General features: G+C 55.2%; 5 protein-coding genes and 1 non-coding gene across 10 annotated transcripts in view; 2 read left to right on the top strand and 4 right to left on the bottom strand.

The window, feature by feature from the left end:
* Positions 1–7,112, bottom strand: part of NEK8 (NIMA related kinase 8) — a 14,804-nt gene extending 7,692 nt beyond the window's left edge. For all 3 annotated transcript variants that reach the window (XM_063295104.1, XM_063295112.1, XM_063295120.1), the window contains exons 1-7: positions 7,021–7,112; positions 6,185–6,390; positions 2,743–2,975; positions 2,277–2,408; positions 1,067–1,275; positions 900–979; positions 492–673 (exon numbers count right to left, since the gene is read on the bottom strand). In XM_063295104.1, coding sequence (XP_063151174.1) covers positions 492–673; positions 900–979; positions 1,067–1,275; positions 2,277–2,408; positions 2,743–2,975; positions 6,185–6,390; positions 7,021–7,067 — 1,089 coding nt within the window. In that variant the 5' untranslated portion in view covers positions 7,068–7,112. The remainder of the gene's footprint in view (positions 1–491; positions 674–899; positions 980–1,066; positions 1,276–2,276; positions 2,409–2,742; positions 2,976–6,184; positions 6,391–7,020) is intronic.
* Positions 7,113–11,211: 4,099 nt separating this feature from the next.
* On the top strand, positions 11,212–16,048 carry TLCD1 (TLC domain containing 1). The gene is made up of 4 exons (XM_063295423.1): positions 11,212–11,417; positions 11,947–12,029; positions 14,911–14,993; positions 15,638–16,048. Exons 1-4 carry the CDS (start codon positions 11,227–11,229, stop codon positions 16,022–16,024), a joined length of 744 nt encoding a protein of 247 aa, XP_063151493.1. The 5' UTR covers positions 11,212–11,226; the 3' UTR covers positions 16,025–16,048.
* Positions 16,049–31,154: 15,106 nt separating this feature from the next.
* On the bottom strand, positions 31,155–37,051 carry RPL23A (ribosomal protein L23a). Its single transcript, XM_063295386.1, has 5 exons — positions 36,939–37,051; positions 34,014–34,194; positions 32,042–32,218; positions 31,444–31,513; positions 31,155–31,295 (listed from the first exon to the last, which is right to left on the bottom strand). Exons 1-5 carry the CDS (start codon positions 36,961–36,963, stop codon positions 31,281–31,283), a joined length of 468 nt encoding a protein of 155 aa, XP_063151456.1. The 5' UTR covers positions 36,964–37,051; the 3' UTR covers positions 31,155–31,280.
* On the bottom strand, positions 31,931–31,993 carry LOC134488674 (small nucleolar RNA SNORD42). Its single transcript, XR_010066994.1, has one exon. It is a non-coding gene; the product is annotated as a small nucleolar RNA SNORD42 (small nucleolar RNA).
* An 11,383-nt stretch (positions 37,052–48,434) lies between the features above and the next one.
* On the top strand, positions 48,435–57,460 carry RAB34 (RAB34, member RAS oncogene family). Of its 3 annotated transcripts, none has more exons than XM_063295313.1 (11): positions 48,435–48,507; positions 49,774–49,866; positions 50,377–50,468; positions 51,100–51,165; positions 52,128–52,229; positions 52,334–52,398; positions 53,232–53,283; positions 54,070–54,151; positions 55,131–55,221; positions 55,498–55,605; positions 57,040–57,460. In XM_063295313.1, the coding sequence occupies exons 2-11, from the start codon at positions 49,813–49,815 to the stop codon at positions 57,105–57,107; spliced, it is 780 nt and encodes a 259-aa protein (XP_063151383.1). In that variant the 5' UTR covers positions 48,435–48,507; positions 49,774–49,812; the 3' UTR covers positions 57,108–57,460. The 3 variants fall into 3 exon arrangements, with proteins under 3 accessions (XP_063151383.1, XP_063151392.1, XP_063151374.1); XM_063295322.1 differs by having other exon boundaries at positions 51,097–51,165; positions 55,498–55,601; XM_063295304.1 differs by having other exon boundaries at positions 51,097–51,165.
* Positions 57,461–58,389: 929 nt separating this feature from the next.
* On the bottom strand, positions 58,390–62,075 carry LOC134491522 (adenine phosphoribosyltransferase-like). Its single transcript, XM_063295334.1, has 5 exons — positions 61,867–62,075; positions 60,380–60,473; positions 59,515–59,661; positions 59,185–59,280; positions 58,390–58,689 (listed from the first exon to the last, which is right to left on the bottom strand). The coding sequence occupies exons 1-5, from the start codon at positions 62,065–62,067 to the stop codon at positions 58,463–58,465; spliced, it is 765 nt and encodes a 254-aa protein (XP_063151404.1). The 5' UTR covers positions 62,068–62,075; the 3' UTR covers positions 58,390–58,462.
* Between the last annotated feature and the right edge of the window lie 4,817 nt (positions 62,076–66,892).

The following is a 66,892-nucleotide window of genomic DNA, read 5'->3' as shown; positions in this document are numbered from 1 at the left end:
GGCTTGTGTGAGCCCCAGCATCCCTCTGCCGGCTTTCTCATGTATCCGAGGACCTGCCCAAAATGGGGTAGCAGATCATCTCCTCCTCCTCCGACAGTCCTCATCAGGTTGGCAGCCAGCCGACCCTCCTCCAGGATACTTCATTCCTTCTCTCCTCTCCCCTTGAAGTTGAACAGTTTGTGGTTATTCAACGTACTCAGTTCTAATTGGCTGGGGGGGGGGTTCTCTTTCTTCTCTGGCGTATCTCCTGTGCCTCTGCAATGCCCCCCTGCTGATACCCACCTCTCTCACGGAGCCTAAAGGTCCCATCTTGACTACCCTTGGAGTGGCCAACGTGTCTCCAAAGGGCCTATGGCTTTAAAAGAAAACTGAAGCAACCTTTTGAAACAGGGGTAAGTCAGGGGTGGGTAACCAAAGTCTCCCCCCCCTTCAGCTTGACTGCAAGCAGAGAGGGGTTCCCCCACCCTGGGCAGAAGCAACAGGCCTCTCACCTCCCACATGACCAGGCGCCCAGATTTGGTCACGCCGGCCTTCTGCGTCCGGCCCGTGGACACCTGCACCACCTCCGTGTTCGGCATGGGCAGCCGGATGGGAGTGGTGATCCCACACCCCCAGGTGTAGATGGAGGACAAGGCCGGTGGGAGGCCAGGCCTGGCAGAACCGGTGCGACAGCCTGCGTCCGAGAGAAAGCCCCGTTGGCGGATTCTGGCAGGGCCACGTGTGCGCTGCCGGGGGGGGAGGGCCACCTGCCAAAGGAGCAGGAGAAAGATGCTCTGCTGTCTCCAGCCCCACCACATGGTGTCCTAAGTTAGGACCTGTGAACCTGCCACCCCTGCGGGGAGAATCCCAGGCAGCCCTCTGGGGAGACAAAGGGAGCCCCGCCACTTGTCCAGCCTTACCCCTCACTCTGGCAGTGACGGCCCCGCCCCCAGCTCTGCCGTGGGTCACTGGAGGCACCGCCGTCCACGGCTTCTCAGGCCTGCCAAGAGCAGGAGGAGAGTCTCCAGTCAGGCGGGGGGGCAGCGGGGGCAGAGAGCGGGGTGACCACAGGGCTGCCCCAACTTGCCTTCTCATCCGGACGCTGCCCACGTCGGTGTAAAGGTTCAGCAAGGGGCGGATGCAGAGGGCTTCCGCCATGATCTCACTGAGCTGGGGCCGCTTGGACGGGTCCAAGTTGAGCAGGCTGAGGATCAGCTGGCGCAGCTCAGGGCTGTAGCGGTCCGAGATGGGAGCAAAGGTGCCGCTCATGATCTTCAGAACTAAGGCTGGCAGGTTCTGCATGAGATGAGGGAGTACCATCAGAGAATCGCAGGCCCAGCAGGATCCCAAACTGCCAGGAGGGCGGGGAAAACACTGCGGCCCTTTCTCAGTTGAGAACGCAGGCAGAAGCAGCCCCGCCTTTGGCCCTGGCCCCCTCCGGATCAGCATGCCACATGTTCTTTGGTGAGGAGGGATGGCATGGGATGGCCCCCTCCCCACCTCCCCTGAGGATTTAAGCAGGATCATTTGAAAAGATCATCCTGCCTGGATCTGCAGGTATAGGAACTGCCACTTGGGGTCTTTTGTCAAGAAGAAAGACATTTCTCCTACCCCAAAATAATCCAGACTGGTACAATATGACAAAAACATGGAAAGCAAGCTAGGAATATGCACCCAGCTAATCACATTGACTCCCAACTCACCTCCAGAGGACTGCTGAAGTTACCAAATGGAGCTGCATGAAGCATGCTACCAAGGAACTCCGTTACAAAAACAAGTGATTTTTTCAAAACTAACTTTAGAAAACAGGATAGGAAAAAAATGATTTTCTAACTGTGTACATTATTTCCTGCTAATCTAATATGAAACAATGAAATAGCTAAGAACCCAAGATCCAAAAACCGGGCAAGTGGGCCCACCTTTAAAATCCCTCCCAAGTCCCCTGCTGCCTATGCTGGCGCCTGCCTCCTTCAGCGCTGCCTGCTCTGACTGGCAGCAGGAGGCCCCCAGGACTTCCCCACTCTTACCTAGGAAACTACTCTGTATAAAACAGGTCTTGTTCCTGGCAAGAAACCTCCTATCTCTTCATGCCATGATGGCTACAGTGTATGGATACTTGACTAAGAGCAGAGCTTCACAAAACAAATAGTCATCATTCCCAGTGGCCACTGCAACATGCATTCAGAGGTTGTGCCTGCCGGATGTCCAAGCACCCCAGGTGCCCACTGCAGCAGAGAGAATACCACTGGGACACCAGTTCCAACCCAGAAGCCGGCCAGCCTGGCCCAGTCCCTTACTGCTGCCTCGAAGGCCCTCTTCAAACTGGCCAGTTCATACAGGACACAGCCCAGGGCCCAGATGTCACTCTTCTGGTTGTAAGGCTTGCCTTCGCACAGCTCTGGGGAGATGTAGCAAGGGGTGCCCACCACCTGGGGAAAGAGGCACCTGAATGAGTGCCCATCGGCAAATCCGGAAAGGCAGGCAAAAGGGGAGAGCAGAAGGCCCCCTGCCCTGGCTCGGCTCTGCCCAAGAGCCACACGTGGAGCTCCCTGCTTGTGGGCCAGAGAGCTAAGTACGTGGCAGGCAGTGGCCTCAGATGTCTCCACAGGGAGACAAGCCCCAGGGCAGCCCCCATTCCTGCCACGCTCCTGGGCTCAGCCCTGGCCTCGGCAGCCGCCCTGTCAAAGCCAGGGCGACGCTGACTCTGCCAACTTGCACCCTTTGCCCAGGAACGGCCAGAGGGGGCCCCCACGGGAAGCTCACAGTATAGGCTTTGCTTTTGCTGCTGAGGATCTTGGAGATGCCAAAGTCGCCTATCTTGGCCACCGTGTGGTGTTTGTCCAAGAGGATGTTCTGGGTCTTGAGGTCCCGGTGCAGGATCTGCTTGGCGTGGACGTGGTGCAGCGCCAGCAGGATCTGCACGAAGAAGTGCAGGATGGTCTCCTCGTCCAGGAGGGAATTGCCTCGCTTGCGGATGAATTCTGCCAACGTCCCCCCTGGGCAGGAGAGGAAGAGGGAAGCAGCCTTAGGCATGCTGCCCACAGAGCCCGGGGCTCCCCGAGCGTTTGCTCCCCACCTCGAGCCACTGCCCACGGAATCAGAGTCCAGTGGCCAAGGAGCCCCGAGCCAGGTGGGGACAGCCTCTGGTTAGGGGACCAGGAGCATTACTAGATCTTTCCAGGGAGGAAACCACGGTTTGCCACCACATTCAGAGAGAGTTGCGCCGAAGGGCCAGAATGCCGGAAAACCCTGCGGCCCAAGAGTCTCACTGGGGTCCCCTGGATGACCCCCGGAGCAGACAGGCTCCCGCGTGGCCTGCCCAGCAGGGACGGACAGGATGCCAGCAAGCGCAGAAGCCCTGCCTGCCACAGTGGCCCACGGGTTTGCTCAGGACCGCTTCCTGTTCCCAGCTGGAGCCAGCTATGCCTCGGGAGGAGCAGGACAGGGTTGGGGAGACGGGCAAAGCTGCCTGCCGGCTCCCCCGCCTCAACCTGGAGCCAGTTCCTCATTTCGGGGGGAGAACCAGGGATGGGGCGGTGGGAAGGCGTACACATTCCATGGTTTTAAAGTCAGAACCATGGGCCTGCTCAAAAAGGCCAGGCCTCGCTGTAGCTCAGACAAGCAAGGGGGGCAGCAAAAATAAGACCCCTCGGATCCCTGGCCACTGGGGCGAGGAGAAGGGGAAAGGGAGGGGGAAGCTTCCAGGGCCTGAAATCTTCAAAGCCCACCCCTGGAGGAGCTTGGCAAACAGAGAAGATCCACAAAGGGTTAACCCAGTCTCGGCATTCAAAGAAAAGGGAAAGAAAAGGGGAAAAAAGGAGAGGCCACGCTCCTGCAAGGGCAGAACAGGCTGAACCTGTTTTGTGGTTCTGCTTCCAAGCAAAGGTGGTCTGTGGCGCCTCCTCCTTCAGACTGTCTATGCAGCAGACACAAAACACGCTTTTGTTTCAAACCACCAGTGGGGCTGCATGTTGAAGGGAGTGCCTGCCCCCACCCCGCTCTGCAGTGTGGCACCCCCACCCCCACTTGCTTCTGCAACCAGGGCAGGAGGACCTCCCTTTGCAAAACAGGGCCCAGCTGGCTCTGGCTGAAGGCCGGCCCCTTCTCTCTGGCATTCCAGCCTCCCCAGCAGCGCAGCCGTGTGGCCAGGAAGTGGCCCATCTCTTGCAGCCCCTACCCCCAACCCCCGCAGAGGCTCTTTGGGAGCCCGGGCAGGAGAGCAGGACTTCCCGGAGTCCACGCAGGCTTCCCTCCTCCTCCCCGCACCATACTGTCATGCCGCCCTCAGGCAAGGATCACAGGCATCTGCAACTGGCTCTAGCCCACACAGGCACAGACACCTTCCTCCCTGAGAGATGCTGGGCAGGGTCCCTGGCAGGGAAGGAGGGAGAAACCAGGGGCTCTCATGGAATGGAAGAATAAAGGTTAAGCATGGCCTGCCAGGTCAGGCCAGGGGCCATGTTGGTCTGAGGCCAAGAGATGCCCCTGGGGAGCGGGCAAGGAGGAGGTGGAGACCCCCTGCAAGTGGCATCTGGAGACCGGCGCCCCAGCACAGAGGCAACACCCTGGCTGTACAAGGCTGCTCCTCCCCAAGTCCATCCGAGCACCTTCAGGGCACCTGACTGCCCTCCTGTGCGGGCAGAGCATCCATCGTGGGGGGCGCAAATTGGTGCCCCTCCCCTCCCGGGGATGTTGTCTTATCAGGCTACGCACCGACCCTGAGTGGCCAAGGTTGAGAAACACTGATCTCATAGATCAAAACCGAGAGCAAGGCTGGCCATGCTGGCTGGGGAGTTCTGGGAGTTGAAGTCCACCCATCTTAAAGGTGCCAAGGTTGAGAAACGCTGCCTTAAGAGTGTCAGAGTCTCTGGCCATTCAGTTCAAAACTGGCCTGGAAGTGGCAAGAGGAGTTTTTCCAGTCCTTCCTGGGGGGCTGTTAAAGGTGGGACTTTCCAGCTGCAAAACAGGTCCTCTTGACCTACAGCCAAGGCTGAACAGGGCTTAGGCATATGGCTGGAATGGCCCCTGGCTCTCTTAGGCCCTTCCCAGAAATCCAGGGAGAGTGGGGGACAGTTTCCTGTTCTTGGGACAAGAATGCAGACTGCCCCCCCACCCCCCGCCAAGGAAGAGACCACCACAGCATAAGAAACCAGGAGCCTCTGGCCTTTGGGCCAGGAGAGGGAATGTGGCCAGCCACTCCCACTTCTGAACCAGGGGCAGACGCTGGGGGCTGGGGTGGGGGGCATCATATGGCCAGCCTGAAACCACCAAGGGAAAGAAAGAAATCCTTAGGAAGATCCACACTGAGGGCATGAATCTGTATTTCAAGGGAACAGGAGAGAAAGAGAGAAAAGTTGGTCAAGAAGAACGCCTCATCTGCAGGCCGGCCTGACTCTGACTTCCACCTAGCGAGAAGGCGAGGCAGCCTTCCTTCAGAGTTTGGGAAAGGGCAGCGTTCCGTGGCAGAGCCCCTGATCTGACCTGCAGAAGGTCCTGGGCTCAGTCCCAGGATCTTCCCTTAAGACCTTGCTTCGGGTAGGCTCGGAACAAGGTTCACGGCTTGAAATTCTGAGCGGTTGCTAAATGAGCGAGCGCCGTGGCAGGATAAACGGACAAACAACCCGGCACGGCATACGGCAAGGTCCTGCATGTTCACCGACTGGGCCTCTTCAAGGACAGGGATGTCGGTTTCTAGCTCGCTTCCAACTAGACCTATCTGTCCTTTGCTGTCTCACCTTCGTAGGGCTCCTCATCCTTGTGCCCAGGGCTACAGTTCTGACCAACAAACTTAGGCCCCTCAACTCTGAACCGGAAGAGGGGTGGTGAGTGAGCAGTAAGGAGTGCTGGAGACCCAGAAGGCTGCTTTAATCTCATGCCATCCTGTCCACGCTCATGAAGTCCAGACACAGCGGAGCTCAACTCCTGGTGATGCCATGAATACGGCTGAGCAGTTTTCTCAGCTCCGGGGCCGGCTTGCCACCGCCTTCTCCCGGACCGCTTTTCACCTTCCCAGCCTAGCCACCGACCCGGCTTGCCTCTTGGTCTCCCATCCCAATACTCTCCGGCTTTGCCTGGCCCGAGCTGCTTAGGGTCTGCCGAGGGCCCTAACCCGAATCCTGGAGTTTTTGTCCCTCCCGGGAGGGGCTTCACCGCTTTGTGGGCAACGCGTCCCTTTCCCACCCCTGCCCGCTGGGGCCGCCGCTACCTGGCGCGTACTCCATGGCGATCATCAGGGCCTTGTCCTCCAGGAAGTTCTCGTAGTACTCGATGACGTGCGGGTGGTGCAGCAGCTTCAGCACCTGGCACTCGTTCTGGGCCGCCAGCCGCTCGTCCTTGGTCATCTGCTCCACCGGGATCTGCTTCAGGATGACCAGCTTCTGGTCCCGCCTGCGCAAGCACAGGTGCACGATCCTGCGGAGGCAGCCGAGCCGTCAGGCCGCGGGGGGCGGCGGGGCTTCTCCCGCTGGGGGCCCCGGCCCGCCGGGCACCTCCGGACGGGGGCCCTCCCCGGAGATGCGCCCCCAAGCGCAGCCTGGCTGAGGGGTCCTGCGCCCGCCTCCGAGCCTCAGTTTCCCCGCGGGTGCAGGGCTGCGGAGCAAAGGGGCGCCAAGGGGGTTGGGGATTCCCGGGGCCCCTCCCTGTTTGCGCGGCTGGGTTTGCATCACCAAAGTCGAAGGCCGACGGTGGCCCCGATCCACGGGGCCCCGGGACCCGAAGCCCTTGGCCGATTGGGCGGCCCAGGCGGCGACTACAAAGCCCATCGCGGGAGACGACGCGCGCCTCGGAAGGGCGTCGGGGGCGGGTAAAGCCTTGGGCAGCCTTGCCGGCTGGGGACGATGGGCGCGGTAGTCCCACGCGAAGACCAGCCACTCGGCCTGCCTTTCCGCCTCCGCGCAGGGGCTCTCAAAGCCGCCCCGCGGCCACCGCCCCCCCCATTAAGCGCCGGTTAATGACTTCGCGGAGTCGGAAGGCCCCCATTGGCTGGGGGAGGGGGGAGGGGAGAGGGCCCGCCCCCGTCGCCACGGCGACCGCCGTCCTCACCCGAACGCCCCCCGCCCGACCACCCGGATCCGCTCGTATTTCTCCATCGGGTGCCGCCGAGTAGGCCGCGGCCGACGGGCCTCGCATTACCATGGCGACGCGCCCGGGCGCGATTGCCTACGGGGGCCGGCGGGGGCCAAGCCGCACCGTTCTCGCGCCGCCCGACGAGTGTGATGGGGGGACCACAACAACAACAACCGCGGTCCTGCAGCCGGATCTTAAGACACTCAGACAGCAGCCTTGAGAGCCCGCGGCCCTCCCTAGCCTGTGGCGCGTTGGCTGGGGATGATGGGATTTGAAATCCAACCCTGCTAGAGCCCCTTCATCCACGACATTGCAGGGTGGGTACAGGGGGTCGAGAAGGGGCTTTCCTGTGGCTCGCGACTACAGTTCCCATCACTCCCAGCCAGCAGGCCCAAAGTTTTGGGGTGCCCAGCGCTCTAGGCTGGCCTGCGCATTTTGGGGGTGCTAAGCCAGGGAGCTGGCGGGGGGCACCCCCTCCAGCCTCAACCCCTGCAGCGGATGAGATATGATGATTGATGGTCTCTGGAGTTCTTTCTCATGCATTGATGAGGAGGATCCCTGCCCCAAAGGACCAGAGTGAAGACCCTCATTAGGGCCCCAGTTTTGAAGGGGGGCCTGCCTCCCTCCATCAATTTTTAAGGTAAGCAACACCATGCGCAAAGCACCCCTCCTCCTCCCTCCTGCTGTGCCCCCCAGCCATTGGTCCCTCCCTGTCAACTGCCAGTCCCTCTGGGGCCCCTGGTGGGGAGGTGCTGCTCTCAGGGCAGGTGCCCCCCCCAGCAGAGAAAGGCCCGACTGACCCCTGCTTTGCCAAGAACACCAGGGTCCAGAGACCTTCAAGGTCATCTAGTCCAGCCCCCTGCCCAGAGCAGGGGTGGATCCTGGCTTTTGAGAAAACCTATCAGCCCAATAAGGCTCCTGCACCTGTTCAGGTGGGGAGAGCGCTGTGCAAGCTTTGCTGTTTGGCAGGTATCTTCATTGAGGATGCCGGCCCTTGATCCAGCAGGCAGAGCCTTCTGGGCAGTTCCTCCAAAGGGCAAAACTTCAGCGCTCCTTTGGTGGTGCTGGACCTGCCTGGTGGCGTCCAAGATCCACAACTGCTTGAGCCTAGAAGCAGTCAGACCGGTGTCGCTCCTCAGAGGGAACCCCGATGTACCCGAAATCCGCATCTGGGTAGCATTTTGGGAGAGACAGCTTTATGTGTCAGGGACGGCTAGACCAGATGTTTCAGCCAGATGTTTCAGCCAAATGTTTCAGCCGTGAGAGTTGGAATTTGAGCTCAGCAACACTTCCAACCCGGGAGAGCGGCTGCATTAGAAAACAAAGGTCCCGTTGCTTTGGGAAGGCTAGCCGAGAGTCCAGGGGTGCCTGTGTATCTAGAGGGCAACCAGTCAGGAGGAGCTGAGCTGCCCTGCTGGAGGAAGGGAACTTCCGTTCCCAGGCAGACGTTGCATGGGCTGCTGCTTCAAAAGAGGGAGGCTTCGTGGTTCCTGAGATCTGTGGTAAAGATAGGTGCCAGGTGGCTTTCTGATGCCCTCAGCAGCTGGGCAGTCCCTGGGAAAGATGAGGGGAGGGGTCCCCTGCTACCTTGATAAGCGTCTCCCAAGCTAAACAAAGGAGGGGGAAGCAGATAAAAACAGTCCCATCTTTTCCCCCTAGCTGGGAGGGAGGACTGTCAGAGGCCAGGCAGGTAGCAGGGTAAAGATTGCTCCAAAAGGAGTATAAAAGATCTCAGGGGAAAAAAATTGCTCCAGGATTCATCTGGCCTTCCCTGACGTGGCACTCTCCAGGTGCCCGGAGCTGGCAGGAGGAGGAGGGAGCCTGCGTGGGCAGAAGAGCCAGGAAGCTGGGTTTTAATTGAAACGCTACAGCCTTTCCAGGCCTGCTGTTCTCCAGATGCCCAGGATCTGCAGCTCCCAGCAGGTCTAGGTGGCACCACGCTGGGAGATGGACACGTAGCAGTTCTCGTCCTGGGTTCCTCCAAAGAACTTGAGGCAGTTTGCTTGGTTTCCATCCATCCCTCCCCCAGAAATTGTTGCAGGAAACTCACAGCGTCTTGCTTTTGGACAGGGCTCCCCACAACACTCGCATTGATCAGTTTGGGATAGCTGGCATTGCATTTCCTCTGAACACAGACACAATCACCAGTGTTTATTATAGTCAAAAAACTCAGTGGAAAATGGACCTTCATGGTTCTTTGGATGATCTTCAATCTCCTGTGGAAGCCCAGGGAACTCAAGCTGCAGTTGAGCTATCTTCGCTGCCTTATTTATGCAAATAATAAAGGCAGGGTAGAAAATAAGTAAAATAAAAATAAATAAAATAATTCTTCTCTCCCACCTTAATAGAAGGTGGGATGATTAACAGTTGATGATTAAGCCATAACATCTTTTTTTAATCTGTTCATTGCATCTGATTCTCGGAGACGGCCTGGACAAGTCCCTGCAGTTTTCTTGGCAAGATTTTCCAGAAGGGGTTTGCCATTGCCTCCTTCCTGGGGCTGAGAGAAAGTGACTGGCCCAAGGTCACCCAGCGGGCTTTGTGCCCAAGGCAGGACGAGAACTCACTGTCTCGTTTCTAGCCTGTTGCCTTAAACTCGACACCAACCTGGCTCTATATTTTAGTTCTCTTAAAATCAGGACCATGAAATTTGACAAGAGTATTGTCAACATGAGACCTATAAATGGCCAGATTTTAATTCTAAGGAATTTCAGCTGTTTCCAAAAGAATGGAGTTTTCCCTTTTAGAACATGATTTTTGCAAGTCTGTACTGTAACTTTTTTTGCCAGTTTAAATTTTATGAAAGCATCAGGACAGCTCCTGTAAAATGAGAACCTAATAAATTATATACCTTAAGTTATGTATCTTAAGTATCAATTTACCCCGTGAACCCTCCTGCCCACTGGGGCAACCGAGAAGCCAACCCCCCCTTCTGTGTGATCACCCTTCGGAGGTCTGAAGGCAGCTATCGTCTCCCCTTCTGTGGGTTGAACATACCCAGATCCTTAACCATGTCTCAGAGGCCTCGGTCTCTAGACCCTCGACACCTTGGGGCAGCCCTCCTCTGAACGCACCCCACTCTGTTGCTATCCTTTTTAAACTTTGAGGCCCAGAACTGGACCGGGGGCCCCAAATGGGGTCTGGCCAGGGCAGGATAGAAGGGACAATTTCGTTCCCATGGCCTGGACTTTGCACTCCCATCAACGCCCCCTAAGATAGCATAGGCTCTGTTGGCGACCGCGTCACCCTGCTGGCTCATGTTCGTGCGGGATCAACGGGGCTACCCCGGTGCCCTTGGCATGGAGCACTGCAAAGCCAGGTCTCCCCTTCCTTACTTGCGCTTTCCTTTCTCCTGCCCTGCGGCAAACCTGACATTTCTCCCTGTGCGACTCTGCCCCGTCCATTCCGGCCCCTGCGGAAGCCTCTGACCTCCCTGAATCTCTTCTTCCCGCTCTAAATTATCGGCCGCTTCCCGGCCTTGTTCCTCTGCAAACTCAGAGGCGCCTTCTCGACGCCTCCTCCAGGCCTCCGGTAAAGACGCAGAACAGCCCCGGCCCTTCCCGCAACCTGGAGCGGGGCCGGTGCGCTGGTCCACCCGAGGAGAGCATCGCCCCTGCGGCGCTGCACCCGAGGCCTTGCTGGGGGTCAGGCTAGGGACGCCTCCAGCGTTCCCCGGATCTGCTCTGCGAGGACGCAAGCGAGGTTAGCTGGCGCAATTGCGTTTTGACGAACCCTTGCTGGATCCGGTTCACCGCAGCCTGCCTCTCCCGTTGCACCTAAACACGCAGCTGGCCAACCCGTGGGAAGTCCCCCCCACGGCCGGCCATGCCCCGGGTCCTCTACCCCCCGCTTTGGAGGAGGAGCGTCGTCCTTCCCGGACCTCGCCCGTCCAGGCGCTCCAAAGTTTTGCTGCTGAATTACCGGCTGGCCTTTATTGCGCGGCGAGCCCTTCCTGTGCTGTGGGCGCGCTGGCACCTCCCCGGCGCTTCGCCTGGCCCGAGGGCCGCCCCGGGGGAGAGACAGGCGGGCATCGCCGGCCGGCGGCAGCCCAGCGCCCCCGCGGCGAAGGGAGCCCCTGGGGGCGGGGCGCGGCGGGGCGGGGCGCGGGTCCTCCCCGCGGGAGCGCACGTGGCCCGGCGGCTGGAGGGCGCGTCGAGCGGGCGGACGGGCTGGCGGGCGGCGATGGCCCCGTGGCTGCGCTCGGTCGGGCTGGTGGCGGGCTCGACGCTGGCCTTCGCCACCCTCCGGTGGGCGCTGGGCCGCTGCCCGCTGCCCGCCCACGTCCGCCGCGACGCCACGCGCACCTGGCGCTGGAAGAACCTGCTCGTCTCCTTCGCGCACTCCGTCGTGGCCGGCCTCTGGGCCGTCGTCGGGTGAGCAGGGGCGGGGTGGGGCGGCGGGAAGAAGAGCGCCCCTGGCCCTGCACAGAGCGCCTCGGGCTGGGGCGGGCGGCCCCCTCCAGCCCGCGGAGCCGCAGCCGCGCCCCCCCCCCCGGCCGAGAACGCGCCGGAGCAACGATCGCCGCCGCCTCCTCGCTGGAGACTTGGAAGCGGGCCCCGTTTTCCCCCGGGAAAGCCGATCGGAGCGGCGCCGGGGGTGGGATTGGGTGAAAGGTGCTTTTGGGACGTGCCGGTGGTTGGCCAGCCCCACCCCCGGGCGCCGGGGGGGTGTCGTAGCTCACCTTCCCAGCGGGGCTCACTTTCTTGAGCCGCCTCTTTGCGACGGAGCTGCTGCTTAGGGTGATCATCCCGAGCGCTCGGACCTGCTGCCAAGTTGGGGCTGCGGGGGGGGGGCTGCGAAAGACCCGCGAAGAGGTTAGGGCCCCCCACCGGGGCAGCGTTTCTTCTTCAGCCCTTCCCACCCCCTCCCTGCTGACCTGGTGGTGATTCCCCCCCCCCCCAGGATATGGCAGCTGCCGGGGGCCTTTGATGACCTGGTCCAGACCTCCTCTGCCTCCGCTCACCTGCTGCTCTGCTTTTCCTCAGGTAAGGGGAACGTTCAAGGAATGGGGTGGGGGGGGGCAGCCTTTGCCGTGTGCCTCCAAGGGAGCTGGCGGGGCTGGGGACTGGCTGAGGGCTTGGGCCCAGCCAACCTGGAACGCTTAAGCCCGCGAAGCAGCCCTGCCGCCACTAGGAAAGCCTTCCCTGTTGAAACCCTGGGCAGGGGGTGTTTTGGACCCAAGAGGACCCAGCATCTCTGCCAGAGCAGCTGTTGGGCGTCCCCATATGGGGGTTGGATGAAGTGGACTGTGGGCCAGAAGGTCACGTGGTGAACACCTCACGTGGCCTTTAAAGTGCAGCGAGAGTCTTTGGTGGGTTTTGCTGCAAAAGGCCCCCTCTGCTCCGGGGCTGGAAAATGTTGTTTTAGCTAAAATGTTGTTTTAGCTCTGGCAGTGCGCCTGTTCAAAAGATCACAATGGGGGCATTAAATACTTTTGTCTCCCTGCCTTCCTCGGCCCACTGCCCTCCAGATATGCGAGGATGGCGACTCCCAGATTCTTCCTCCAGCTCTGAGCCTAGATGTGGTGGCAATTTTGCCCCCATTTGGGGTTGAACTGCCTGGGGCTTTTTAGCAGAGCCGGGAGTTCAGGCCTGACTGCATCCTGTGCCGAAAGTTGCAGCGGGAGGGGAGAAGCCGATTTCCCTTCCTCCCTGGGTGCAACCATGCTGGGAGGTGTGCCTGGGCAGCTGAAGGTGGGGCAAGACAGAAGTCTTTCTGGCAAGGCCTTCTAGCCTTCCAGGCTTTGGGCTAAGAGACCCCACTTGGCGTAGCCGTGAAAGGCCCTGGGCTGCAAAGTAGGAGAGCTGAGTTTTAGTCCCACCTTGGGCACGAAGCCAGCTGCGGGATCTAGGGCCCTTCCCTCTCTCCCAGCCCAGGAAGAAAGGATTGGCAAATTGCGGCTGGAAAAACATTGCCGAGAAAACTTCACGGACTTCTCCAGGCAGTTGCCAAGAGGGAAGATTGAGACATGAGAGAGGGAGAGGGAGGGAGGGGGAGAGGGAGAGAGAAACCCTGAAGGGGAAGGGGAGGAAACGGGCTCCTGGTTGAACGGGGCTTCCCTTATCCTGAGACCCAGGAGATGTGGGGGGCACCAGTTGGATCTTCTCTAAAAATAGCTGGGGAATTCTGGGAGTTGCACTCCACCCATCTTAAAGTGGCCAAAGTCGAAAAACAGTGGCTTAAAGGCTCTGTAGGAGGAGGCCACCGTTTATTATTTTTATTATTTAGCAAGTAAATCCTCAACTAAGTAGGTTTTATTTATTTCGTGTCCAGATCAAACTTTGCTCTGCCAGAATGCAGCCATTGCCACAGCTTTGTCATTAGCTTGCTGTAGGTCATTGACAGTACAAGGCTCCGGCAATAATCGGCACACCATCTGATGCGCCAGATCTTGGCTTTCTCCGCATTCGCATAATATATTGCCGTCAGCCAGCAACCCCCGCTTAAATAGACTTGTCTTACACTTTGGTACCCCCACCCTCGTCCTATGCATTGTCCTCCAAACTGCCTATGGGAGAGTGCTTCCTGCGGCCATTTCTTCCTTCAGTGGGATTCTTAGAGCGGTGGGCTCATTCCTCCATTTACTTACTCGATTCTGTTCTTTGGGCCCCTCGAGGGTTTTAGTTCTTGCCATAAAGCTCTTTCTAGATTTAAGTTGACGAATTGGAGGAGCACACCCGTTTGAAGGGTGACTTTGCTTGGTTCTTTCAGCGTCTGCTTCTACTTCCCTTCTAATCTTAGGTGGAGCAATGCCTGCAAGGGGATATAATTTATTAACGGGCGTAGGTTCGAGGCATCCCGTCCCTATGCGCATGGCCTCACTCACAGCGGTATCTACTTGCTTCGCATGTGCCGATGTGTTCCATACTGGTGCTGCATATTCGGCAGTGGAGACACTCAAGGCCAGAGCTGATGCTCGTAGCCTAGCTGGCTGGGCTCCCCATGCGTAGTTTGTCAATCGTCGATGATGATATTCCTAGCACACACTTTAGCCTTGGTATTCAAGCAGTGTTGCTTGAAAGAAAGCGTTCTGTCCAAGGTAACCCCCAAATATTTAAGTGTTGGGCAGTGCTGTAATCTGTTCCCTCTCCACGTTATATCCAATTCAACCCCTGCATCTTGATTACGAAGGTGGAAGGCACAAACTTGAGTTTTGCTTGGATTAGGTTTAAGTAATTATTATCGTAATACCTCTCTGGTTCTTGTAGAGCCCATGATAATTTTTCAGCACACTCATCGAAACTCGGTTCTTGTACCACCACCGCTGTGTCATCTGCATATATAAACATTCACGCATCAGTCAGGGCAAGTTGGTCATTAGCGTATATAGTATATAAAATCGGAGATAATACGCTGCCTTGTGTACTAAGTAGGTTAAGGGCCCCTTTTAGGCCAGGGAGTCTGTTTTTATGAAATATGGTTTTAAATAAAAACAAACTCCCTAGCCTGAACAAGGTGCTTCTGGAGACAGTCCCCAGCAACCACCTGCCAACCAAAAGATCCTTCGTCGGAGACCTTTTTGCAGGGCAGAAAGGTGGAGGGGGGAAGTAGCTTGCTCTCCCTTTAAGCCAGACAAGGCCCAAGACAGGCTGACCAAGCCTTTCTCAAAAGGCACAACCAACTTAGAAAAGCCACTCGCTGAATGGAGGATGGAGATGCTGGCCATTGGCTGTTGGAACCTCCATGTTCAGAAGCAGTCTGCCAAGCACCGAGGACCCACCGCCCTTTGCCGCTTTGTCTTGGTGGCCAGTGGCCTCTGTCCTGCTCCAGCAAGAGAGGATTTTTTCCCCCCATTTCAGACCAGTTTGAAATGTCAACGCGGGCGTGTCCTCCTATGCTGGTGGGCCGCCTTCTGCTTGCTTCTAGGGTACTTCATCCACGACTCCCTTGACATCATCGTCTGCCGCCAGTCCAGGGCCTCCTGGGAATACCTGGTCCACCATGCCGTGGCAAGTAGTGGGTGCTGTGGGGCAGGCCCAAGGGAAGGGGTGACTGGCTGCGTTAGGTAAACAGTGAAATCTGCCACCCTTCGGCACACACGCAAGCGCAGACACGGGAAGAGCTGCTCCCAAGATCTTGGCAGTCGCCAAGGGGGGTGCCCCAGGCTGCCCTGTTGCAGGGAGAGCCAACCCCCCCCCAGCCCTTTTATGCTTCTGCTGTGGCTTCTGCCTCCCGTCCTGAGTCAGGCACTCGGAGTGGGAAAGCGGGAGGGGGCTGAGCGAGGAAGTTTGTTCCCCTGCCCCAGTAAGCACCCCCGACGCGAGGGAGGCTTCCGAGGGCCCGAAGAACCTTGAAATGCACCAGCGATGGGGCCGGCATATCTCCTGCAGCTCCAAGGGACAGGATGGGACCAGGGGGTGGGAATGGCGGGGAAGCCGATTTGGGCTGAAGGTTTGGGGAGCCCCAAACAGCAGGGGGTCTCCCGTTTCCTGGAAGGGTGTGAGCAAAGGCTGGACCAGGGCGAAGGGACTCTGTGGCCCCAGGATTTGCTGGGGTCAGGCCTGACAGATTTAGAGGCGGTTGTCGGATTCTGGGCCACTCTGAGCGCCAGACCGGGGCTGCTCCTGATCCCCCTTTGGCCTCCCCCTCACAGGCTGCCTCCGGTTTGCTTTCCGGGATCTTCCTCAACCGCTTTGTGGCAGCTGGCCTGCTCTCCATGTTCGTGGAGGTGAGCAACATCTTTCTGACCATGCGGATGATGGTGCGCCTGGGCAGCCTGCCTTTCCAGACCTTTTACGAGGTCAACAAGTATGTCAACCTGGTGGCCTACTTCCTCTTCCGCTTGGCCCCCCAGGCCTATCTGACTTGGTACTTCGTGTGCTATGTGGAGATGCGAGGCCAGGGGGCCTTCCTCATGGTCAACCTGGTGCTGCTGGACACCATGATCCTGATGTACTTCTCGCGCCTGCTGCGCTCCGACTTCTGGCCGGGCAGCCAGCAACCGGGCTCTGGGAGCGAGAAGAAGTTCCTGATCGACTGAAGCCCCGCGTCCCCGGCAGCAGAAGGGGGATCCCGAAGAACCTCTGTCCGGCTGCGTCGCTGCCTGCCTGCCTTGACTGCCGAGGACCCCCTTGCCCTCGGGGAGGCCAGGCGAACCAGGGAGCTGGCATGCCGCTCAGCCTGGTGCTCTGCCAGGGCCTGCCTTCCAGGTGGAAGAGTCGAGGCTGAGCCTGAGCCAAACTCGGCAGGAGATGATCGGAAGAACGGGAAGAAGAGGAGGCATCACCTGGACTTTTGGTCTGGAGTTTGGAAGGGGGGAGAGCAGTTATTTTGTGCATTAAAGCCTATTTTCAGTCCGAACCCACCTGGCCAAGGCGGTCTTTAAGGGGGGAGGAGCCTGGCCAGCACAGCGCAAGGAGACCCGGCCTGGGGGGGAATAGGGCAGGCCAGGGCACGGGGCCCTGCTTGGGCGCTCCTCGGGAGAAAAGGCTGCGGCTGGGACCCTGCGAGGCTGCCTTGCTGCGAATTGGCCCGTTGCTCTGTGTGGATGAGGGGAGGTAATCCGGGTCTTTCCAAAGGGCGGGGTTTGGTTCCCATCAGCCGCAGCCAGCACAGCGCGAGGCAGGGGATGCAGAACTTCTGGAAGGTGTCAGGATTCCCATCAGCCCCCTGCGACAGCCGCTGCCTCTGCCTGATGGCTGGCCTGGCCTGGCCTGGCCCAAGGAGGTGGGCCAGACTCTGTCGCGGGGCTTTAAACAGCGATGTGGGCCAGCAAATGCCATCCTCCGGGCTGGGTGCCACTCACTGGGCCTCTTCCCTGCTGCAAAATGTGCAGCCCGGGGTCTCTTGGGCAGCAGGATAAATGCAGGGAATAAGATGCGCCCCAAGGCTGACCGTGCTGCCTGCCCCGCCTGGACACGCAGGACTCAGGTATGACACACGAGGCACAGCTATCTGGCCTCCAAGCAAGGCCAGATAGTCATCTATCGGGGATGGTGCAGTGAATCCTGCAGTGCGCAGGGGGTTGGACTGGATGACCTCTTAGGCTTCTCCCCCCCACCCTTTTCTCAGCCCTAGAAGTGGTCCTGAAGTGGGCAGCCAGCCAAGCATTTGAGGGCTTCCCCAGGGATCTGTGCTGCCGGCTGCTAAAAGAGCAGGTCATCACACCTTGGGGCTGCCCTGGGGGGCCCAGGGGGGAAGCAGACCCTCCCCAGAGCCCTTTGGATCTCTGCCTGGCCTTCGCTCCTCCACAGCAGCCCTGGAGTTTGCGCCCAAGGGGGGTCATGTCCCCATGGGCTCCTCCAAGCTATAGGTTCAGTACAAGCCCTGATGATGTCACTGCACGAACAACCTGGATCGTGTAATTTGGAACGATTGTGGTGATGCTTCTCTGCCCCCCGCCCGGACTCCCTCGTCCATCCTCCACACCTCAAACAAGCCCCCTTTGTGGCCCTTCTTTGAAGTCATTGCCATCTCCCCATCATCCACCTTCCTTGTGACCTTCCCTGATGGCAGCTGTAGTCCGAAGGGCGCCAGGTTGGGGAATATAACTATATTCCTGAAGCTATTCGAACAAGAAGCATTGCTGATCCCCTGGAAATGCTCCAGGGTGGTAGACTACTCGGAAGTAAGTAATTAGTCATGCAAATTTCCCACAACCAGAAGGAGGTTTACAGGGCCTTTTGTGGGTGGAATGAAGATGCAACTTGCTCTCTGCGTTTCTCCAGCCAGGAAACAGATCCAGAACAAAATACCGAAACGCTTCAGTCATAGTATCAATGCTGCCATAAGATCAACAGAATATTGCAAGGTGGCGGCGGTGGCTGTGAGTGGCGCTTCCCTTTCTGGTTGCCCCAAGGGGGAGGGCTGGGGCCGTCTTGGAGGTCCAGCCCAGCCAGCTCTTGGCGGCAGATGGGCCCCGAGGAGAACAGGCGAGTTCCGGCCCGGAATTCTTCAGTGGCTCCCAAACAGCTGGGCAGAGGTGGGGGGGACTCCCTCACCCTGGAAGGGCTGGGCAAACCCTGGCAGTTCCAGGGCACCCTTGAACCTCCTGGGATTGTACACAATTCCCGTGTGGCTTGCGTGGGCAAAGCAGAGCCCCGGCAGAGAGAGGGCCTCTCCACTGGCCAACTTGACCGGCAGCCAGGTGGCCCCTTAGATGCCCCGTGGCCTCCGCGCTCTGCTGCAGGGAGGGGGAGTTGGCATCTGCAGGGCCTTCTCAGGGGGATTTTTTCCAGCCCAAGCCTGAGAGAGTTTGGCATTGCCTGGCAGAGCCTCTGGTCTTGCAACAGAGGGCCTCCCTCAGAGCAATTGGCAATGACTCAGGGAGAGATCCGTGCCTGGGTTCCTGGTCTTGCATAAATGCTTTGGCTCCTTGCAATTCGGCTTCTGAAACTTACTGCCCCAAGATGGGGGACAGCCACTACTTCAGGGCTCCTAAAGGGAGAGGGTGGCCAGCCAGGTCTCTGCCTCTGCAAAAGAGGTATCCCTTGGACTGTGTTCTCACAACACAAGGAACCATGGTTTGTTTCATCAGGGTTTATTGAAGTCATGGCTTACAAAACCAAATGGGTGGGCTCACACAACCCAAGTCAATCCCCACCCCCACCTTTGGCATATATGCAGAGGCTAGGCCACAGCCTCTGGTCCTGCACTTTGCAAGTCAAAATTCACAGAATTGTAGAGTTGGAAGGGTCCCCCAAAGATCATCCAGTCCATCCCTCTGCAGTGTGCAGGAAAACCAGTCAAACCCTCCTGAGAGGTGGCTGTCCAGCCTCTTCTTGAAATCCTCCAGAGAGAGACAGCCAACCGCCTCCACAGGGAGATTCTTCCACTGTTGGGTAAATCTGACCCTTAGGAAGTTCTTCCTCATATTGAAATGAAATCTAGGGAGCTGCAACTTAGACTCGTTATTTCTAGTTTGTGTAGCAGGGTAGATCATGTGTCCAACCACAACCGCTCCCTCCAGATAGCCTGAAAAATAAAGCAAATCTTGAGCTCAGGTAATGGATGTCTGTGTAGAGACTCCATGTACAGAAGCAGTGTACCTTGTGTACTGGTGTACTAGTTGTAGGTGCTGAGCAGCAGCTGGGAGAAAGAGCTGTGGGCTTCCCTGAGATAGCAAGGTTGTGGCTCTTGTGACCCGCACATTCAAGTGTTCACGACAACCGTCTTTATTTTAAACGAGATTCTTACTGAAATAACTGAGTTGTAGAAGTTGAAAAAAAGGCAGCTGCACATGAAACAAACAAAAGATTTGAATATCAGTAAGAAAAAAACTATAACCGCCCCCCCCATGTTCACTTTGCCGGACAGCTACTTGGTACACAATACCCAACGATGCCAATTTGCAGGGTCGGAGACGGGGCTCACGCTGGCTATTTTAGCACAGCAGGTTCACCAGCAGCAAACCTCAGACCGCTCTTCCGAAGCGCTGCAACAGCCCTGCAGGGTGGAAGAAGCGAAGGGAAGCGCCGGCTAAGTTGCAGTGCTGGGAAGCCGGCGTGGGAAAGCTGCTGCCTGCGGGCTGAGGGGGCTGCTTACGAAAAGGAACAGCTCCGAGCGCTGCGCCAAGAAGGAACCAAGTTCCCCCGCTTAGTTGGGGGGCAAAGGAACGTCCGCGTCCCCCGGCGGCTTTTGGGGTCGAAAAATTGCCACGGGAGGGGGGGCGGGCAGAGGGGTAGGAAAGCCCGCCCGCCCTCCGAGCGGGCCGCCTTCTCGCCCGAGGGCTGAGCGCAGCAGGGCGGGCTAGAGAGGCGCGCGCGCGGCCGGGCTGTGTCCGCGTCTCCCCCGGACCCGTCCTGCTCCGGCCCCGGAGAAAGCCGCGGCAGCGTTTAACGGGCCCGCTGGGTCCGAGAAGAGGCGCGGGCGGGGGTCGCGCCCCCCCACCCCCGCCCCAGCGAGTCTCCCCAGGAACCGCGGTGGCGCAGCCGGGCTTTCCCACGGGCGGCGCGGCCAGCCCTGCCCTCCTTAGCCAACCGCGGAGGGCGGCTTTGCCTCCTTCCCTCGCCGGCTCGCTCGCCAAACCAGTTCAGGCAGTCTTTGACACCCGCCTGCATCCAGATGAGCTCAACAGCTCCCTGGGATTTGCTCCAACGCGGTAAATGCAGATCTGGGAAAGCTGCAAAACGAGTCAATCCCTCCACACCTCCCCAGCGGAAAGGGTGGGCTTGTTAGAAAGGTAACCGGGGGGGGGGGGGAAGAGACTGGGTACAAAATGACACCAGATGAATGCAGACGTACCCAGTGCCCCCCCCCCCACATGTCTTCCCAGGTGAGAAACTTGGTGGGGGGGCATTGCTTGTCTCAGCCTGCTCTTTCCTGGAAAAGCCCCCTTCGTCTGCAGCATTGACCAATGGGAAGGAAATGTGGGCTCTTAGCTCTGTTTTGACTTCAGTATTTTCTGGGCAGGATGCCTTAGCAAGCCCGGGCTTGTGGGGTTTTTCTCAGCTTTGCTGATTTATTCTTAGGCAGTTTTGCTAGCATTCAGGGCTTCCTTTATAGCTTAGGATTGCACTGCACTCAGCCTCAGAGGACTGAGCTTTATTTATTTATTTATTTAGCAAGTTTATATAGCTGTCCATCATAACCAATATAACCCTAACAGAAACAGGAAAAGCACAATACAAAGGCAAAAATGTCTAATTAAAAAGTCAAGAGTTGAGGCACCTTTAAAGTTTGTCTAGCAGCATGATGGATACTGCTAACAGTCTGGCCCCACCCCTGTGTGAAGCCAGGTCTGAAGGCTAATAGATCGGGGTCATCCAAATCTCAGGGGAGGTTCTTCCTGTTGGAATTATCAGGGGTCAACTCAGCATTGTCTCATAAGCGTAAGGGGGTCTCTCTAGCAAACGCATCTCTATTGTGCTTGTGGGATGTCACGTGGGTCACCTGATTTCCACTTCCTCCTCCTCCTCGGGTTTGGGGATTAACGATCTCCATTTTTACCTCTTGGGCACACCTGCAAGAAGGAGGCGCTGCAGAATGCAGCCCTCGTCCCTTTCATCTCGCTTGCACACAGACTTTCTATTCCACATAGAAATTTGTCTACAAAGAACCAGTGATGATTAAGTGCTTTCTACCATGAACCTACCTGTATCCAGATCTACTGAATAAATGTAAGTACCCTTTTTTTCCTCTTCATCTAACTACTGGGCGAAGACTGAATTATTTTCTGAATGTAATTAAGCTTAATGCGCAAGTTTTACCGGGAGCAAGTCCCGGGGAAGTCCGGGCAGAAGACCAGCCCCAGCATGAGCGAGTCCCGTGTGAACTCCAGTGCGGCAGACGGGCCTTGCGTGGGGATAAGTCCCCAGTGCAGTGAGGGGTGGTGTAGCGGATCAGCCCTTGGTGGCAGGTCAACAGACCTGCCTCGACCCGGGTGTTGCTTAGGACAGCTGACTTCAACAGAGAGACCTTTGAGATCTCAGGACTTGTGCACCAACAACATTTTATACCCACAAGGTCGGGTTGAGGGGGGACTCCTGGAGCCTCTTGACCCTGGGACTGCAAAATCTTGGAAGTAGCCGGACGCTGTGAGACCCGAATTAGGGCTCGGCTATCCCCTCCTAATCCTCTTAATCCTCACAATATCTGGATTCAAGGCTTAATAAGGTCCCTCCAATGTGAATGGGGGCCTCCTCCCTACGTGTGAGAGACGAGGGAAGAGCCTGGGTGTGAATGTGGTGTGTTAGAGCACTCACGCCGAGTGAGAGACGGGGGTGCGGGGTAGTGGCTGTGATGCCCCCTGGTGTGCAGTGAGAGAGGCGTGGGGGGCATAGTGAGTGAGTATAGGGGTGATGGTGGGGCCGATCAGCGCCGAGAGCGAGAGCTGGGGTGCTGGGGGCCCCCCATCCCCCTGTGGTTGTTAGTATGTGTGCATGGCGGTATGAGAGGATAGAGGGATCCTTACTTCAAACCAGGAATTCTAGAAGTCCAGGAATGGAGGCAACTGGACTGGAATATTCTGGGGGATGTAGGGTGGGACATTCTATTGAGGTGGTGACGGGCAGGGGATGTTATGACGGAAGCCAGAGTGTGAGTCAACATAGAGGAAGACGCCCCAGGTGTTTATTACCTGTAGCGTGTTCCGACCCTCCGGGCTTAAACCCAGGCCCTGGACAGCACTCATGGGGGCCCTGGCCTCCGGCTGCTGCTTCTCAACGCCAGGCCGGTCAACAACAAGGCCCCCCTCATATGTGACTTGATCACAGAGGAGGGGGCAGACCTGGCGTGTATTACCGAAACCTGGCTGGGCCCTGAAGGAGGAGTAGCTCTGTCAGAGATGTGCCCGGTCGGGTTTCGGGTGTGGCACCAGCCGAGATGCCAGGGCAGGGGAGGAGGGGTGGCAGTTGTCATCAGAGAGTCTCTAGTGGCCTTCAGGGGCGCTGCTCCACAAGTGGCTGGGGGTGAGTCCCTGTTCTTCAAGCTGGGTGCCCGAGAGCAGTTGGGAGTGTTGCTGCTGTACCAGCCTCCCTGCTGCGTGGCAACCTCCCTGCCCGAGCTCCTGGAGGCCGTCTCGCGGCTGGCGGTGGAGTTCCCCAGGCTTATGGTGTTGGGGGACTTCAATCTGCCATCCCTGGGGCGTGCCTCGGAGGCAGCTCAGGAGTTCATGACCACCAGGGCGGCCATGGGCCTGACTCAGATTATTTGGGACCCAACTCGAGACAGTGGCCTCACCCCAGACTTGGTTTTCTTGTCAGAGCAGTGTCAATGTGATCTGAGGGGAGAGTTGCAGCTGTCCCCACTGTCATGGTCAGATCGTGTCCCAGTGGCCCTGAGATTCTCTTATGCCGCCCCCCTCCGCAGGGAGGCAGGACCCATTCGATCGGTCTGCCCCCAGTGACTAATGGACCCGTTAGGGTTTCAGAGGGAGCTGGGGGTTATACCCGGTGATCTGCTGCACGGTCCAGCGGAGGCCCTGGCTGCTGCCTGGAATAGGGAGATGGCCGGGGCCTTGGACAGGATCATGCCCGTGCGGCCTCTCTTATCCCATCGAACCTGACACTCCCCGTGGTTCACGGAGGAGCTGAGGGTTCTGAAGAGGATTAAGAGACGCCTGGAGCGCCGCTGGAGGAAGACAAAGACAGAATCCGACCGAACACAAGCTAGAGCCGCGATTAAGGCCTACCTTGTGGCAGTAAGAGCGATGAAGCGCCAGTACTTCTCTGCTCTTATTGCATCCACAGAATGCCACCCAGCGGCCCTGTTTAGGATCACCCAATCCCTGTTGGGGAAAGGGGGTCTGGAAAATCATCTACAGGCCCGTGCTGAGGAGTTTAAGGAGGTGCTGGTGCGCCCCCTCCTCAAGAAACCATTGCTGGACAATTTTCGGCCAGTCTCCCACCTCCCTTTTATGGGGAAGGTGGTTGAGAAAGTAGTGGCGCTGCAGCTCCAGAGGATCCTGGATGAAGCGGATTATCCAGACCCCTTTCAGTCAGGTTTCAGGCCCAGTTATGGGATGGAAATGGCACTGGTTGCACTTATGGATGATCTCTGGCGAGAGCGGGATGGAGGGAGTGCATCCATCCTGGCTCTTCTTGACCTCTCAGCGGCTTTCGATACCATCGACCATGGTACCCTTTTGGATCGGCTCAGGGAGCTGGGGGAGGGCGGCGTGGTTCTGCGCTGGTTCACCTCCTTCCCCCAGGGCCAGTCCCAGTCGGTGATGATAGGGGGGAGGGCTCCGACCCTCGACCTCTCATTGTGGGGTGCCGCAGGGTTCGGTTCTCTCTCCTCTCCTATTCAACATCTGCATGAAACCGCTGGGCGAGATCATCCATCACTACGGGGTGAGGTATCATCAGTATGCCGATGGTACTCAGTTGTGTATCTCCATCCTGGGTGAAGTAAGTGATGCTGTGACTGCCCTCCCTCGGTGCCTGGGGGCTGTGGGGGTCTGGATGGGGAGCAACAGGCTTCGGCCGAACCCTGGTAAGACGGAGTGGCTGTGGGTTAAGGGCTCTGCCGTATCCGGGACTTTGTCATCCTTGACAAAGTTCTGGAAGGGGTGGCACCGCCCCAGACAGACCCGGTGCGTAACTGGGGGTCCTTGTGGGCTCACGGCTCCTGCTCAAAGAGCAGGTGGCAGCCGTGGCCAGAAGGGCCTTTGCACAGCTGCGTGTTGTGCACCAGTTGTGCTTTTCCTGGATCGGGAGGCCCTTCGGACAGTCAATCATGCCCTGGTCATCTCCCACATAGACTACTGCAATGCGCTCTACAAGGGGCTACCCTTGAAGAGTATCCAGAAGCTTCAGCTGGTCCAGAATGCAGCCACGCGGGCTATTTTTGGTGCCCCCAGAAGGGCACATGTAACACCACTGTCACGCGATCTGCATTGGGTACCAGTTTGCTTCCGGGTCCAATTCAAGGTGTTGGTTATCACCTTTAAAGCCCTACATGGCATGGGGCCAGGATATCTGAGGGACCGCCTCTTCCCCGCTTCATCTACCTGCCCCACCCAATCTTGCAGAGAGGGCATGCTGCGGACCGCGACTGCAAGCGAATTCCATCTGGCAGGGTCCAGGAGGCGGGCCTTCTCTGCAGTAGCACCCGCCCTCTGGAACATCCTTCCCCCAGAAATACGGTTGGCCCCCTCACTTCTGGACTTCAGAAAACAGCTGAAAACCTGGTTCTGTCACCAGGCTTGGAGTGGGGAGAGGAAGAGCCATTCCTGGGGCTGGTTAGTTCCCTAGCCCTGCAGGGACCAGCCTTATCCCTTTATGGGCTGAATTTGATCTGCCCTTACTTGGATTGTATTGTATTCTATATTGTATTTTATATTTATTGGAATATTGGAATTATTTATAATTTTACTGAATGTTAAATTGTTTTTACTGTGAACCGCCCAGGGTCCCCCATGTGGGGGAGATGGGTGGTGATAAATATCTGACAAATAAATAAATAAATAAATAAATAAATAAAAAATAAATAAAGTTTCTTTTTGGTTCATGCTTCTACTCTGCAAGATTGCTGTTAGCTGCTTGGAGTTCCTTTATTAACCTTTAAAAACTCCATCACTTCCATAGGGCAAGAGAAGGCACAGCTCCTTGGTCCCACAAGATGGCGTCTAATGGAGGAGACCTGGGACGCACCTACCCTGCTGGATCTGGTGGCCCCACAGGTAACCTGCCCTGTGCCTTGCAAGGCTTTAAAGGTGGCAACCAGCATCTTGAATTGTACCTGGGAGCCTACTAGGAGCCAGTGCAGCTCACACAGCGGTGGTATTACATGGGTGTACCGTGGTGCCCCTCTGGATACATTCTGGACCAGCTGAGGCCTCCAAATGCTCTTCAAGGGCAGCTCCACATACAGGGAATTGCAATAGTCCAGCCAGGAAGTTACTAAGAGTGGCCTTGTGTAGCCCCTCTCAGTTTAGGAACAGACAAAATGGGCACACAAGGTGGGAGTTGTACAAAGGGCCCCCTGGCTCCCACTTGCTCCTCAAGCAGTTGCCATGAGTCCAAGAGGACCCCCGACTGTGCCCCAGCTCTGTCTGGGGAAATGCTACCCCATCCAAAGCTAATGATGGGAGGTCTCCAGACCCAGGTGGCCCGATAATCCACAGGCACTTGGTCTTGCTGGGTCGAGCCAAAGCCTCGACTTCTCCATCCTTACCTCACAGCCTACCAGCACTGGGAAAGAACCTGGATGGCCTCACTTGGGTGGCCTGGGGCAGAGATGTGTGACTGAGTGTCTCAGCCTACCGAGGATACTTCACTCCATGCTGATGGATGGCCTCACCCAGCAGTTTCATGCAGACGTTAAACAGAGTAGGGAGAGAACTGAGGCCTGCGGCATCCTGCAAAGCGGAGGCCTAGGAGAGACCTCTTTGCCCAACCAACCCCTAGAGGAAGGGGGAGAACCCCTGAAGAACCATGCCCCTACAGCCGGTCCAAAGGGATGCCATGAAAGCCAACCAGGAGGACCAGGACGGACATGTTACCCTTACTCCGAGCCTGACAGAAGTCCTCCACAAGCATGGTGAATACTGTCTCACTGCTAGATCTCAGCCTGAAGCGCAGCCACAAACAGTCCAGATAATGTGTTTCCTCTGGGGCCCATTGGAGCTGGAAGCTGACCACCTTCGTTTCCCACCTTTGCATCCATGACCGGGCGCTTTCCTGAAGGTGCTCCCCCCTCTGAGGCTGCCTGTGGGTTTCTGCCTGGAAGCTGAGTCCCAGAGAGTAGCCCGGACAAATTTGATCCTGCTGAACCCTGAGGAGGTGGACAGGGCAGGGTTCTTGTAGCTGTTAGTTTGGCCACCTCTGTAGGTGCTCCTCTGCTTACGACCATGCCTTCAGCGACTGCTCAAAGTTACAACGGCGCTTATCGAGGGGGACTTACGACTGGTCCTTGGAGTTCCAGCCATCACAGCATCCCCACAGTCATGTGATCACAATTTCCGACACCGGCTTCTCACAAGTGAAGTCAGTGGGGAAGTCGGCAGGACGTTCCTGGTCCTGGCGCTTTTTCGCCCACCTGCACCTCGGAGCAGCTGCCCACAGTAACCTCCTGCCCACCCACAGCTCCCACCTGTTGGCCTGCTGGCCTGGGGCTCCCCTCTTTCTGCTAAAATGACCTGCTCAGTCCTGGGGTTACGATGGCAACCAGTTCTGCCAGGATTGCCGTCGCTAAGTGATGCAGTCAGGTGACATTGTGCTTTACGACCGCAGTGCTCAGCGATGGAAATTCTGGTTGCAATTACTGTTGTTAAGCGAGGACTACCCATATTAGATCCATGCCCCTCCTGGCTGGACTGAGACGGGAGGGGGGTAGCACGTCCATCCTGGCCCCTTGGTGGCTTTTGATACCATCGACTATGGTGTCTTTCTGGACCAGCTCTGGGAGTTGGGGGTGGGCAGCTCTGTGGGGTGCCACAGGGCTCAGTCCTCTCTCCCCTCTTATTTAACAACTACATGAGGCTGCTGGGCAAGGTGTGAGGTACCCCCAGGATGCTGATGATACCCAGCCTTACATCTCCATCCCAGGCTGCCTGAGTGTTGCCGTGGACATCCTGTCCCAGTGTCTGTAGGCTGTGGGGCCTGGATGGGCCACAGCAGGCTGTGGCTCAACCCGAGCAAGACTGAGTGGCTTTGAGTGTTTGGGCCTCCCAGTGACGGGGACCTTCCACCTTTGATGCTGGATGGGGTGGCACTGCCCGACAGACCCAGTGCGCAATCTGGGGGTCCTCCCAGACTAATGTCTCCTGCTGGAAGAGCAGCTGGCAGCCGTGGCTAGGAAGACCTTTGCACACCTTTGGGCTGTGCACCAGTTGCACCCATTCCTGGACTGGGAGGCTCTACTCATTGTCACTCATGACCTTGTAACTTCCTGTTTGGACTACTGCAACATGCTCTACATGGGGCTGCCCTTGAAGAGCATTTGGGAACTTCAACCGGTGCAGAATGTAGCTGCATGGGTACTAAATGGCGCCAGTTAGTCTATGCATGTGACACCACTACTCCGTGAGCTGCATTGATTGCCAGTTTGCTCACGGGTGCAGTTCAGGGTGCTGGTTGTCACCTTTAAAGCCCTTCATGGCATGGGGCCCGGTTATTTGGGGGACCGCCTCTCCCCAGGCATGTCTACCCATCCCATTTAATCTGACAGGAGAGGCACACTCCGGGTGCTATTAAGGAGCGTCATCTGGTGGGAGCGTCATCTGGTGGGGCCCTCGAGGAGAGCCTTTTCTGTCATGGCGCCCGCCCTTTGGAACATCATCCCCCAGAAGATCAGATCGGCCCCGATCCTGCCGGCCTTCTGGAAGGCCCTAAAGGCCTGGCTCTGGGCCCCAAAGTGTGTGAAGGGACCTGTCTCCTGTCACTTGTGACATCTTCCTCACCTGCTGTGTATTTTAATACTTTTATTTGCGATGGGAATTGCTTTAATTTATTTTAAGATTGCTCACCGCCCAGAGTCACTTGTTGAGATGGGTGGCCATACAAACTGAATAAAGGAAAACTAAATAAATAAATGTGGCATCACATCCACAGGTGCTGACAGGTTCCTTCGAGAGCAGGATGCAAGCGTCACGAACCAACCGCAGGGTGTTCTCGAAGTTGACAGCGGGAACCCAGCCCAAGGGAGAACAACGGCTTTGCACGCAGGGAGAGAATCCTGCGTTCTCCTCCAAACGTGTTCAGGCAGGAGATGGGGGAAGGGGGCGTCTGTCTTTTTCTGTGCCAGACAGTGCACCGTTTGCAGTCACGAAAGAGAATATTCAACAGACCTGGTAAAAACACTGCCCATCTTCTGAAATTGCTTGAACAGGTTTTTTCCCTGTCCCCACCCTGGCACACTTCACTGCTTGAGTTGGGAAGATAACTTGCGGTGAAGCAGACACTCCAACAAACGGCCCCACCCAACTCAGTCCTCACTTCCAGGCTGATCAGTAAACAAAGCTCTGAAACGCTTGGTCTCTTGGTGCTGTTCAAGCATCAGCACCCTGCAGCTTCCTGTTTTCTTCTCAGTACTTCCCAGATCTCAGTTCTTGCGCTAGAGCTGCCGGAAGAGAGCTTTATTGGACCTCTCACGGGTGCCAGCGTCCAACCGGGCAGCTGCTCTGCCCAGTGCAGAATTAAAAAGGGTGCCTCGTCTGCAAAGATCAAGCACTGCTTGGCACTTTGCTCAACCTGCTCAGCACTCCCTCTGTCGCTTGTTTACCTTCTCGTCCTTTGCCACTTGGAGCTCAGCACTTCTGCCTGCTGCTCAAACAATGGAAGAGCTCCCAAGTGGGTCTCGAGAGGGAAATGGCACCAGAGCTGCCACTGGAGACTGCCACGCCCGAGTCCCTGGCAACGCAGGAGCCCCTGCCCCCACTCTCTCCAACGGGGGAAAGCGCAAGGACAAGGGGGCCGTGGGATTGGCAGGCCATAAAACTCTGGAGGAATAACAGCTAGGGCTTTACGGGAGGAACAGGCCTGTTTTTGAGAGACATCATCTCGCTGTAATGAACTATTTGCCCACACGAGGGCAGCAGCTGCTGGAGTCAGCTTCCCGTTGGGCATTCCCAGATGTGCTGGGACTTCAGTTCCCATAAGCCCCAGCCAACCTGACCAACAGCTAAGCTGGTTGGGGGTTATGGGAAGTGCAACACAGCTGGAGACAGCAGGGGCTTCAATATGGCAAGCGGTGCCCTTCAGGGAAGTTCTGTTTGCAAGCTACTGTTGGCATCAATAGGCATTACGGCCTGAATGCAGCTGCAGGTCAAGCAGGTGAGGGGAGGCGGCAGCCGGGGAAACAGCCTTGGGAGCCCCTGGCTTCACCCAGGCAGGGCCCAGATGCCAAGGGCTGCTCAGAGGCAGGCGTGGACACACGGCGGAGGGTGGCAGCAGCACAAGGCCAGCCGGAGCTGCCCGGCTTGGGAAGGGGCAGAGCAGCAGGCAGAGGGATGGCCTTTCCGCAGGGAGGGAACCCACCCCACCAAGAAGTCTCCACACCCAGCCTGCACTCAGTGCGGGGGCCGCTGCAGCCACAGCACGTTGACTAGGCCACAATTGGCCCAGTTCGCACATTAAACCATGGCTTACACAGCAGACGCTGGATTCACAGGACAGAGTGACTCCCAGATCATCCCGGAGAAAATCTATCTATGAGGTTGCTAAATGTCAACACAAACTGGATGGCGCATAAAGTCAAGCCCAGAACGCATGAGTTGGGAGAGACCAACATACTTAAGTTGGGTTTATCTGGTTTTTATTGTTATTTTATTTTTATAAGTAACTCAAGGTGGGGAACAACCCTATTACTCCTTCCTCATCCTATTTTCCCCCACAACAACCCTGTGAGGTGGGCTGGGCTGGGTGTGTGTGACTGGCTCAAGGTCACCCAGCCGGCTTTCATGCCTAAGGTGGGACTCAAACTCACAGCCTCCTGGTTTCTAGCCCGTTGCCTTAACCACTAGACCAAACTGGCTCTTATATTATCTGCAGTCCCACTTCCAATAAAACACTCTCCAGGGCAGAAAAGGTACTTTTTGGTCTCTTTTCCTGAGATGGTGGCAAGTACTGAGTTTTAAAAGGGAAAAAATGGAGTTTTCCCCGCAGCACAGCTTAAAGAAGGACAACACCCCTCTAAGAAAACCCTAAGAAAACTAAGGAAAGTGACAGCAGGAAGGGAACCTGCTTCTCCACACGGCTCTGAAGCACCAGCAAGCTTAAAACTTACCCTTCCGTTGTTTGACTAACAAGAGGCAACACCAAAATAACTCCTGTATGTAAAAGCTGCAGTAATTTGAACTGCTAGAATGGCAAACCCAGTCTCAAGTGGATTCTTCTTGCCCAATTTGAAACTTTTAATGTAACGTGGACATTTTAATTCAAATTAAAAACGGCAAGGTTTAAATGCTCTCTCCCCATAGCAACCAACTGAACAATCTGAACAATGCTGAAATAGCTGTGGCACTCAGATTCCAAAAAACAAGGCTGGATAACGTGCTGCTAAGGATTTGCAAACACGGAACTGAATCTCTTGCTCTAAGAGCCTGATGGTCCTCCAACTGCCCCAGTTTAACCGTTTTTACATCTTGCTCTTTATTTTGGGGGTGGGAATGGGTTGCCAAGCCCACTAAGGCAAGCATTTGCAATATAAAGAACTTTGCCGCCTCCTCTCTGGGACTCCAGCCTGCATCAAAAGCAACCACACAACTGTACAACCAACCTTCTTTGTTCACCGGGCATGAAAAGCAAGTTAACGAATTGCAAATGAAAGCAAATGATTCTTTGGCTGGTGACTTGCTAATTTCTAGCCAATCAGAGGCTTCTCCTCACTACCCCAAATTCTGCACTTGCATGAAGCACCGGCTTCCTTGATCAGGACTTGTTTATGATCCTTTATGATTAGGCCAAAAGCCAGCTTGGTGTAGTGGTCAAGGCACCAGGCTGGAAACCAGGAGACCCTGAGTTCTATTCCTGCCTTGGGAACAAAGCCAGCTGGGTGACCTTGGGCCAGTCACTTTCTCTCAGCCCCAGGAAGAAGGCAATGGCAACCCCCTTCCCAAAAACCTTGCCAAGGAAACTGCAGGGACTGGTCCAGGCAGTCTCCGAGAATCGGACATGACTGAACAGATTAAAAAAAACAAACGATTGGGTCAGGTTATAATCAGTACAACCATTTTCATGCTCTCCCACCACCAAGGTTTTTAGGTTTGAAAGCAGGGGTGGAAATTGCAGTGTTGTTCAGGATAATTTATTGTAAAGTTATTGTACAAAGGTTTGTACAGTTTTGCAGGTCGACGTGCAAGCTACTTGTACGAATGTTTTCAGAGCTGCATTTGAGCAATGCTGGCAAGATTTCACTCAGATGATTCCAATCTGAAAGAGAAAGAAATAGAAATGCCGTCAACCATCTCGCCCGCTGCCCTGGTGGACTGAAGGCAGAAAGCCAGAGTTCCCGCCCCGCCCCCAGAACAGAACCCGCTCATCCCCCACGGAAGCAAGTCCCACAACGCACAAGTCTTACCTTGTTGGCCACATCTAGCGCATCATAGTCTGGAGCAAGACGGACATATGCCTTTTTCTCTCCATCAGGCCTGGAAGGGGGCAGGAGGTATTAGCTCCAGAAAATAAAACAAAAATGGATTCTTCTCATCTCTGGCCATTTGACCTGGAGGGCTATAATCACTAGAAGGTTTTAAAAACATCACGGTTCTCCTGCCCCATCTACCTAACACACACACAAATTTCCAATAGATGCTTACCCGCTTTGTATCTCTGGACGCGTTCTGCGTCACACGAAGCGGCAAATCTAGTTTGTAAGTGTTTTGACCTTGCCAGAAATGACCCAACCTCCAAAGAGCCTGTTCTGACCTGCACTGCAGCCAGAATGGCTGGTTTTCAGGAGGGATCCCTCCCAATAAAGTAGGAACAAAAAGCTTTAAGTTGGGACGTTTAAGCCTTTGAAGCTGTTTCAATGACATACTCCCTCTGCCCTCTCTAAAGGATTCCCGGTGCATCAGTGGTTCCTTTGAATACATCACTTGGCTCAGTCGAAAAGTTTCCATCACCTGCACCAAGGAACCCTGGAACCTGTCCCTGCCGTGATCGCAGCTGCCGGCTACCTGATCAAGGTGTTGACCTTTGCCACGTCAATGTCATACAGCTTCTTGACAGCCTGCTTGATCTGGTGCTTGTTGGCTTTCACGTCCACAATAAAGACTAGAGTGTTGTTATCCTCAATCTTCTTCATGGCAGACTCAGTGGTCAGGGGGAACTTAATGATGGCATAATGGTCAAGCCTGGGAAGCAAAGCAGAAAGGGGGAGGGCTTTGTTAACCCACAGGGGAACAGGCCAGGGGGAACCCTGAAATACACAAAGCTTTGCCCGGGATCAGGTGCATCAGCTCCTCAGGCTATAATCACAACCACTCAGACTTTGGTCGCTGAAGCCTCATCACACACAGCTCTGATCCCGGAAAAAGAGGCGTCGTCCGTGCAGAGCAAGAACGACTAACAAGGTTGAAGAGAAAGCAGTAAAACTCAGGCCGCCACTGAGCCTGCCGCATCCCAATCTGGGCACCTCGTTTTGCACTGCATTTTGGGAAGGACACTTGGCAAGCTGGAACATGCTGGAAAAATCCCCCAAAGGAAGACTAAATCAAACCATTTCTGTGCAGTTGCCAAGAAAACTATATGGACGCGTCCAGCTTGGTCTGAGGGAGCCTCTTTTTAAACACGAGCAGAAGATAAAGGTCCTGCATTTCTCACGCCAATCAGATGCTGTACAGCGGGGTTCCGCAACCTTGGCAGCTCTAAGCTGTGCGGACCTCAACTCCCAGAATTCTCGCACAGCTTAGAGCTGCCACGGTTGAGGAACCCCGCTGTACGGCATGCAAGAATGTCTCTCTAGTGATATTCCTACCCTGCCACATTGCTTTGTTTATAATGTATGATAATTTTAAATTTCATTTTTTTTTTTACCAGTGAATGAAATTTATAGGCCTTGCCAATCTGTTATGGCTCCAGGGGCTTGCAAAATACACAGTAAAATTACAATAAAAACACGAAAAGTCACCCAAACTCCAGAAAAAAACAATTATTAAACATAAAAAATAAAAAATCGAGATTGCACAAGGAGCCCAACACCTGAGGATACAGCCAGATTTAAATAGGGCCAGGGTGGGTTAAGGAATTCAGAAGTGCCTCAAACTGAAGTAAATGCTGGTCTCCAACTACCTGTTGCCTGTTAGGTACCCACATAGTACCAGAAACTTTTGAGAGAAGTCAAGGGCTTTGCTATGGAGAGCTCACGGTTGCCCCCAAAAACTGTCACCCCCCTCACAGCTCGAAGACTTGGGAACCACAGCCGGACAACTGAGATAGCATTGTCTGTACAGCTTCCCATCCTAACAGCTGCCCCTTGCAAAAAAACATGATTATTTTAATTCAGATTTATAGGTCAGCCCACTCTATCTTGACTGGGGGGGTGTAATGATTGCCTATCCTAAAACACCATCAGACTCATGAACAGATTCATAAAGATATCTGATTTATTAAAGAATAGTATGCAGGATCACAAAGAAAGCTGAGAATGGAAAAAGGGTGCCAAATGCAAACTAAAAAACCCTCGGTACAAACGGGATCCCTCCCCCTGTGGAATCTTCCCAGGGTCACAATCCCAGGTGCTCCTAATGGCTTCTGCTGGTCCGTGGGAAAAGTCCTTGAGCAGAGCACATAACCCAAACACATTCCATTGAAATGAACATAGATACAGAGCTTGGCACAAGGTTTCACAGCAGCTCCCTCCCAACAGAAACACGCGTCAGCACCATGGCATGTGAAACGTTACGATGTACAGTGCACACTGAAACAGTGAACATGACAGGGGGCTTATAAAATAAAACAACAGTACCCGTAACCTAAAAATGGTAGTTTGGAAAAAACAAACAGTCTAACAAACTGAACCATCACACAAGGGTTCTGTCACCCACTTGGCCTGAGGCCTGGGGGAAGAGCTGGCTCCTGAGGGCTTCTTTGAGCAAGATTGGGGGAAGCCATGTGAACCTCGGGAGGGGGGGAACAGGGCCAACATACTTGTTCCTCTTTGGCGCACTCTTCCGGGGATACTTGGGCTGTCGCCGTAACCGCAAGGTCTTCGGTCTCCGGAAGGTGGGAGATGTTCGGATCTTCTTCTTCTTGTGACTGTGGACACCTTTCAACACTGCCTTCTTAGCTTTAAGTGCTTTGGATTTTGCCTCAGTCTTAGCTGGGACAGCTGCAAGAAAAAGCAGAGCATAGGTTCAGCCCAGACGGCCTAGGTTTTTATCTGTGCAACTGATCTGCTCCCCCCACAATTTAGTGGAGAAGACCACAGCTTCTAATGGTCTGAGCATGAGAAAGAACAGATTTGCAGGTTCTCCCCAGAATCGTGACTGCTGATGAACTAGGACTCACTGCCAGGTGGCAGCCTAGCCAAAGACACGTTACAACAAATAGAAAGGGGCACAAATTAAGGTGGGTTTTAGGCTGTAACCCAGACTGCGGGGAGAGCGTGGTCGGAGTAGGTGCAGAACAGGCTGCCCGATACATTAAGCTGGGAGCCCACATGCTCCCTGAAGTCACACATGGAAAAAAGATTCATCTGGTGCCTTTAAACTATTTGCTCTGCCCATCACCTGTGACCTTTCCTGCCAACAGTGAGTGACCATTCAGGCAGGGGCCTTTCCCAACTCTACCTGGAGAATGAACCCAAGCCATTCTGTCCACACAGCACCTATGTTCCCACTGAGCTACAAACCCTTCCTATAGGAGGCTAGAAAGATGCTGTTATACTTGCCCAGTGAGCCCCAGGCTCCCCAGGCAGAAACAATTTGGAATTTGATAGAGATGCCTGTAAATGTGAAACAGAGGGACTGGACCTGGGTGAAAAGCACATGTTCAAGTTCTAAGCTGCAGCTCCTCTTCAAAATCCATGCCTCTCCATGCTTAAGTGCAGCCTTCCCCATCCATGCACCTTCTAGGTGTCTAGACTATAGCAACAGCAAAGAAGTTGCAGTCCGACGTATATCGAGAGGCATCAGGTTGGGAGGGGCACTTCCATTGTAACAACATTTATGAGTTTGGGTCTCAAATAAGTGCAACGTCAGCAATAAAAGGGGAAAAAAAGGAAGGTGCAGGCTGACTACTCAGAAGATGGCAGGCAATGGATCACAGGGAAAGTTCCTCACCTCTTACTTTGCTTTTCTCTCAAGGGGGAGTTGCGTTCAAATGCATCTAAGCAGAACAACTGGCAAAAGGAGGGAATTCAAAGGAAGTCAAGAAATGGGTAGGGAGCGCCCGGCCATTATGAACAAGTCACCAGGACTACATTCAAGAATCCTGAAAGAGCTTGGAAGTATCATCTCAGAGATCCTGTGATTCTGGATAAATCACTGAGGACAAGTATGGTGCACCTAGAAACTGGAGAAGAGCAAAGGTTGTTCCTATTTTCAAAAAGGAGAAAAAAGAGGCTACAAATTGTTCAGCTTGATGTTACCAGGAAAAATTCTGCAGAGATGATTAAGCTATTGTTTTGTGAAGATTCAAAAAAAGAATGTTTATTTGGCGGGAGCCAGCATGGGCTTATCAGGAAGTCAAGCCAAATCTACCTGATTTTTTTAAAAACAGAGTAAGAGCTTTTGCTGAGCATGGGAATGCAGTGAACACATCTTGACCTCAGCAAAGCATTCAACCATGAGATCCTAGTAAGAAAGAGGGGAAAACACAGGGTTGACTATGACACTATTCCATTAGATAAACTAAGAATACCCGCACAACAAACAACCCATGCCAAGGCTCTACATTAAGCTGGGCATTAGTGCTAAGTGATGTATCAAAGGGCTCTACTCCAGGCCCTAACTTGTTCAACGTATTTGCAAATAATCTGGATGAAAGGTAGAACACACAATATCTAATTTACAAGACAACGCATATTTGGGAATGAAAAAAGTAAACGCATGACTATAGAATGTGGGGGACCATATGAGGCTGCAGTAGATGCACATAAGGATGTGGGTGTCCTGTGGATCACAAACTGAACATGAGCCAAAGGGTGATGTAAATGCAGTTCCAAACTACAGAACAGTACAACGTCAAAATCAAGAGAAGTCTGCTCCTTTCTATTCTACCCTTTAAAAGTGTCCATTCTAGGTGGTGCATTTTAGGAAGAACATGAACGAACTAGTATATGTCAGAGGAGAACAACCAAGGGAATAAGAGGCATGGAAAGAAAAAAGGGGTGGTGCTGGAGATACTGGGTCCGATTAGCCTGGAGAAGTCCGCAGGTGGACATGCTAACTTCTTCCAAGAGAAGAGGTGGAATTATCTGCTCCAGGACGAGGGGAGAGTAAGTCAGGAGGCGCTGGCTGAACCGCTGCCGGCCGGAAGAGCCGCCGGCGACTGCACGGAGGCCGCGCTGAGCAGAGGGCTGGGCCAGGGGGCCTCCCAGGAGCCTTTCCTCCTGGGGCCGCTCCTCACCCCCCGATGAGGACCACACGCCCAAAGCCTTCGCGGCGGGCGCCCCCACGCACCCCAATATCCGCCCGCCCAAGGAAACATCCTCATCGGCTGGAAAAGCCCAAACGGGGGGCGACCCGGAAGAGCCAGGAGCTCATTCAAGGGGGGGGGGGTCCCGGCGGCAATGGCCTCCCCCAGCCAAGCCCGGCCAATTACAAAAGGCAGCAACGACGCCTTGACAGGCCGGGGGTGATGGGCACTGTGGTCCAGCAGCAAAGTAAAGGGGCGGCGGGAGAAGGAAAGGGGGAAGCAGGGGCAGCCCGCCCCGTCGCAAGGGGGAAGCAGGAAGGCCCCCGACCCATTCCTGGAGGGCCCTACTGGGGGAGCGTGGGAAGGGCCGGCAGGGCCCCCTCCCCGGGGAAGCGACGAGGCGGCGGCGGCGGCCTCGGGCCCGCGGGAGACGTGGGGGGCCGGGACCCCGGCCGCCAGAGCCCGCAGCCCCCGCCCGCCCAGCCCCGCGCTCACCCTCCTTCTTCACCTTCGGCGCCATCTTGGCTCGGCGGAAAAGAGACGGCCGCGTGAGCGCCGCCGGGCTTATAGCGCCAGCTCTCGCGAGAGTTGCCCGGCCAAGGCGCGCGAGACTCACAGGGGCGCACGTTCCCAGGCCTGCCGGGAAAAAAGGAGGGGGCGGTGCGCGCCGAGGGGCGTGAGGGCAGAGTCGCGGGGGGTCATGGGAGTTGCGGTCTTTCTCCCGTCCGCCTCGACCTAATCACGGAGCTGTGGGAGTTGTAGTCCGACGCATCCGCCATCCATCCACGTGGCGCCCCTTTCCCGGCCGCGGCTGCTCCGTTCGCCCGCTTTTGCGGCGCGCGTTTAAATGTTTGGCGGCCTTGCAACGAGAGAGCCGGCGAATCAACCGGATAAGCGGCTCCTCCGGGGCTTTTGGCCCCGGGCCCCGCAAGGCAAGCCCTGCGCGGCCAGGGACGCGTCCGGCTTTGGCCGCGCGAAGCCCCGCTCGCCGTTTCGTTCGGGGCCGAGCCCAGCTGGCCGCTGCTGCTCGGGGGCTTCTCTTGCTCTTCCCAGCCGGAGAAGCAAGCGGGGGGCGCCCTGGCTGCAGCCCCAGGAAAGGGCGCGGCCCCTGGACGACGCCGGGCGGCGCCTGGCCGGGGGCCTGGTGCAGCTTCTGCCGGACGCCCTGCGGTCCCAGCGCCCCCTCCCTCCCCCCCCCCGCAGCAACCAGGGCGGCGCCTCGTGGCCGCGGCGCCTGGCCCCGATCCGGAGCAGGAGTCGACCTGGGAGCAGGGCAGACGGAGCTCTGCGGGCCAGCCCTGCTCCTCTCCCTCTCGCTTCGGCGGAGCAGAAGGGGAGGCGGGCCGGGCTCTTCCCTCCGCAGGAGGCCGTAGACAGCCGTGACCCAGATCGAGGGTCCTCGGAGCCCGGCAAGACTCTGCCACCAGTTACACATTTTGGCCATAACATGGTCCAAATTTCACACGTTCGCAACCAAGCAAGACAGGCTCAGAACCTCTGCAGGGCGTGGCCTGCTTATTTTGCATCATTGGACCCGCAGCCCCCCCAGGACGTTTGGCCCCTTCCCTTTCAAGGGCAAGATCAGATGCGTTCCTTGTGGCCAAGGTCTCCAAAGAAGAGAGCTGCCCACCTCCCTCCTAGAGACCCTTGCTGCCAGCCTAGCGAAACAGACAGCTTGGGACGATGGGAGCGATCCAACTGCAGGTGATCCCATCCTGACCTGTCCCAGGAGCCTCGTAGCAGTTTCGAGGACATTCCAGGGATCTACTGGATCCCATCCATCCACTTTGCCCCATGTTTTCACCTTCTACTTTTCCCAACTTTGCCAAGCATAACCATTCTAGCCCACCATCCCCTCACACCACACATCCAAAGTATGCGAGTTTCTGCCTGCTCGTAATTTCCACAAGGAAGCAGCGCCTGGATTTGGTCCAAGACTGATGGATGGTCCTTAGTATTGTGGTCCGTGTTATTCTTAGTAACTGCTTTTTTTTAATCTGTTCAATTGTGTTCGATTCTCCAAGATGGCCCGGACAAGCCCCTGCAGATTCTTGGCAAGGTTTTTCAAAAATGGTTTGCCATGGCCTCCTCCCAGGGCTGAGAGAGAGGGACTGGCCCAGGGTCACCCAGCTGGCTACAAATCCATAATTCATAGGCATCTGTCTTTTTTCTGCACTCGTTTTCAGTGTCCTACTTTTACAACGGTACAAATTTCCCAGGGGTAAAATCCACTGTTTTAGCTCTTCTGTTTACTGTTCTCATTGAAATAGATTTACCTGTCGTCATCTTGTCAAAGTTTGTTGCTGGCTTTTTCCCTTGGTTTGATCTCCTTGTACTTCTCCAGCACCTCCTCCCTCTCTCTCTTTTTAAGGGCAACCCCCCCACACACAATTATGAGTTCACCAACCATGCTGGTTCATGCTACCTTTGCCTTCTGGATTTATCCATATTATTTATTTCATGTTTCTGTAATGAAAGTAAAAGGAGCTCCTGCCCTTTGGAACATCCTTCCCCCAGAAGTGAGGTTAGCCCCCTCCCTCCTGGACTTGAGAAAAAAATTGAGGACCTGGTTTTGCCACCAGGCTTGGAGCAGGGAGAGGAAGAGCCATTCTTGGGCTGGCTGGTTCCCCAGTCCTGCCTGGGACCGGCCTTACCAGCTTTGGGCTCAATTAGATCTGCCGTTACTTGGATTTGACTATATGTTATATATTTATCGATTATTGGTATTATTTATGATTTTTTAAAATTTTAAATTGCTTTTATTGTGAACCCTAAATAAATGCCTTAAATCTTATTTATTTTCAGCTAACAAAGTGCTGAACGATGCTTTTTCTCAATCTGCTAGCGGGTTGGCCTCCAAATTTGATTCCAGAGGTCATCTCCTCCAATCGTAATGTATTTGCTATGTTAGTTAAATAGGAATAAGAACCGTGCACGTTCTCCTCTCCCCCCTTTCCCTATTCCAAACTACTCCAAACTCAGTTCTTACAGTAACTTCTTGATTATTGTGAAGGTTCTTCAGAAAACTCTTCAAAGAGATGCTGGGAGTTGAAGCGAGTATGTTCCACTTTGACAGCATAGACTAGGTCAGAAAGTGGAACCTTGCTGTGGGCAACGAAGCAGATCCTCTTCTTTCCCTCTTAGGTTAGCTAGCTCATCTCGTGCCCCTCGGCCTTTTCCGAAAATCGCCAGCTTGTTTGGCATTATTCTACATGCGATACTATTCTTTTTTGTAAGATTTGAAGCAAGACTTTGCATGTCTGAAGAATTTGTTCGATGGTTAATTTTCACAGTCTCCTGGATCTCCCTTCTATGGCACAGATACAAACTTTTGCAGCTTCCAGCAGTTGTCTTCCATATTTGTTTGTTTGCACAGAGCTGTTAGTGCTTTCATTGTCTTTAAACAATCCTGTAGCTATTTTACTAATTTATAATTACTGAATTAAATTTATAGGCCACCTGACTCCCAAATGACTCTAGGTGACTTACAGTTTAAAAAATCAACATACAGTATAAAAAGAATACAATAGACTAGAAGAGCGAAATATGAAAAAAAATCAAACTAAAAGAAACCAAAAGAAAAGAAAACTTAAAAGGGGCTGCACAGTCACCTCACCCCCGAAGGCCCTATTTTGTCTGCTGGGTGCTTTCCTGTCTGTCAGGCGTATTCCCTTCGTACCTCACTTTCCAGTGGAGCTGGCCCTTGAATATCTTTCTTTACAAAAACTGGGGGCTAAATGGAGTAATACCTCTCCTGGTCTAATCAGAGGCACAGCTAAGTTAACGTGATTAACTTGGTTTATTGATATGGTTTATTGACCATGATGACTATAAATACAGAGAGTACCTCCTTTGGGGGCAGATGGGCGGTGGCTAAACTTAATAAATAAATAAACAAATACAGCCAAAAGCCAGAGTCTACGTGTGCTGTGTGCAGTGCTTGGGGTTGCACAACACACGGTACCACAAATTAGACCACCAGATTTTCTCTTTGCTTGTAGGCAGCCCTGTTGTTCAGAGTACAGTGCAAAGTCAGGAAACTGGGTTAATGGAGTGAGGTAACTATGGGTAATCCTATGATGCAGGTGAGCCAGAGGGTCCCAGGTGCACTCCAGGGATGGCCAGGTACCAAGAACTGGGCTGTGGCTGAGGTCCTTTCCTCCGCCTGAGGTGTCTGTCAGTGGAGCCAATGGCTGGGTGAGTGGGGACAGGTGCTGGCTCGGAGTCCCCAAATAACTCGTCTACTCATCAGCCTTGCAGCTAAAGACAAGCCCTGTGTCTGCTGCTCCTTCTTTGGTCCCAGTCTGCGGCAGAGTCCTGCGAGCTGGAGGAGGCCTTCAGACTGGCCTTCCAGGGACTTCTCCCCAGTTGCGTAAATGCAGAAAAGGCGGAGAGTTTGGTGAGTTTGTGCCAAGAGGCTGCCCGCACTGCCACATTTTGCACCAGCTGAAGGTTCCAAATACTCTTCAAGGGCAGCCCCATGTAGAGTGTGTTACAGTAGCCCATTCAGGAGGTGACCAGAGCGTGATTAACTGTGAGCTAGGCCTCCCAGGAATGGGCACAACTGGCGCACAACATGAAGCTGCGCAAAGGCCCTCCTGGCCACAACAGCCACCTGCTCCTTGAGCAGGAGGGAGTCCAGTGAGTCCAGGAGGACGCCCAGATTGTGTACCGGGTCTGTCTGGGGCGGTGCCACCCCTTCCAGCACCAAAGACGGCATAGTCCCGGAACCGGCAGGCCCCGAAGCCCCTCCGTCTGGCCGGGGTTCAGCCGAGGCCTGTTGTTCCCCGCCCAGACCCTCCCAGCCTCCAGGACATCCAGAGCACTGCTTAATCTGCCAGGGTGATGAATAACTGGGTATCGTCAGCGTACTGATGGTTCCTCACCCCATAGCGACAAATGATCTCACCCACCGGTTTCATGTAGATGTTAAATAGGAGCGGAGGGAGCACCGAACCCTGTGGGGCGCCACACAGTAGGGGCCGTGGGTGGGACCTCTCACTCCCAATCAACACTGACTGGTACCAGCCCCGCAGGAAGGAAGAGAACCAGCCCAATACTGTGCCACCCACTCCCGACCCACAGAGCCACTCCAGAAGGATACCGCGGTCGATGGTATCGAACGCCGCTGAGAGGTCAAGGAGAGCGAGGATGGATGCGCTGCCCCCATCCCGCTCCTGCCAGAGATCATCCAGAAGTGCAACCAATGCCGTCTCTGTCCCATACCCAGGCCTGAAACCTGACTGAAAGGGTACCACATTTCATTGGTTTGCCCCATTTTTAGTTCTCCGTTCTTGCTTTTGACCTGTGGCTGCCCCTGGTATGTGCAATCAGCTGGCTCGGATGAGGCCTCTGTGTCTTTGACCCTGGCCTCGTCTAGCCCCTCAGTGGCATCCGCAGCTTTAAGATGCCCCTTCCCCAAACAGTTGGGGTGGGCTGTTTTGTGCTTGCCGGAGTCTGTCTGCCTGCTCTCCCTGCACGATATTTTTGTATCACAGAGGATTCTCACTTCTCAAGGGCTCAGGGGGATAGGAAACCCACATTCACACCCTGGGAGGGAAAAAAACAGGAGTTTGGTGGCATCTTTTCTGGCTAACGAATTCTAGGCTTGGGCCTTCTAATCGAATGTGTCGTCAGAAAAAATGCTACCCAACCCCCCCAGATTTCTTTGCTGCCATAGCCTGACACAGCTCCCCTTTTAGTAATATTGTGGGTAGATCTCCTCTCTGGATCTGGAGACCTGGCCAGAGAACCATTTGCTGACAGACGTTGTGAGCCTTTGGTCAAACAGCGTTCCTTCTGCATGCTTCCGCAGGTCATGAATGCAGTGCCTGAAAGTTAGTGGTCAATCACCAATAGCCATAATAAAGGGGATTTTCATGGCATGGCACCCATGTGGATCTTCTCTTAAAAGAGGCAGTGATGGGATCTGGCAGTGACCTGCCCTTCAAACCCAGCCCGGTTCCTGCTGGATGTGGCAGGTCCTTTCCATACCCTGCAGTCAGACCTTCCCACTAGAGTCCAGTGTCCAGAAGACCTTCATTATAAAGGACCATCCTTTATTTCAGAAAGCTGTCCTTTAGATTTATTTATTTTTTCAAAAACTCACTTTTGTCCTTTATTTGGGTCATTTAACTTTTACCATACAAATGGTACCACTTCATGCAGTCTTTCACATTCATGTGAAAAAATATGGAAATTGTCTGTTTAAAATAAATGTACGTATACTGTTTGACTTTAGATATTTTTATTAGAATGTGCACTTTTCTAAAGTTTTTCTTGGTTTTGCTCTTGAATTTTCCTTTATAAAGCAAAGTTATAAACATTTTTTAAATCCTTATGAACCTCTTCCAGATTTTCCCCTTTTTCAGGTTTGCCCTTTATTTTTTCTCAAGAAAATATGGTCACCGCACACCAGAGGGGCCAGGACCAGGGACATCAGGGGGTGGAGGGGATAAAAAAAGACAAGATGGTGCCGCAGCAGCATGACTGAAGCCCTGCCCCTTTTTAATGCATTGAGCAATACCCATAAAGAAGGAGGGGTACTTTGATTGTGCTTGTCTGCAGTGTGTGGTCAAAAAAGTCAAGATGGCAGCACAACAGTGCGACTGAAGCTCTGCACGTAAAAACTAGGCAAAGCTTTGATCACACTGTCACACCCCTGGTCTTGTGGGAATGCATTCCACAGATCAATTGCACATAATGCAAAGATACATTTTTTTGTGTGACAAATCTCCTTCTGGGCAGATTCACTGGATGACCCCTGGTCATTTGGAGGAAGAAAGAGGGATAAACCTGTTAACTTTCTCCAGGCCGAACATGATTTTATACAATTGTACGTCCTTAGTCACTTTTTTCCCCAAGCTAAAGAGTCCCAAATATTCCCACCTTACCTCATGCGGAAAGTTTGACACACATGCTCACACAGAACCATTTCTGTTGCTTGCTTCTGCATTTTTCCGTCTCTATTATATCCTTTTTCAAATGCAGCAACCTTCACAACTGTCCACAGTAACACACTATGGGGCCCTGCTGGCTGGGGATCATGGCACCAGTAATTCCATGCTTTTGGAGGGAAATGTAGTGGTATGTGAGAAAGACCTTGAGAGCCAGGGGGGGGGGGCACTGTCTAGGGAATAGTCAGATAAGAGAGGGCATAGCCTGTAGCTGCATAATAGAGGGAGAAAGAGGCTCAGAAGGGACCCTCCCTAGTTTCTTGGGCTGTAAAGGAGACAGTGGAAGAATTGTACTTTCCGACTTCCAGGATTCTGTCAATGTAGCTTTACAATAAAGTAGAATTAGCTCATCTGGTTGTGCTTCCTGTCTGGTCTACCTGGGAAGGCTGAAAAAAAAGAGAAGGGAAGGGAAGGGAAGGGAAGAGAGAAGAGAGAAGAGAAGAGGAAGAAGAGAGGGGGGTGTTTCAGCTGGGACTCTGCCCCCCCCCACCAACTTCATGTTGGCAGAGTGCTAGGAAAGCATTTGGCCCAAGAGAGGTCAGAAAAGTCACACACCAGGCATTTCTATAAAAATAATTTTATTTACAGAAAGCAAACATATTTAAAAGGCTGTTTGCTGAGAGGAGAGATTTCTCTCAGCTGCATACTCTCTGCAAGCATACACAGAAGGGAAACTGAAACTAAAACAAGTTCAGGAAAGTTCCTCCCTTAGGCAATGCAACCATTAACACTTAAACTGAGGACAATTAAATTCGACCTCTTCACCCAGCCAGAATGATGAGTTACCATAGTAACCTTAATCTGTAGTAGAAAACATATTAACACTCCCCTTTTTATACTACAGAATAAGATGCAAACCAATATTCTTTGACAACTCTGTATGTCTATTCATTCACAATATTTTAACATTATCTCCCCTTTGGTTTAACAGAAAGCTACCATCCTTCTTCCTGTGTATTTCCAAACCTAGGTTATTTGTTACAGTTCCAAGGCTTTTTAATGTGAAATGGCTTTTCTTGCAGGCTTCAAAATCAAGCCTTTGTTTTTCTGTTGGTGTGAACAGCAGCAAATCATCAACATAAATGCACAGATACATACAGCCTTGTTTGTCTTTCTTCATATATATACATGGATCTGCTTTTCCTTTTTCAAAACCAAAATTCTGCACTTTTTCATCTAATTTTTGGTTCCAGGATCTAGCAGCTTGTTTTAACCCATAGACTGACTTCTGCAGTTCACATACTAGATTCTCCCCTTTTTCATAGCCAGGGGGTTGCTGCATGTATAATTTGTGGTCTAAATCACCATAGAGAAATGCAGTTTGAATGTCATAGTGGTGAACCGACATTCCTTTGAGTGCAGCAATTTTTAACAGTAATCTAATTGATTCACCTTTAGCAACTGGTGCAAAAGTCTTGTCAAAGTCTAAATCTTTCCTTTGAGTGAACCCTTTTGCAACTAACCTTGCTTTATATTTTTGGATTTTGCCATCAGCATCCCTTTTCAGTTTGAAAACCCACCTACAACCTAGACAGCGTTCATTGGGAGGTAGATTTACCAGTTTCCATGTTTTATTTTCTTTCAAGGATGCTAACTCCTGTTGCATGGCAGAATGCCAATTTTGTGCAACCTCAGGTGGTAAAGCATTCACTTGTTCTAAAGACTCAGGTTCTGTGAATATGTGAAAAGCCTTTACTGTTTCACCCTGAAAACGTGATGGAGGAACGCCTTTATTACTCCTCTGAGATCTGCGAGGTAATACAGGGCTTAAATTTCGACTCCTATCACTTTCCTGAGAAGCATCTATCTCATCAGACAGATCTTCAGTTTGCTTTTCTGGTTTAATGTCCCCATCAGGCAAAAGATCACCATCAGCAAGTCCTCTTGTGGTGGTCAGATCAACTGGAGAGCTAGAATTTAATCTCCCCCAGTTTTGTTCAGCAAAAGAAGCGCTTTTGCTAATTGTTAATTTCTCTCCCACTTTGAACCCGTAGCTCCTTTGGCTTTGTTCACAGCCAACAAAGATGGCTTTCTTTGTTGTGGGGCCTCCTTTCCTTCTCTGTTGTTTTGGAATATGAACCCATGCAGTGCTACCAAACACTCTAAGATGGTTTACCTTTGGTTTCACACCATAAAACAAATGGAATGGAGTGTCCTGAATCACAGAGTTATACAATCTGTTTTGCACATAACAGGCAGTAGATATTGATTCTGCCCAATACTTAAAAGATAAATGTGAATCTTTAAGCATGCATTCCATCGCATTTTGCAAGGTTCTCCCTTTCTTTCAGCAACACCATTTTGCTGAGGGGTGTAATGGTTAGAAAGAATTTGTTCTATCCCCTTTTCCACTAGGAACCTTTTGAATTTGTGAGAAAGGTACTCTCCTCCTCTATCACATTGGAGTGCAGATACAGGCCTAGGGAATTTTCCATTTGCCCATGTCACAAAACCTTTAAATTTCTCAAATGCCTCATTTTTTAAGATGTAGATAAATGTGTATCTTGAGAAATCATCCATGATGGTCATTGCATACCTTGCTTGTCCAAGACTTGGAGCAAAAGGACCAATAATGTCAGAGTGTACAATTTCCAAAGGTCTAGTTGTAACTCTGTCACTGTGCTTACTCACAGGAGCTTTTAGTGTTTTGCATTCTTTGCAAACTACATGATCTAAGTATTTGTCACAGGGTTTTATCTTTAGGTCAGCACACAGCTGTGGCATTTGTGCTATATACTTGAAATTAGCATGACCAAATCTCCTGTGCATCAGGTGTACACATTGGTCATGATATGGAGTGTTGCCAACTGCAGCCTTGCAGCTTGGCTTCCTTGCATTTTGCACAATGTACAAGGAGTCTTTTAACATACCAGTAGCACACAATTTTCCATTTTTACGTATCTCACAACCATTTTTCTTAAATGTTATGACATACCCTGTTGCAGCCAATTATGCCACAGATAAAAGGTTTGATTGTAAATTTGGCACATTCAACACACCTTTTACAGTTTCTCCTAAGCAGGATAAATACAAGTCACCTTGTCCCATAATTTTGGTCACAGACCCATCAGCCAAAGATACACTTTGTCTGTCTGTTTTAGACAGTGACACAAAAGAGCTTTTACAATTACATAAATGATAATTGGCACCAGAATCTAACACCCATACATCAGAATTACCCTTCTCAGCAACCTGTGCAATTTGGGTTGTATGAAGATCCTTCTTCTGTGTTGCCCTTGTGTTCTTCTCTGTCTTTCTACTCTTGGGTCTCAAGGCACAGTCTTTCTGCAAATGTCCAGCTGAACCACAAGTGAAGCATCACTGGCTGGCTAGTGCTGTGGCCTCAGCTTCCTTTCCCTTCTTTTCCCTTGTTTTCTGGTACTGCAGCTTTCCAGAAGAGATGGGGGGGGATCTTTCCCTCTCTTCTCCCATTCAGCGAGTAAGCACTGTGTAACATACGGTGGGGTGAGGTCTGCTTCAGGCATAGCCTCTAGGGTACAAGTCAGCGTGTCCCATGTTTCATTCAGTGAGGACAGGAGGATATAGGATTTTGTGAGAGGTATAAATTCCATTCCTCTCTCCTGCAACTCAACAAACAGCTGCTGAATATGATGCAGGTGCTCAGGAAGGCTATCTCCTTCTGCAAGGCAGGCTTTGTACAGCTTTTTTGTCAGGGTAACTTTACTCCCTGCTGTTGCCTTTACATACAAGTCTCTCAAAGCGTCCCCAAAGTTGCTTTGCAGACTGCATGCCTCGCACGTGGACTAGCGGATTGTCCTCAACTCCCAGGATAATGGTGGCTCTAGCCCGCTCATCCTGTCTCAGCCATTCAGCACTGGGATTTGGGGGGGGGTTGCTCACCAATTGGAAGCCAAAGATTCTCTCTGCGAAGATACATCTCCATCTTCAGGGCCCAATTCAAATAGTTGGTCTCTGATAGGCGCTCCAGAGGCATCGCTGAGGACTGGGAGGTAGCCATGGCTTCTTCCTTCTTTTGCAAGTCACCTCAGCTGGCTTCTTTGTCCTGTAGACCGGCAGTTGCTGGAAAATCTCCAGGTGGCTCCAAAGAAAATCTTCACAGGTCTGTGCTACCTGCCTTTAAATTGTGCATGAGGTGTGGAGCTGATCTCTCTATTCTCTCTGGGGTTTTACTGGGCTTACTGGGGTTACTGGGCTGCTTACTGGGCCCATAACCGGTTGGCAGAGTGCTAGGAAAGCATTTGGCCCAGGAGAGATCAGAAAAGTCACACACAAGGCATTTCTATAAAAATAATTTCATTTACAGAAAGCAAACATATTTAAAAGGCTGTTTGCTGAGAGGAGAGATTTCTCTCAGCTGCATACTCTCTGCAAGCCTACACAGAAGGGAAACTGAAACTAAAACAAGTTCAGGAAAGTTCCTCCCTTAGGCAATGCAACCATTAACACTTAAACTGAGGACAATTAAATTCGACCTCTTCACCCAGCCAGAATGATGAGTTACCATAGTAACCTTAATCTGTAGTAGAAAACATATTAACACTTCACACCATCTACTAGGCTGCACCATCACCTCTTCCTTTGGGCCGATCCTGCCATGTTCTCTTGGGCAGCCCATAACGGTGCCAGAGGTGAAAGGAAGCTGAGCAGCCAGCAGCCCGTGCACGATTCTATTGGGAGACCAGCTGAGGGCAGATCACCCCGGAGAAGGTCGATTTACGGGCTGCTAAGAGTCGAGACCGATTTGATGGCAGCTAATACGATTAACCAACCGACCAACCAATCAATCCCGCGAACATGGCACTTCGGGCAGCTGAGGCGCCTGGGGGTACTCCTGAGCCCCTGCTCCCGGCGTGGAAGTACTTCCGAGACAACTCGGGCAGTCTTGGAAGGCCTCGGAAGAGGAGCGGGCGAGCGAGCGAGCCTGCTCCTGAGCGCGTGCAGAGGGCGACCCCCTCCTGCAGACGGGAGGCCCGCCCTCAGCCACGCGCCCAGGCTAGCCTGGGCGGGCTGCCGCGCAGGGCGCCTCCTCCCGGCCTGGCCGCGCCGTGGGGGGCTCTGAGTCACTCCTCCGGAGCAGATGCCGCCGGCTGGTGGAGCCTCGCCTGTCTGCGCGCCGCCGGGAGAAGGTAGGGGGCGTGGGAGGCGAGGGGCACCCGGCGCGGTCGCCGGGCGGGATCCCCGCCTCCCCTCCGTCGGTGCCGCGCCCCGGCGCTGAGTTGGGCCGCCGCCGCCGCGGGACCGCCCCCCCCCCCGTGCCGCGGACCACCCACGACGGCGAGGGCGCCCCTGGGGCGGTGCCAAGCGCTGCCCGGCGTTAGCGGGCGGGGAGCCGCGCCCTCTTTGTTCGGGCGAGGCAGCGGGCGCCGCCCCCGAGGAGCGGAGCAGGAGCCCGCGGCGCATCTGCTGGAATTTCCGGGGATCGGGTGACGGGTGACGGGCGGCCCGCCCGCCGCTCGCCTTCGCCCCCCGCCTTCGGGCTCGCGGGAGCGGGGCGCCAGCCAAGCCCCTCCCGGGCGGCGAGTGCCCGGCCGGCCCTGGCGCCGCGGAGCGCTTTCTCGCCCGCCCCGAGCAGGCAGGGCCGCCGCTCCCCCCGCGCCTCCGCCGCCCGGTTTGTCTGGAGGCGGCGGCCGGGCCGGGCCGGGCCGGACTTTCGCGGCCGTTCCGGGAGCAGAAGCCGCGGTTGCCCAGCTCGCGGGGCGGGCAGCGCCCGCCCCCCCCGCGCCCGCCCCCCGCCGGCTCCGCGGTCCCGCAACTGACTCCCCTGCCGCGCCGCGGTGGCGGGTCCGCCCAAAGCGGGACTCCGGGCTGCGCCCAAGGGTGCCCGGCAGAGGCGCCCGCCGAGGACCCGGGCGCCGGCAGCCCGCGGAAAACGCAGCTGGCAGCCCCGCGGAGGGTAGCCGCGGCCCGGACCCAGCGGCCTGTTGCGGATGCCGCCTTCCTGGGAAGGGGCCTGCGAAGCGGAGTTGCTGCCGACTCCCGTTTTTCTCAGATTAGGAATAACAGTAACATCAGAAATCACCCCAAGTGAACTAACCAGGCAGAGTAACAGCAGTCATTTATGATGCTTTCCCTGTGAGACTCCCCTCCAGTCAGTCCTCCTCCAGAATTCTCATTTCACCTATGGGAACACTGAGGTAACCAGGCATCCCGCGCTTGGCTCCGCTGCCTTGTGCCCAGCAAATGGGTCATTCCTCAGAGGGGTGATAGGGCACCCTAGTGGTTTCCCAGCACCCCTCGGAAAGGCTGGTTCCCCTCTGAGGGGTGAGCGCTCATGGCCGCAGAAGACGCTTTCTCCGGAGAAGGGCCCAAGGGTGACCAGCAGGGGCTGGAGGAGAGGAAGGAGAACATCAGCCATGGTGGCGGTTCAGCACCCTCTGCTTCTGTGCACGCAGGTGGGAGATTTACGAAAGCGGTCCCCTTGAATCTCCGCAATGAACATCCTGGCCCCTGTGCGGAGGGACCGGGTCATTGGAGAGCTGCCCCAGGTAAGACGGGTGTGATGCTGCACTCGGGGAGCCTTCGGCCTGTGGGACCTTGCACACGCCCCAAGGATCCCTCGGCCTGAGCTGCAGCCCCACAGTACCAGGACTCCGGGCATGCTCCTAGCAGATGCCTGAAGTTGGCTGGGGAGGAGGGGTCTCCACCTGCAGTACCCGAGAGCCTGGCCAGAGCTGGCGACTTCTCTGGCGCTGTCCAGAACCTCCTGATCACCTGCAGGAGAAGGCGGGCGCAGGCAGCCGGGTCTGAGGACAGACACGGGAAACCGCCGACGGGGTCTGCAGGTTGCTTTGTGTGTTCTTCAGAAAGCTGCAGGGGTGGCGGTGGGGGGGGCTTAATTTGCTCAGAGCAGGAAAGGCTCCAGAATGGAGCATCTCGCTGGGCCTGCCCTCCCTGGCAGACCCCCTGGCTGGGAGGTGGCTTTCTCCAGGGCTGGGCTGTCTGTTTGTGGGCAGAGATGCTGTGCTGATTCCACCCCCCCACCCCCCACCTTCCAGTATTTCACCAAAGAGGCAGCTCTGCATGGCAGGACCTCCTTCCATCCCAAAGTGGTGGGCACGTGCCAGGCACAACGGACGGGCACCGTGGGGTAAGTGTTCTTATGCCTTGGAAGGGGAATGGGGGGGGGGGCAAGGCCAAGGGCTGCTGCAAAGCTGAAGAAAAGGCAGGGCCATTTGTGGGCTCTGCTGGTTCGCTTTGATGCGGGCTGTGAGCTGCTGGCTCTTCCCACTTCCAGGCCCAGCAATGCCCGGATGCTCAGGGGCCCGTTAAGGGGTTTCATAGTGCAGGAATGCAGCTGGGGGGGCAGGGAAAGGCACGGCCGGCATCAGGACATCCCCGTTCAGGTTTCCTTTCGTTTGTTTGGAAGGTGCCTGCCGGGAGGGGTAGGCAGTCCCCCGCTTGCTCCAGGCCTGGGGGCGGGAGGCAGCTGGGATTGGCCCTGACCAGGCTGAGCACACAAGTGGCCCACCCCTGCCCTTCCTGCCCCGGAGACTCGCTGGGCTGCAAATCGCGTTTCTCCCATCCAGCGTAAAACCCACGTGGGCCATGTTCCATGGGCCAGAGGCTCTGGGGCAGGAGGTGATCACGTTCTCTTTCTCCTCCCTTCCTCCGTCTTCTTTTTCTCTCAACCTTGACCCTTTGGGTTTCCCACTTCCCCGTGGGGGGCTGCTTGGGCCCTCCTGTGCCTGTGCCTGACTCGTCCCATTCCTCCCCAGCAGGTTTAAAATCTCCAAGATCATTGTGGTGGGCGACCTGTCGGTGGGGAAAACCTGCTTGATTAACCGGTAATGATGGGGTTGACCGGGGGGGCTTCAATCCGCTGAGAGTTTGGGGTGACCCTGTGGAAAAGTCAGGCACGGCGGGGGGGCAATTTTTTTTTTTAATCTTATGAATGAGATCCTGGAAGGTTCCTGGGGAGCCAGATGCCAGTTCAGACAAGTGCATGCAGACAATTAAGGGGCCTTTGTCCAGCATGAGGCGGCTCTCGTTCACATGGAGTGGCATTTTGTGGCCTTGCAGCTTCCTTGCAAAAGGAAACAGGCATTTGTGTGCCGCCTGGGCAAAGGCCTCTTCTGACTCAGGCGGTGCCAGGGTGATGGGCCCTTTTGCCCTGCTGGTAGTGGCCATGTTGTTTTTCAAGGTGACTTGGAGGGAGTCCCTTGCTGATTTTTGGTGATGCTACACAGCTGTAAGGTGTGTGGTGGAAGTCTAAAGTAACCAAAGGAGCCAATCCCACTGGCTGTGTAAAATGTTTTGGCAAGTATGTGGGTGGTGGCATCCCTGGGGTGGCAGCAGGGGCACCTGGGCTCTGCCCCCAGAGTGGCTGCTGGTGCTGGGCTCACTTTGCCACTGTTGTTTGCTGGGAGAGAGACACCTTCACTGGCTGCAGAATTGATGCACCACCTTTGGAGCACCAGAACCCTCTGCAGGAATGCAAATGCAGGTGGGACTTCCCAACCATGCAGGTCCTTGCACAGTGGGAGCCCTGACCGTGGAACACATCCAGACCGCCTTCCTTGGCTGGATGTGGTTAGGTGGAGGCTGGGCAGCCATGGGTGTGGGCATTATCATCTGCTCTGAGCAGGAGGTTGGACTGGATGGCCTCGGGCCCCTTCTGGCTGCGGCCTGCCCTGGTTCCAACTGCCTCTGCCTGCAGAGGCCAACGGGGGATGCTGGCAACTTTCCCTGTGGTGGACCTCGCCGTGTTGCAGGGGGATGCTGCTCAGATCTCCTTTCCTTCCACCAGGTTTTGCAAAGATACCTTTGATAAGAATTACAAGGCGACCATTGGGGTGGATTTTGAAATGGAGCGTTTTGAGATTCTGGGGGTGCCCTTCAGCCTTCAGCTGTGAGTACCCCATGGCCTTACCCACCTCCAGCACCCCCTGGCCTTGTCACCTGCCACCCCTCCCCATTTCAGACCATCTGACCTCTCTGCTTGCCCCCTGCCAGGTGGGACACTGCTGGCCAGGAGCGCTTCAAGTGCATTGCCTCCACCTACTATCGGGGAGCACAAGGTGAGGGTGCAGAGGAGAGGAGGGGTCTTGCAGGGGGCTACTTCCTTGCCTGTCCACCCTCCCTGGGCATCCTGATGGCCATGAACCATCAGAGTGATCTCCTCTCCTTCCTTGGTTTCCTGAAATGTACCTGCTGCCCTTTGAAACATATGTTTTCCCTTGGAACATTCCCTTCCAAGATGGTTCAAAGCCACCGTCTAAACCAGTGTTTCTCAACCTTGGCCACTTTAAGATACGTGGACTTCAACTCCCAGAATTCCCCAGCCAGCATGGGTGGCTGGGGAATTCTGGGAGTTGAAGTCCACGTATCTTAAAGTGGCCAAGGTTGAGGAACACTGGTCTAAATGTTTTAACTAAAAAAAAAAAGGCTAAAATATATTCTGTGGGGAGGGTAATTTATGGGGTAGCCACCCAGAGTCACTTTTATAGTGAGATGGGCAGTGTATAAATTTAATAAAAAATAAAAAATAATAATAAATAAAAATAATGATTTTTGAGCATCAAAAACAGCTGGAATGAGATTAAGTGAAAGGCTGACTTTGTAACAGAGTCAGCGTTGCAATATTAAAAAGCCTGGGAGCATGAGGGAAAGGGTCTCCTAGCCCAGAGGAGGCCTGAGGCCCACCTCCCCAGAGGAGCGTTCCAGCCTGCAGCTGCCCGTGACGGGGAGCCTGTTCCTGTCTTGACAGGTGGGGCTCAGGGGGAGCATGTTTTCTGGGTCTCCCTGGATTTGCATAACACAAGATGGGGGAGAAAAAAGCCCAGGATTTGGAAGGGCGCCCCCTCCCCGCACAGTACTGAACCTGTTCTGTGTCCCCTTCCTCTGTTTGCAGCCATCATTATTGTCTTTGATGTGAATGACGTGGCATCGCTTGACCACACGAGGTAAGCAGCGGGCGCGGGGGGCAGCAGGATCCCCAATCCCAGCTTCTTTTTGGGGTCACCCAACATCATGAGTTAGTGATCTTTGCAGAGAGATGGATCTGACTCGATCAGCAGTGGCTTCTTGCTTGCTTTCCGCTGTGCAGAAGTCACTGTTTGCAAAAGTCAAAGGAAAAGTGTGTCAAATTCAAGGCGGGGGTCTTTGAGGACCCCACCGCAACCTGGTTGGAAAAGATTTGTGAAATCTTTAAAAAAAATACTAGGAGAACAAGCACACAAGTGCTGCTGAAAAGCACAGGGGCATTTGAAGGGGATCAGAGAAGTCAAGAGGGACGCTGCTACCCTGAAATGGAAGCAGTACTTTTGACCCCTCCCACCAATGCCCCCGGTGGGTGGCAGGCCCTGGCCCCCCTGGGCCGATCTCCGGGAAGGAAGTCAACTGGGAAGTCGGAACCGTTCTGGAAAACGGGTCCCACCTGCTGTGCAGAAACCCAGGTGGGTGGGCCGATGAAGCCCCCAGGAGGCCTTACTTGGGGGGAGTAGTTCCGATCTGTCTGATCCAGCGAAATTCCCCCGGGGGATTGTGATGTTTTACTTCAGTGGGTGCTTTTTGAACTGGCTGCCCGGTGTTGCACCAGCAGTCGGGGTCCCGCAGGTTTGATCAACAAGGAAACGAAGTTGCTTCCCAAACTGACCGTTTAGAAGGGCGGCAGAGCAGTTCCAACATCAAAGAGATGGGGAGAGCGGTGGGAGGCACTTTGGGGTAACACTGCTTCCCCCCATTTTCAGGCAGTGGCTGGCAGATGCCCTGAAGGAGAATGACCCGTCCAACGTCCTCCTCTTCCTAGTTGGCACTAAGAAGGATCTCAGTGTGAGTTGTGGGGAGAAGGGAACAGAGCGGGGGGTCCCTCCAGCTCCCACCTGGGGGGAGAGTAGTTGGGGGTGCCCAGGTGGCACTGGGGCTGGGCAACGCTTCGCTCTGGATTCAGGAGAGGCAGCTTGGGCACAAGGGACTGCAAACGCAGCCCCGTCTCGACCCGGCGCAGCAGAAGCCTCCCTGCAGCAGCCATGCAAGCCAGCTCCACTGAGCGCCTGGGGGTGCTCCTGCGTGTCCCAAATCACCTCTCCTGAATCGAAAATGAAGGCCCCTCGACCGCCACGCGCAGCTCAGGAAGCTGGATTCCCACAAGGCTCCTTGGTCAGAGGCGTTGAAAGGAAAAGAGTTAGATTTTGGGATACTGGAAACTGGGTGTGCGTGTTTGAGCACTCCACTCCTCGGTAAATATCGTAAGGGTGGGCCTCTTGGATGCCTCTGATCCTCTTTCCAGCTTCCTTGGGGTGCAGGGGGGGGTGCTTCGGTTTCCAGGGGAGGAGGAAGGGGTGCCCGGATCTCCCCAGCCTGCAAAATGCCACCCCTGTTCCCAGACTTGGAGGACTCCGTTCCACACAGCACCCCCAGGCCTGGCGCTTCACTGAGTGCACCAAACAGGTCCGGCCCCAGACAGCCCGCCGTCCAAAATTCGACCCAAGGGAAACAGAGGACGTTAATCCAAGGGGGTGTTGAAGAAGAGGTACCAGATTCCGGCACGCTTATTTGGACTGCCTCAGAAGAGCAGCGTTTCCCAACCTGGGGATTCTGCACATGCGTCCTCTGGCTCCCAGAATTCCTGGCCAGCCAGGAATTCTGGGAACTGAAGTCCACATGCCTGGAGGCCGCCAAAGCCACCAGGGAGGGGTAGCTGCAGCAAGGCCCAGGAGCTTGGTACCTTAGTGATTTGCTCCCCCGTTCAGTGCTCCCCTCCCCACCTGGAGCCACCGCTGCCCAGCTCAGCCTTCCTCCCTCCCCACAGTCCGCTGCGCAGTACGGCCTGGTCGAGAGGGATGCCCGGAAGGTGGCAAAGGAGATGCAGGCTGAGTACTGGGCCGTCTCGTCGCTCACAGGTAACTGGCAAGGGCTTTCCCTGCCCATGTCTGGAGCATGTGGGGGCCCCTCTGCCCCTAAGAAGGGGCAGGTGGGGGTACCCCAGAGGGAGGTGCCAGCACTGCCTTGGGGGCAGACCCACTTTGCTAGCGGGGCTGTGCCCTCTGCCTCTCTGAAGCGTCTCAGCCTGGAAACAGAGGCCTGCTTTGCAGGGGGGGGGGTGGCTCTGCTCAGCTGGGGTGGGGAAGACTGAGTTGCCCCCCCACCCCATCTCACAGTCTCCCTCTTCCATCCAGGTGAGAATGTGCGGGAATTTTTCTTCCGTCTGGCTGCGCTCACCTTCGAAGAGAGTGTGCTGGCCGAGCTGGAGAGGAGCAGCGTGCGCAGGATCGGGGACATTGTGCGTGAGTACCGTTTGCTTGCAGGAGACCAGCTGGTCCCAGGTGGTGGGCAGTTCTGGGGCATCCACAGACCATGGTCAAAAAAGTTGAGATGGTGTGATGGAAGTTCCACCTGTTCTTTATGTTCAATGCGCATGTGTCCATCGCGGCTGCCACCTCAGCTTTTTTGACCATACCTGTGGAGACCCCTGGACAGTCCCCTTGGCCTTGAGGCAGGTGACTGTCCCACAGGCTTTGCTCTTTCCTTGTGCAGAATTTCTCCTCTGTGAATAAATTGTAAGCCCCAACCCTGCACACATTTTCAGCCTCATGACCCCTCTGTGCCTCCATTTGTATCCTCATAAGGACTAGAAAGTTAGCATTAAAAACGAAAGCCCATTTTTTCTGGAGCTGAAATGACCAGCGGTTGCAGGGCAGGCAACCCGTTTTAGCCAGAGAGTTGAACTGACTCCTTAATTGGAGTTAATTAAAACTGTCATGGGGGGATGATGGTGGAGGGGAACCACTGGGATTCCCAGACCTGAGGGTCAATGTCCATACCAGCCCTAGAGGGCGTTTTCGTGCCTCCTTGCTGCCCTCTAGTGATGACCTGGAGTTGGGCAGCCCAGATCTGGCAGGAATTGAGATGGCTTCAACCCCAGGTCTACAGACTGCAGAAGCGCCCTCCCCATTTCCATAGGCTGGTGCCCCTCCCCACAGCACAAACAACGCTTTTCTCTCCTAAGGGAGGCAGCACCCAGCCATCCTCAGTTGTTAGACCATCAGAGGATAGACAAGCTGGCTTAAACCTGTGATTCCACCTCGGAGTGGGGCTGGGGAGGGGCTGATGGGGACAGGGAAGAGGGGCGAGAGAGGCAGGATTAGGCTCAGCCCTGGGCCAAGGGGGGCAGCAAAAGTGACTCTTTTGGGCTGCAGAGTGTCCCCTTGGCTCAAGGAGGATGGGGGGCATTTCAGCTGGGCGGTGGGAAGAGAGCTCTCCATCCAGCGGTTGAGGGGGTTGGGTTGGATGGCACCAGGTGGACCCAGGTTCAACTCTCAGCAGCTCAGTGGGGGATTGTGGGTCAGTCCCTCTCTCTTGGCCCAGCCGACCTTGCAGGGTGATTGTATGGGGGAAAATAGAGCAGGGAGGGAGGGAGGGAGGGAGGGCCGTGCACGCGGCCAGGAGCTCCTGAAGGGAAGGCAGACGGAAAAACCCAGAGAGGGATAACAGAATGAAAGCAGGCAGCCTTGCAGGGACGAGGAGGACTCTGGGGCGGGGGGTGGGGTTTTCTGCCAGCCCGAGGAAGAACCCCTCAGGGCCAGGTGTGGCCACGGAGCAGAGGCTCCTCGCCCCACTGGGCTCTCCCCCTGCATTTCCGAGGCAGACTTGTGGCCCCGCAGGGAGGTGGGGGAGCCGGGCTGTGGGACGCGAGGCCATGGGCTCTGCTGCCTTTCCAGGGATCCACGGGGACGAGCGGGACCTGTACTTGACGGAGAAGAGGAAGCGGAGCAAGTGCTGCCCGTGAGCGAGCGCCCCCGAGCAGCCCTGATCTCCGCTGCCCCAGCATTTGCACGGACTCACTTCTAGACCAAAGGGGCTGCCCCCTGGCGTGCAGGGGGCACCACCACAGGAGAGACAGACACATCTCCCAGACGCTGCCAAACCAAAGATTTCTTGTGGAGCCCCCCTTCCCGAACGCTCCCCTGTGCCTCGGACTCACCGCCACCTTCCCCCGCAAGGGCCCACCTTTCTCTTGGCACCAGCAAGCACATGCCCTGCTTTGAGCCCCCAGAGCTGCAGCCGACGCCCCAGGGCTGCCCGGACTGTGCCAGCCACTTCCTCCTGCCTGAAAAAGAAATGCCTTCCTTGCTTTTTCTACCTGGCTGGAGTTTCTGTGTCTGTTCGGCTGAGCTGGGGGAGGAGGTGTGCTCAGGGACTCTGGCTGCCGAGCCCAGAGACCCCTCAGTGTTGGGAGCCAAAGGGGGTAGGGGGGTCTGGGAAAGGAAGGCGGAGTTAGCTTCTTGTGCCCACTGGCTGCCAGTCCGAAGGGGGTGCCTTTAGCCTGTCTGAGTCCTGGGAGGCCTCCGGGTGTCTGGACTTCAACCCCAGCCCTGCCTTTGCTGGCTGGGAAATTCTGGGACATGGAGCCCACCCGTCTGGACAGTGCCTGGTCCCACGGGGTGCTAAAGCAGCAGAGAGTCTTCCTCTTGACCCCCTTGCACAGAGGGAGGGCTCCAGCTGCCTTTGGCCCCGCTGAAAGGGGGTGAGGAGGGACCCCTGCTCCTCAGAGGGCACAATTTGTCCCCCTCTCTGAGAACCCCCTCTGCATTGAGTAGCAGGGGGTCCACAAGTGCCTCTCCTCTGCCCCCGCCCCATTTTCCTGAACTGGGTCCTTCCCTGGGCAGTGCAGCATCAAGATCTCTGTCAGCCAGCAGGGGAGCCAGTCCAGGCAAAGGGGCAGGAAGCCCCCCAGCAAAGGGATGGACTGCAGCAGAAAAGGGGCCCCTCCCTCCCCTCCCCTCCCCTCCCTGTATCTTGCCCTGAGGCCAGGGAGCGGGTCCCTTGTGGGGTGCCCTTCTGAAGGCATTTGGTACCGCAGTGACCATCAGGGTGGCTGCACGGAAAGACCAGGGTGGGGACAGAATCGTCCTGGGGAAAATCCATCCAGGTGGTTGCCAAGAGTCAACGACAGCTTGACGGCACGTAAATCTGTCAGTCAGTGCGTACAGACATACACATGCACATAAATGTTCTCAGCATGGCAGGAGGTTTATTGGCTGTGTTTGGTCTGCTTTCTGGGGCTGGAGAAGCTGCTCGGCGGACAAAGGAAAATCCTCTCAGGCACGGGGAAGGGTCTGCCGGGGGCACAGAGGGCACAGGCTAAGCAGGGGTGCTGCCAACCCCCAGGTGTGCCGGGGCGAGGACATGGCTTGGGTGCCGTTGCAGCTGCTGCTCGCTCGGGGGGCCGGACTGGAAAGCCTGGAAGGAGTCCAACTGGTGAGCGTTGAACTGGGGCATCAGGTGAGGGGGGATGCAGTGGGACCACTTATAGTGGGACTTGAGCCAGCGGCCACCATCACTATCCTCAATGCAGATGGCAGCGATGCCTAGAGGGGGTTGAGGAAAGCATCAGCGGGTGTGTGTCAAAGCATCAGAGTGGGCCAGATGTTCAGCTCCTCCGAGGTCCTGCTTTGCAGACTCGAAGGCCAGCTGGCTACCTCCGGCGTCTTGCAAGCGGGAGCCAATGCGCTCTCCCCCGCCCTGCACTCTCGCTCTCCAACCAGGTGCCCTCTGGGTGGGTTGGGAGGAGCTGTGGTTTGAGCACATGGGGAGGGTGCCAGGTCGCAAAAAGTTGGGTGACAATTTGGCAGCCAGAGGTAGACTCTCTGTGGCCAGGGAGGCTGCTCTTGGAACAGCTGAAGTGAGTCATAAAAAGCCTGCTGGATCAGGCCAAAACTGTCATGCCTCCAGGGGGGCCAGAAGCTGGGTCTGCCAGTGTTGGCCTCCGAGGTAGACTGCCTCTGCACCTGGAGGTTGCAAACACCCGCCCTCGAGCCTGGCATTGGGGCAACAGCCACACAGGTGCCCCCTCCCACCCTTACCTGCCACCACGCCGCCTTGCCTTTCCACCAGCTGGATGGCGCCTTGCAAGGTCCCCCCCGTCTCCACCCACTGATCCACCAGCAGCACCTGCAGGCCTGGAGGGAGGGGCAGAGCCAGAGTGGGTCACTGCTCTTTCTCGCCCAGCTCCCCCCGCCGCCTTTGCAAGGGGTCCCAGGGGGTGGAGCTGAAGCTTGCAAGCACAACTTCTGTCTGAGTGGGCCCAGTGGCGGATGCCACGATGCCAGCCCCAGGCAGATGCCCCATGCCGATGACCACACCCAGCAGTGGTGGACCCTCTGCAGCAAAGGGGTGCAGTGCGGGCCCCCCACCTGGGCTGATGGCGTCTGTGCGGGCTTCCATCACTTTGTCACGGGCTGAGTAGTCCCTGTAGGCCTGGGTGATGGTCTCGACACAGAGGTGGCCGACTTTGCGAATGGCCACAAAGCCTTTTCGGAGGGTGACGGCAATGGCAGCACCTAAGCAGGAGGAAAATGGGAGGGAGGGTGTCATTCATCCTTCCCGAGGAAAGCCACGGATCCCGGTCCACGGGGGCAGCTGATCGTTAGTGAGGAATTTATCCAATCCTTCCTTGCACTCCTAGAATCATTGCATGATGAGTTGGAAAGGATCTCAGAGGTCATCTAGTCCAGCCCCCAAATCCAGGGAACCACCCTTGGCAGGTGACCAACCTGCCCCCATTTGGAAGCCTTTGGAGAGAGTGGGTCTGCTGCCTGATGGTTGCTAAGCAGTGCTTTCGTCCCTTTTTATTCTGGCAACGTCAACCCTGTGAGGTAGATTCAGCAGATTGAGAGTCACTGGCCAAGGAGTTCCGTGGCTGGATGGGGACTGGAAGCCCTACCGCATCCTGCATTGTATCTTGGCCTTTCTAAATCGGAGGGCTTCTGGAGGAAGTAATTCAGCCCCCAGAATTCTCAGCGTACCCTAAGGAGAGAAACCAAATAAGAAAGACAACAGCTGGCATCTGGCAGCCCTGTTGCCCTCTTTCACTGAAGGTGGCATCTGAGCACCACTTTTGGGAAAAACCTACCTGGTTAGCTGTTTGCACCCAGGCACCCAACCCGTGCAGGTGCAGAATGTGAGCTCTCCAGGTGAATCTGGCTGTTGAAAATTGGTCTCCCACCTGAGCTAAGGCTTGGGTGAGGGTGGGGGGGTAAAAGACCAGCAAAGACAAACCCAGGATGAAGCCCATGGCATCAATTCCAGCCACCAGGTCGATGGCATCGTTCTGAAAGGGTCGCACCAAGTCTTCGATGCAGTCGTGCAAGGCCTGGCAGGAGAGAAGAAAAGGAGGCCACTGCGCAGTTACCCCGGGCCCGCAGAAAAATCATCCTGGGTAGGAGCTGCTGCTCTGAAAACGTATTGCTCCTTTATCAAATTTGTAAGCCGCCACTTTTATTGCATCTTGTGCCAGCTTCCGACATTTAAAACATCCCCAGTAAAATGGCAATGAAAATATAAACTGTAAAATGCCCACAGGAACTGCAAAGGCTAAGGTGCCCATGCCAGAGAATAAAACCATCATGGTAACATCAAACCCCAATCCTACTGCAAGAATAAACGCGTAATGGATGGTCCAAAAGTGGTACCCAACACAATATTCAGAACAGAACTGTTAGTTGACTTTCAGATCCCAGAGGCCATCTGGGAGAGTCTAATCCATGGCTGGCTGGGGGATTCTGGAAGTTGAAGTCCACACATCTTAAAGGTGCTGAGGTCGAGAAACACTGCTCTACTGTAGTCTTTAACTGCCTGGCTGAAATGTGGGTTTACCAGGAGTCTTCCCTGCAATTGATGCCCAGACACATGGCTGGCACTTTATGAAGCTGCTAAGACCAACGCAACAGCAAGACTGTTTTAGCAAGTTGGCAACAGGCTGGCTCAGGCAGCCTCCAGTGGTAAGGTGGGAGGACCCCAGAGAGCATCTGTCCAGGGTAGCTTGGTGCCTGCAAGACCGCAGCCTTCCAGGCCCAGATCCGTCACTGTGCAAGGCTTTGGCAGGAGCGCCTGGAACCAGCTCGGTGGGGCTGATAGGTTGACTATATTCCCCATCATCCCCACTCAGCCCAACCTGATGGACCACAGGAGAGATTATCGTTCAGCTTGCCCTGAGCCTTTGGGGGAGGCCTGAGTTGGGCACCCTCCGAGAGGTTTGCCCCCGGTTGAGTGCCGGGGTGAGGCCTCCCACCCTGCTGACCATAACATGGGATTTGGCTCCCCAAATCGCTTCAGAAATAGAAGGTGGCCCAGAGACCTTCTCCTTGGCCTCTGGACTGGCCCTCCCTCTGCATTTTCTTGTTCCTGCTGCTATATTTAGTCACTTACATGTGGCCATCGTGAGCGAGTATTTGCGTATAGATTACCTTACGTTACACTATGACACTGTTAATAATAGACATTTGGCAGTAATGGCTCTCGCTCTGAAATGTGGTTCACAAATCCAAGCAACTGTGGGGCAACCTTGCACACATGTTATGCTTGGGCCGGTGACCAACAGGCGGTTGCAGCCAGCCTGGTGGGTGGGCACTGCCCAGGTTCATCCGGGTGGAGAAGGGCAGAAGAGCTCTCCTCTCCTCAGGAGATCCCAAAGAGAGTGAGGAGCCCTCTCCCTCCTTCAGCCCCCGACACCCCCTTCCTGCAGGGGTTTTGCCCCCTCCCCGTACCTGATGGTGGCAGTAGAGGCGGGAGGGGTCCAGCCAGGCGTAGGTCGGGCCCTTGACGTTGGGGGCCATCAGCTTCAAATACCAGCCCTGCTCTCTGGAGGCTGGGATCGTCTTCAGGTCCATGGGCAGAGCACTGGTACCACCTGTGAGGCCTCTGTTGCCAGGGGATGGGGCACAAGACGGGCAAAGAGAGAGAAGCATTTCAGGCTGGCTGGCAGAATGGGCCAGTGTTGCTCTAAGATGAGAGAAGTGGGGTGCAGCCAGGCAATGGCACTTAAGAAATCAGCCTCGCCGTGGGAAGCTGGAGATCAGTGGGGCTGGGAGGAAGGACTTGGTCCAGATAGCCAGAGAGGGGGGAGTGGAGTTCATTGGAAAGAGGTGGAGGCAAGGAGGGAGGCAGTCAAAAAAACAAAAGGGGAGCCCCTGAAGGAAGGTGGAAGGTCGGCCAATTCAGTCTCCTGTGCCTTTCACAGGACCTTGCCCTGGGGTAAATCACAGAAGCTCAACCTGACCCCTTTCTCCTAAGGAAAACCAGCAGGTCTCCTCCCAGGTAGGGGCAGAGCTGCAGGGGCAAAGCTGCAGGGACCCGCATAGCAGGCCAGGAGGAAGAGGTCTTCAGGCAGCAGAGCTGAACAGCAGCTGGCAGCCCATCGCCCCAGGCCCAAAGGCATTTTTAGACCACTGGAGAAGGGCCGCTTTGTGCTTGCTGTCTAGTGGCCAGCTGGAAAAGTGGGGGCTGTCCCCTCCCTCGGAGCCTCTGCAGCTTTTGTTCCCCAACAAGGTGGCTTTGATCTGCTCAGGGAGGTTTCTGGATCTGCTGAATGGGGCAGTCATTTTTTAGGCACCTGCGCCAAGCACTGAGCTCGCCAACCTTGGCTGATCTGGAAAACCTAAACAGGGTTGGATCCAGTTAGTGCCTCCCTAATTAATTAACACGGAAGCGTCTCAGTCCAAAATCACCAGGAGTTGCACAACTCAAGGCAGTTTTTACCTTTTTAAAAAAAAGTTTTTTAAAGTGTGGGTTCTGACTGCTTATTCAGAGTCATAGGACAGGGCTAAGGGGATGCATATTGAATCCAGAGCCGGTAATGTTAAGGGCAGCTTTGCATTTAACAGGCGGGCGCAGGAGCGTTTCCTCTGGGAAGGGGTCTCTTCATTTCCCCGGGGCAAAGGCCACCTGCCTGTGCTTTTCAGGCCAAGTTGCAACTAAACCTGGGCAGAGATTCTTCTCCAGGAGCGGAGGAGAGAAGGGGAGAGTTAAATTCCCCTCCAGGGGCTACTCGGATCCCCTGCACTCACCCACATTGGAAAGAAGGCCCCGATCCGGGGTACTCAGGGACTCGCCCCCCTGCCCAACTCACGCCCATCCGCGCTCCCGCCCAGCCACTCCCCGCGGCCCCGCGCGCCGGAGCTGCCCCTACCTGGCCGAGGGCGCTGCGAGCGGGCCCCGCGCGCCTCCCGGCGCCCAAACCCGGCCGGGCCCTGGGGGGGGGGTCTTCCCTCTTGGCCCCGCCAGCAGTCGCCCGTCCCGGCGGAGGCCCAGCGGCTGCTTCTGCGGCGGCCAACTCGAGCCGAGCTATTCGGCGGCGGGGCTGGGAAGGGGGCGGGCAGAGCGAGGGCGAGGGCGAGGAGCCGGGAGCGGCGAGCCTGGCATCGCCCGGCGGGCGCAGGCAGGGGCTCTTCTGGCAGCGGCCAAGGGGGGCGTCCGGGGCGCGGCGCTCGGGCACGCGGGGAGGATCGCCGGGCTGAGAGGGGCCTCGCAAAGCGTGGCGAAAGGAGGGGGCCAACAAAGCTGGAAGTTTGGCAGCCGGGCTGTGAGGGGGTCAAAAAGTAAAGATGGGGGCCACGGTCGCAGGACGGAAGCCCCACCCCATCACAATGCGTAAAAGAGGCAGGATTTGGGTTTGTGCGGCCGCCATCTTGACTTTTTTGACCCTGCTGATGGAACCTCCCCTGTGCTGAAACTGTGAGACGACAAGGATCAGTGGTTTGCAACCTTAAAAGAGGAGCCTCAGCCTGCGTACTGGGAGGAATTTCCTGACCGGCAGCAAGGAGGAGGGGCCCACTTGCAGGAAGACCTGAAGGACCCGGCTGGGGACAGACCCTCCCGGAGGAAAGCCATCCACGGGGTCGCTAAGCGTCGACACCGACTGGGTGGCACGTAATCCATCGATCAAATGATGGCCTCCCCAGTTAGTGCCTCCCTAATTAACACGGAAGCGTCTCAGTCCAAAATCACCAGGAGTTGCACAACTCAAGGCAGTTTTTACCTTTTTTTAGGGGGGGCTGGATGGTCCCCTGTCCGAATGGTTTAGTGGAGTCCCACACTGTGCGGGGGGTTTGACTAGATGCCCTCAAACTTCCCCTTCCACTCATACAGCCTTTGGATCAGTGATTCATAGAAGGCATCAGCAGCAGGAAGGCTGCCATACACCAGTTGTGCCAGGCAGTGGCAGCAGTGGCACCCTCATCTGCCACACGCCGCATCTTTCTGTGCGAAGGTGGGGAAACTGCAGCTGTGCCCACAAGGTGGGCTCTGTGGCAATGCCCGGGTGCCCTTATGGGTGTGGTAGAGCCACCAGTCTCCTCCGAGGGAGGATTTGCGTGAACCACCCACCAAAGTGCTCTGATCCTTCCGCCGATGCCGAGGGGAGCAGGGCCACGCTCTGGCTGACAGCCCACTTGTCAGCAGCATTTCACCCCTCCCGGAAGAAGCTCTCCGGCGTCTGGTTCCTTTCCAGATGGGGTGCAAAATGCAGGTCCCAATCTGGAAAGCAGGACTCCCGGATCCAGGTAACCCTCCCTCAACTCTCTCCCCTCTAGAGATCGTCATCCAGGAGGTCTCGGAGCTGCCTGGAGCCTGTGGGAATGCCTGGGCCCCCTCTCGGGTCCAGAGAAGTGGGCTGGGGCCCCAAGGGGAGGCCCTTGGGGAGCATCCCCCACCCTGGAGCACATCCTCCAAGGGTGGTGGACATCGCTGCTTCCTCGCTCTGGTTCGGAAGCTCAGGAGACGTCACCCTGCACCCTGGGAGCACGGCCAAGGAGCCACGCTGGGACCATCTCTGGATAACTGCAGTTTTTCTCTTCTGACCTTTAGTTTTATTGGAAGATTTCAAAGGTAGGTTTACAACACATCACCCCAGTCACCCCATGTTTATACATAGGATTTATACCAAGCCTTTCAACACTGGCAAGTATCAAAAGTGTTTAATGTAAAAAATCAAAATGGAATATTCCGATTTAGACATACAATTCATATCAATATTGAAACACAATCATTAAACAATTAGGAGACCAGGGGAAGAGAGGCACCTTTACGGCTTTCTGAAGGCTGAGAGAGCAGAAAGCCAAAGCAGTGCCCTCTGCAGCCAGGGAGCCATGCAGCAGAAGGCCTTCCTTCCCAGGGCCTCAGAAAGGGCACCGTCTGCCCAAGGGCCTGCCCTGCCACCTGCCCAGCTGGAGAGGCCTCCAAGCGGAGCAGCCCTCCCCCAGGCCCAAACACTGCGTAGGGCTCCAGAGGCCACCTCCTGCACCTTGGGTTGGGTACAGGGAGCAGCGGGCAAGCAGGAGGTGTTGCAGGCAATGTGTGGTCCCTGTTGCATTGGCAGGTAGCCCAGCTGTGGTCTTATGCACCAGCTGCAACACTCTCAGGGCACTCATCAAGGTAGCCTTAGGCTAGTGTTTTTCAAATGTGGCAACTTTAAGATGTGTGGATTTCAACTCCCAGAATCCCCCAGCCAGATGTTTTAGTGCCATGTTTTTTGAACTTGGCAATTTTAAGATGTGTGGACTTCGACTCCCAGAATGCTGGCTGGAGAATTCTGGCCTTGAAGTCCACACATCTTAAAGTTGCCACGTTTGAAAAACACTGCTGTAGAGCATGGTATGAGTACCCATTTCATAAATAACATGAACCACAACAAAAAAAACCCTTGCAAGAACGACAGCTCCTAGGGTGCCGGGCCATGCACTTCTTGGCACTACAGGGAGCCAGTTCGATGCCAATCCCTTCTTTGTGTGCTGAGGACAGATCCTAAACCAGGGGACCACTCTGTGGATTCTGTCCTAAAGGAGAGAGCTGGGATTCCAGAAAAGCCCTTCCTTAGCAATGGACATAGGAAGTGGAGGGAGGGACCTTTCTTGCTCGGTGTGGGGGTATCCCAAACCACCCCCAACAGGGGCCCTTCTGAAAATCCCCAGTGAGTTCCCCAATTTAGCAGCCTGAATCTCCCTCCTTGTTGCTTCAGCTGGTGGGGCTTGCCTTGCTGGGGGGCTCAGCCGAGAGGAGGTCTGCTCCGCCTCTGAGGTATCCGAGAGGGGGGGGACGTGAGGGCGCTGCCTGTGCCCGAGAAACACTTCCCACCCCGCCTTCCCCAAGGCTCAGCTCATCTCTTTCTCCAAAACAAAAACATAAAAGTTTACAGCCTCCTTGGAAAGCTGAGAGGAGGTGGGCTTATCCCCCACCACCCAACACCTAGTTTGCAGAGATACACAGCCCAGATTTGTTCGTGGGCATCCACATGCCCAGCTGTCTGACTAACTGAGCCACACCTGGCATTTTCGGGAACGTGCCGGTGTCTACAGGCAGCCCCGCCCCACCCAGGCCCTCAGCCTACAAAAGGGACAGCTGGCACAGCGCAAGGTTGGTGGGTGTCCAGGAGACATGGAGAAGACATCAAGTGGGCGAGGAAGTGGGAAGCAACGTCTGGGCATTTACAGCCATCACAGGAGAGCCAGAGGGTGGCCAGTCAGCGGCCAGGACCCCCAGCTCCGCTAAGCAGCCCATCTCGGTGTGATTCCTGCCCGGAGCTGGGCGTGGAACTTGGCTGGCATGCTCAGGAGCAGTGCTGCTCAAGGAAAGAGCTTGGCGCTTGGTCAGACGCTCAGCGGCAACTGCGCAGAGGCAACGCCTGACCCTGGTGAGTGCAAGATGGCAGAGGGAGGCAAAGGCTGGTGCCCCTTTCCAAACTTTAAGACTTCTACTTGTTGAAAGGGCTGAGCCTCAAAGACTTTCTTATGTGGCTAC

Source organism: Candoia aspera, chromosome 1 (assembly GCF_035149785.1).
Source record: "Candoia aspera isolate rCanAsp1 chromosome 1, rCanAsp1.hap2, whole genome shotgun sequence".
Lineage (NCBI taxonomy): Eukaryota > Metazoa > Chordata > Lepidosauria > Squamata > Boidae > Candoia > Candoia aspera.
The sequence above is the reverse complement of the archived record's forward strand: the minus strand, read 5'-3'. Positions and strand labels throughout refer to the sequence as shown.

Coding starts and splice junctions, on each gene's coding strand:
- TLCD1 (XM_063295423.1), top strand. CDS start 11,227: ATGGCCCCGTGGCTGCGCTCGGTCGGGCTGGTGGCGGGCTCGACGCTG. Junction 11,418..11,946: donor GGCCTCTGGGCCGTCGTCGG/GTGAGCAGGGGC, acceptor CCCCCCCCCCAG/GATATGGCAGCTGCCGGGGG. Junction 12,030..14,910: donor GCTGCTCTGCTTTTCCTCAG/GTAAGGGGAACG, acceptor GCTTGCTTCTAG/GGTACTTCATCCACGACTCC.
- RPL23A (XM_063295386.1), bottom strand. CDS start 36,963: ATGGCGCCGAAGGTGAAGAAGGAGG. Junction 32,219..34,013: donor AGTGCGCCAAAGAGGAACAA/GTATGTTGGCCC, acceptor TTTGCTTCCCAG/GCTTGACCATTATGCCATCA. Junction 31,514..32,041: donor AAGGTCAACACCTTGATCAG/GTAGCCGGCAGC, acceptor GCCCCCTTCCAG/GCCTGATGGAGAGAAAAAGG.
- RAB34 (XM_063295304.1), top strand. CDS start 49,813: ATGAACATCCTGGCCCCTGTGCGGAGGGACCGGGTCATTGGAGAGCTG. Junction 49,867..50,376: donor TCATTGGAGAGCTGCCCCAG/GTAAGACGGGTG, acceptor CCCACCTTCCAG/TATTTCACCAAAGAGGCAGC. Junction 55,222..55,497: donor GGCCGTCTCGTCGCTCACAG/GTAACTGGCAAG, acceptor TCTTCCATCCAG/GTGAGAATGTGCGGGAATTT.
- LOC134491522 (XM_063295334.1), bottom strand. CDS start 62,067: ATGCTTCTCTCTCTTTGCCCGTCTTGTGCCCCATCCCCTGGCAACAGA. Junction 60,474..61,866: donor GCCTCTACTGCCACCATCAG/GTACGGGGAGGG, acceptor CTCTCCTGCCAG/GCCTTGCACGACTGCATCGA. Junction 59,281..59,514: donor CACAGACGCCATCAGCCCAG/GTGGGGGGCCCG, acceptor CCCTCCCTCCAG/GCCTGCAGGTGCTGCTGGTG.